We start from the raw sequence: 72,089 nt of genomic DNA, 5'->3' as shown, positions 1-72,089 counted from the left end.
AGAGTTATAGTTTTAGGTTTTACGTGTAAGAGTATGATCTACTTTAAGTTCATTGTTTACGTGTTGTGAGACATAGATCAAAACTCATTTTATTTGCGTATGTATATCTAATTATTCCAGCACTATTTGTTGAAAAGACTATGCTTTCACTACTAAATTGCCTTTGCACATTAGTTGAAAGCCAGTAGTCTAAGTACGTATGTGTCTATTTCAGGATTATCTGTCTGTTTATTTATGTTAATAATTCACTGTGTTAATTACTGTAGCTTTATAATAGGTCTTGAAATTAGATGGTGTTTGTCCTCCTACTTTGTTCTTCTCAATCAAAGTTGTTTAGGCTATTTTAGGTTCTTTACCTTTCCAAATGTATTCTAGAATCAACTCATCTATTTCTACAAAAGAACCTCTTGGGATTTTGATGGGAATGGTGTTGAATCTATAGATCAATTTGAGGAAAACTAACATCTTCACAGTATTAAGTCTTCTGATCCATAAGCATGGTACATCTGTGCACTTATTTTGGTCTTTTTAAAATTTTCTCACAATATTTTGTAGTTTTCAATGTTTAGGACTTGCACATCTTTTGTCAGACTAATTGTTTCATATTGTTGATACAACTGTAAGTGATATTTTTTTTAAATTTCAATTTGTTGTTACTAGTGTATAGTAATACAATTACTTTTTGTATATTGATCTTACATCAGTTGCAGTAGCCTTTTTGTAGAATCAAATCTGGATTCCTTTTATTTCTTTTTCTTGCCTGATTGTACCAGCAAGGATTTCTAGTAAAATGTTTAATAGAAACAATGAGAGCAAACATTCCTGACTTGCTCCTGATTTTAGGAGAAAAACATTTGATCTTTCACTATGAAGTATGGTATTAGCTGTATATTTTTCATAGTTTTTTTTATAGATTGAGGAAATTTTCTTCCACTTATAGTTTGTTGAGGGACTTTTGTTTTTTAAAATAGGAATATATGGTATTTTTTCTTTTTTTCCCTTTGTGTCTATTGAGATAATATAGTATTCATTTTAAGTTAGTTTAATATGTTAAATTACATTGATTGATTCTCTAATATTAAACCAACCCTCCATTCCTGGGATAAATTCCACATAATCTTCATATGTTATCCTTTTCATATTTTGTTAGATTTGATTTGCTAAAATTTGATTAGAATTTTTGTATCTGTGTTCATGAGAGATAGTGGCATGTAGTTTTCCTTTTTTGTCTTTGGCTGGCTTTGGTATCAGGCATGCTTATTTTGGAAGAAGTTGAGAACATTTCTTCCTCTTCAATTTCCTAAAAGAGTTCTAAAATTGATATTATTTCTTCCTTAAATGTTTTATAGTGCATGTCTGCTGAATTCTTTCAGCTTTCGTATATTTGAAAATAGTCTTTATTTTCACTTTATTTTTGAAGAATATTTCACAGGCTATAGAATTCTAAGTTGACAGCATTTTTACTTTCTTTTAGTACTTTAAAGATGTTGCTCCATTTTCCTTTCACTTGCATGGTTTTCTATCTGAAGTCTACTATCATCCTTATATTTGTTTCTCTGTATGTAGACTGTCTTTTTTATCTGGCTGCTTTTGAGATTTTCTTCTATGCAACTGGTTTTGGGTATTTTTGTTATGATGTGCCTTGGTGTAGTTTCTTCGTAATTTTTGTACTTGAGTTTCATTGAACTTTTTGGATCTGTGATTTTATAATTTTCATCAAGTTTGGGGGCAGAATTTGGCCATTGTTCTTCAAATACTTTTCTGTCCCCCTTCTCTTTTGGGGATTCCTAATTACACTTATATTAAAAACATGACATTTGTCCCATAATTCACTGATACTCTTTTCACTTTTTAAGATTCTTTTTTCTCTGTTTCATTTGGGATGGTTTTTATTGCTTATTTCTTTAAGTTCATCCATCTTTTTTTGATAATGTCAAATCTTCTATTAATCCCCTCATCTCACATAATGTATTAATAACTTTCATCTCTAGAAATTTAATTTTTAAAGATATGTTTCCTGTCCTTCTTAACTTTTTGAACATATGGAATACTGTCATAATAATGGCCTCAATGTCTTTATCTGTATATTCTAGCATCTATGTCAATTCTGAGTTGGTCACTAAACATAATTTCTCACTAAGAAGAACTAGGGTTCCTTGGAGAAATGGCTAATTACAGATTTGGGACAAGAAATATCCAAAATGATCCTGGGGTATCTTCTAGTGCCAGAAAGAAAGAAAGTAACACAAAACTTATTGCTACTGAGTTTTCATTTTTGCTAGGCCTTTTCCCCTAAGAGATCAAAATAAATCAAGAGTTCATGCTAATATTTCCAATTTGAGTTTAACATTATAGGACTTCTATTTAAATTCTTTGATTTTATGTTTGTACCTCTTTTCTAATGCAGTTAAAATAAATATGCATATAAAAGTACACATAGTGAAATAACATGATGTCTGAGATTCAATGTAAAAACTTCAGCAAAGACAAAAACACAAACAAAAAAGAAAGATAAATGAAATGTTGCAAAATTTTGATAACTGTTGAATCTGGGTAATAGGTATATGGGTGTATCATAGTATTCTATGTGTGTGCTTGAAATTTTTTAATTTAATTTTTTAAAGAGGGAGATAGAGAATTGAGAGAGAGAGAGTCTCTTGCTTAATAAGATTGGCAACCTCCTACTTTCTCATTCCTCTTTCTCCACCCAGGCTTTTGCAACATTAGCTTGTGCTTACTGTTCTAGTGTTCACATCCATCATCATTTTTTAACATTAGGGATTTTTTTTTTACTTTATTGGAATTCAAATAATAAATTTAAGAGGATATTACAGGTTTTCAACATTTCTAGGTATTTTATAGTAGGAGGGATTTCAGATAATCTAATTGATCCTATTTTTGGAAATGGAGGTTTTCAGCTATTCTTTTAAAATAGGTTAATTGTTTCTTAACAGACAGGAGGCAGTCTATAAAGTGGCTACCTCCTTATCAAATACTGTCTTACAAATACGTATTATTGGTGCCCAAAAAACACAAATGAGTGAAAGTAACCTCTATCCTCATTCTTAGAAAAAAATAATTCAAAGCATATTTCCTACCTTACATGAGTTTTTATAATAATCTGTGAATAAAGAGGCTAACACCATAATATTTTGGGGGGAAGGGAGCATTACAAAGTATTTTATTCTAATTTTATCTCAAGGGTAGTGATTGTACAGAACTTAGCCAAGCAAGGACAGACAATATCATCTTAAGCTGCATGAAGTCTAACAGGTTACAGAGCATTATCTCATTTAATCCTCACAATGACCTTACAGCACAGTAAGTATTGTCATTCTGCATTGATAAGTGGAGCGACTGAAGCCCAGGGGGGTTAAGGGACACAGCACGACTCACACATTAAATGCCAGGGCCAGGACTTGAGCCCTCAGGGTGACAACACCCCACCAGAATCTTTCCTGCAAAAAGCCAGGCTGACTTCTCATAATGGTTGCCAGCGTATTCATTTTCAAAACCTAAATCAGCTAAGACTTAAAAGAAGGAAAAAAATTGGAGAGAAAGGTACCATTAGCTTCAAAATCCAAAGAAAGGAGTGGACTCTCTTGTTTTAGACACACACACACACAAAAAGTGATGGTGATGGGATGGAACAATCCCCAAAGGAAAAAACATCACCACCTTCTCCGGGCTTGGGGAGATGGTCAGGTATCCGCATGCCCGTCCATGCTTCTGGGAAAACGTGCTGCACACGTGTTCTTCAGACAGATGTGAATGCTCTTAATGGGCCATTTTCATCCAAACATTTAGATCTGTGGTTGGGTAGATATTAGCGGCTGGGTCAAAACGACAGTTCTGGTATGAAATATTTATATTTCATTGGCCTCTGTGTCTGCCTGTGTTGTTGTGCCAAACATTTTAATGGTTTTCATTGAGGACTCTTTATTCTTTTTTGGAGAAAAAGCTATTGAGGGGGAGTAGGGGACAGAGCACAAAATGCTATCTCCTCCAAAGACTTTGGGCACTTTTCCCAAAATAGAGGCGGAAGGGAACACTGGCCTCTGCCTGGCAAAGAGTTTGGGATATTTATTGTATAGCTCACCAGTGTTATTCTTTGCCTCTTAGCCTCTCTGATTGAAATTCCAATTTGGTCCTGATTTTGTAGAATAATCAAAGTATTGGATTGGAGGGAAATTGCAATTCCTAGTACACAGCAGAATGAGATGGAAGCAATGTAACTTTCCATTTGCAATTTAATTTTTGAAAAGTGCATTTATTTGAGTAATTCTTATCCAGTAGTTTTTAAAAATCTTTATTTTTATCATTACATAGTAATATATAGACTCTTGTAAAAAAAAAAACAAAAAAAACAGAAAGTACAAAAAAAAAATAAAGAAAAAAACAAAAACCACCCATAATTCCAATAAGCCCCCGAAAAAGATTACTAATTTTAAGTGTGTTCACTTCTGATCTTTTATATGCATTTTTATTTCTCTTAAAAATTTGAATTTTGGCCGGGCGCGGTGGCTCAGGCCTGTAATCCTAGCACTCTGGGAGGCCGAGGCGGGTGGATCGCTCGAGGTCAGGAGTTCGAGACCAGCCTGAGCAAGAGCGAGACCCCATCTCTACTAAAAATAGAAAGAAATTATCTGGCCAACTAAAAATATATAGAAAAAAAATTAGCCAGGCATGGTGGCACATGCCTGTAGTCCCAGCTACTGGGGAGGCTGAGGCAGTAGGATTGCTTGAGCCCAGGAGTTTGAGGTTGCTGTGAGCTAGGCTGACGCCACGGCACTCACTCTAGCCTGGGCAACAGAGCGAGACTCTGTCTCAAAAAAAAAAAATTGAATTTTATTATATATGAGATATCATTTCTATACCTCACTTTTTTTTTCTTCTATGAAATTTTAATACAGATATACTGTACATATGTTTATGTACCATATGTATATCTGTTTTTTTTTATTTCAGCTTATTATGGGGGTACAAAAGTTCAGGCAGGACATGGGCAATTTCTACCCCTCACTTTTTATAAATATTATATAGTGAGCATTTCCCTGTTACTGCTGTTCTTGTAAATGTAATTTTTAGCAATCTTCATTCTTGCAAAGTATAGATGGTCATAATTTTTTGGATGAGTCCCTTATTGCTCAATTTCTTTTTTCATTTTGGCATGTTAATAAAATCATGGTGTGCATTTTGTATTTGAATCTTTGTTGACATTTTTGATTATGTCTTTACCCTAATTTCCTAGAGAAGAAACTACTGAAACAAAGGATAGGCACAATTTTAAGTTTCTTCTTAAGTATTTAAATTTTTTTTCCAAAATCAGCTCCCCAAGATATATTCCCAAAAGTTGCAGATGGAGGGCTGGCTGCCCGGTGCCCACCCCAGCATTGCCCCAGCTCCTTGGCTCACCCCTTGCCTCCACTACTGGAGAAGAGGAGCAGAGAGCTCCGTAGGCTCCAGGTGAGGTTGCCCCCCCCCCCGCCCCCGGCGCCCACCCCTCTCCCAGCAGGTTCACCTAGGGCAGCGCTCCATGTTTCTCCACGTGTTTCTTCCACACCTTCATCAGCAGGAGCAAGGAGGAACTGCGGAGATCTAAATGCTCCTGGAAAGACCCTCCCAACAGCCCCCTCCCCAAGCAGCACTCCGTCACTACAATCTGCCTCTTTGACCAACAGACCACTCCCACCCTGTCCTTCACCGCAAATTCTCAGGTCATCTGTCATCACCCAGGCTCAACCCCACACAGCTCAGCTACCAGGACGCACCCTCTACCCCTCCCCACTTCTGAAGACCCCCAGTGGGTCATCAGCTAAATTCCCTGTATCCTCAACCTCCTGCTTGGTCACTCCTGTCAATTTCTTGCTCAGACTAGAAACTGGCTCTCCCCTGATGACACTGGGTTCCATGCAGGCTTTTTACATCATAGCTCATTTTTTTCTCTCACTTATCTTGAATAATTTCATCTGGAGTGGTGGATATGTGCTGCTTTTTCCCCACTGATGCTTCCAGAACATTCTCCCTCCCTCCTCTCTAAATGCTCTCAACTTTGAAACGCATGTTGCAGAACATGGGCTATCCCTCCTGGCTCCCATCTTCTACTTCTCCCTGTAACACTTCTCTTCATTTATTAAAGATTTTTAGCCTGTGCCTCACGTACCCTGTCTCTAACGCAACTCATGTCATAATTCTTGGTGATATCAACACCCACATAGATGGTCTTTCCACTATTGTGGCCTCTCGGCTCCTTGCCCTCCTCTCCAACGCTGTTGTTCTCCACCCCACCACCAAACTCCACCTCACACAGCTACCCGCTCATGTGGTTCCACCCTGTGCGATGTCATTCCCAACAACTGTATCTCTGCCATAATCTCAGCATCAAGCACCTATGCACCAGCTACCCCCTCTTCTCTTTCTACTCACTCTCCAGTATCCCCAACAAGGCCAACAATCCATTGATTCTACTCTACTTTTTATGTTTCTTCATTTGAATCCTGTACTTTTCTTGTTGGGTCTATTTCTAGGGATTTTGTATTGTTTTGCTATTTTGAATTTAATTATTCTTTTAAATGTATTGTCAGTTGGTTATTAGTGATATATAAGGAAAGGTTTTTTAATATGGCTATAATAATGATAGTTAAACTTTATAGAACGAAATAAGGAAAGGCGGTGTCTAGCATGGTGGTTAGCACAAAGGATTCTGGAGTCTGATTGTCTAGATTGAAATCCCAGCTCTATTACTAGCTGTGTGACGTTCACCCAACCTTTTCTGTGCCTCAGTTTCTTCATTTGTATAATGGTGGTGATATAGTACTTGCCTCATAGGATGCATGTAAAGTGATTAGGTTATACTCAGATTTCTTTAGAAAGACAACCATATAATTTATAAGTAATACTTTTTTGATATTTTTATCATTTTTCCTGTATGTCTTATAATGGAAATTTCTAGGAAAATGTTTACCAATAGGAATGGTAAGGAAAATCCTTCTCTGTTTCCTGATTTTAATGAGAATGTCTATTTCATTGTTAACTGTGCCATTGAGTATTTGTTAATTAACAGGTTTTATTGGGAATGAATGTTGAATTTTACCAAATGCCTTTTTAGTATCTGTCAAGAATATCATATTTTCTCAAACTGTTTTTGTGTGATTAATTATATTATTAGTTTCCCCATATTGAACCATCCTTGAACTCTGGGCATAAATTATCCTTGGTATGATATATTCTTCTAATATATTGCCAGATTTGATTTACTAAAACATTTAAAAATTTTTCCCCCGTACTTATAAATTAGATTGGTGTACAGTTGCTTTCTTTGTTCTAGTTTCATCAGGCTTGTTAATAAGATTACACAGATTCATAAATTTATTTGGAAATATATACATATTTTGTTGTGTTCTGAAATAATTTATTTAGTGTGGGAATTAAATTTTTGTTGAAGGTTTGAAAAAACTCACCTGGTAAACCTACACACCTACCTCAGCCTCCTACTTTCTTGAATGTAGTCTTTGACAACTTGCTTAATGTCTTCTGTACTCATTGATTTATAAGGGCATCTACTTCTTACTGAGTTAATTTATGTTTTCCTAGAAAATTCAACTACATGTTGTCTACAAGAGGCACGCTAACTCATAAAAACTAAAAGGCTGGCTCAACTCACCAGAGAAACACAAACCAAACAGAAAGTAAATATCACAAAATCAGTCCAGTTAAAATTCAAGGTTAGAAGAATTAATGGGTCACGTCCCCCCTGGGGGGGCCCCCAGAATTCTTTCTTACCACCAGTCACCTCCCCCCAGAGCAATTTCCAACCATCGATCTGGGAACTGTCATCTTTTAACATTAGGGCGAGAGACAGGAAGGCAGAGGGTCGGATAGGTAGTATTCAGTCCTCCTCAAATAGCAAAACCCACTTGCAGAGGGCCAGAAACCCAATTTCTGACTGGTACCGCCTGTGGATCTCCGAGCCAGAGGGCCGCGAGGGAACAGAAGACAAAATTGACCATCTTTCTACCTTTTCAGAAAGTCACCTGGTGCAGCTTCAAGAAAGGAGAGAGTATGCTCTTCTGTCTTTCTTTCTAAAAATCCAACTTGATCTCTTTTATTTTTCACTGAAATTCCTCCTGATGGTACCACGTGCCACATGAAGACAGTGACTGAACCCTACGGGATGGGTTGTCCCTCTGGGGAGGCTAATGAGGGCTTGGGAAGAGCAGTAGAAAGATACCAAGGGGGTGTTAAACACCTTCCCTCTGCGTCCCACCAAACAGGCTCATCAGCTGGGCAGCTGCTGCACCCTAGGGTCTAGCAGTCTGCTGGAGAGGATTATGCCGAGGGAAAAACCAAAACAAAGCAACTTTACTTCCCTCCAAGATCAGGAGCCGAAGGTCGCCTAAGAAGGGGGGAACAGAAAGGGAGAGAACATGCATGATAAATGTGGGGTTGTCTCATCCTTTTCACAGCCAACTACCTTCGAGGCTGCCGTCCAAACTGCAGAGAAAAGTGGGAACACTTTCAGTCCAGTAGGGAATTTTTCCCTGGTGCTCTTGTTTGGAGCAAGTAGGTGTGTTATATAAGGGCCTGGCTCGATCCCAGCCTCCTGCAGGAGTCGGCTCTCTGGGATCCTGTAATTAAAAGTACCCAGGCACCATGTGAAGATGAAAGACTTAGCAGATTTGGGAACTGCACCCAGCACGGCTGGTGGTCTGCCCGGAACTTGTGAAGGGTGGTCTGGCTCTAACACCTGCTTGGGAGTTTGGGGAACAGTGTCAGGGAAGCTGGGAAGCGAGGGTGGCAGCGCTGGGCCGGGCTCCTGGAGACTGGGCCATACCTGTCCCCGAAATGCGACTGGATGTGGATGTCTGTGAACATAACTGGGTTCCTCGGCGTCGCAGGGAGCTCCCGGGCTCAGTCCACGCTGCGCATGAGCCAGGGTGAATGTGCCCCCCCCAGCCCCCGCCCGTGCATTGTCACCTTCCCCGCTGCTCCCAGGGGTTCACCGTTCATGTGTTTTTATTTCTCTAAGTCTAGCTGCAGCTTTCCACACTCAGAGCTCCTGTAACCTGTATCCTGTTTGTGATCCTGGAACTAAAGGCCCCAAGAGATCTTTTTAAAGAGAAATATTTGTATATTCACCTACCATGTGCTGATGTCCCCAAACACGAACGGGAACCTACGTCCCTGTCACTGGCTGCCTGGTGGCAGAGAACCCACCACACGTGATTCACAGACCACCCCACTCTGCACTCGTGTGGGTGCTGTTCTTACAAACTTGACTTCCCGGGGCTCCACAGGGCTGTGGATATTAATGAGTCCCATTAATAGTAGCGAGCCATATTTCACAGGCTCTTGTCCCCTGAGCTCTCCTAGTACAGGAGTGCACCCTCCAAGAACGTCTGTGTGCCCTAAGGGGTGTCTCACAAGTGCTCACAAACAGCCCTCCCATTGCTCTGCGGGTCGCAACCTTCATCCTGTTGACGGCCACAGTTGGCTCCGACTCCTTGGTGAGACCATCCCGGTCCTCCCCGAGCCCCTATCCCCTGTGGAAGTGGGGGTAACAGCCCTCCCACCCTGTGCGACACTGTCACTCCTCCAAAGCAGAAGTACTCCTGGCCCCTTCTCCCAGAGCCCTTTATAAAGCAACTCCTACAGGACCTCCCTGCAGACCCTCTGGCCTAGGGGCCATGGCTAGAGAGCAATTTCCGACAGACACCATGCTGGCCTCCTCACTGTAGCGCCCTTCTCAGCTACCTGCCACTTCACCCTCCTTCAGACAAAGCCCATGCAAATGATGCTGCTTGCAGCCACACACGAGTTTGTCTGTTAAATTTAGATCCCAGCTTGTGTCCAGATGAGGACCCAGGTGACATTCTCACCTGCTGGCTAGTTACAAAATTCTTGGAAGGGTAAGGGCAGAGGCAATCAGATCCTTAGTCAAATCGAGCATTTAACTTCGCATCTTCTTAGCCTTATTTTTTGGGGCAGCTCTTTCCCTAGAGACTAGCACTCAGAGATCGTCACTGCGCTGTCTCTTTAGTTCTGAAATACGTGCGTGTCATCGAGTCCAGGTTTGATATTCCATAACAAAATGATCGGCAAGGAGGAGTCCATTCTGTTCTTCCACCGATCCATAGGGTCAGATCAGACATTTATCGGACAGATGACACAAGACACAAGGTTCTTTGGATAATGTTTATAATAAAATTTTTTAAAAAATTATGGCAGAGTTCTATGAGCCATTTCATTGTCCAACTGACCCACGCACTTGGCGAGGGGAGGGGCCCTCTCCAGACAGAGCTCCGGGAGAGCTGGACAGAGCTTGGCGTCTGGATTTAATGTCCCTCCCCGCAGACTAACTGAGTAGTCTTGGGCAATTCACATCACTTCTCTGAGTTTCTGTTTTCTCACTTCTCAGTTGAAAAATCTTGCCGGGTTATTGTAAGAATTAAAGAAGATTTAGTAGGTAACTTGGGAAATGTCAGAATTTGGGGCCATTATTTAGTCTGGAATCATTCTTTGGAGAGGACCCACGTGAGCCACATGGTTCCCACCATCTCTAGGTCTGCCTTTGAAACACACCCCTCCGCCTCTGCGTGTCTCTCTCTCATGCACACGCACGCATACCTACACACGCACACACACACGCGAGTAAGACCATGGCCTCTACATCCAGGCTGCCAGGATGTGAGTCCTGGTGTCACACCCTTCTCACTGTGTGGCCTTTGTCACTCTCCTGAGCTTATGGGTGTCCCTTTCCCTCCTCTGTTAAATGAGGACTATTGTGGGTGGTATGAGGATCAAATGAGTGAATATATTGAAACCACTAGGACAATGCCTAGAACATAAAAGAGCGTGCATGGTCACCTGTTACTATTCCTATCCATTGCTCATCCTTCCTCTGGGAAAAGAAACAAGCAAACTGCTATTGGTGAGAACCCGGAACTCCCATTCTCTTCACTGCTGACCTTCGTCCTGCAACCTCGTGTGCACCTCTTTCTTCCATTCTCCCATCTGCTTTCCCTTCCAGAGTAGCTGGCCCTGGTGGGTCTGGTGGGTACCTATAACCTCATTATGTCCCACGCTCATGCAAGGCTAGTACCTGCAGCCACTAAGCAAACCACCTCCCAGACAGGCTGTACACAGGCAGCACAGAAACCGTCCTCTTGCCACAGGTGGCCCCGGGAACATCTTTGTAGTGGAGGCATGTATGCTAATGAAGTTGACAAAGGAAGGGGGCTGCCCAGAATGTTTGTTCGGGCTCCTGCCTGGAGGAGAGGACACTTGACTCTGAGAGACGGGGCAGAGTGTCCCCCATCTGCAGCGTGCTGGGTCTGCGTGACCAAGGAAGATGCTGTCACCTGCAGCAAGGGTGGCTCTGACTCTGGTCTGCTGTCCACTCAGTCTACTAGCAATCAATGGATTGCTAAGGAACAATCCCGTAAGTGGCCGCTGGCACACCTAAAGGACTTTTGGGGAAGATGCGTGGACCAAAAACAATTCCTGTCTGCACCAGCTGGAAGTGTGGGCCACACCATGGCAGATGGAAGCATGGATGCTAAGTAACAAGCGGTCTGGGGGCCAGAGCACTCTGGGGCAGAGAAAGAGGTGCCGTGAGTGAGGACAGAGAAGAAAAAAGAAGGACTCACGGGTTAGACCTCCTCTCTAGAACCTTCCACTCTTCCTCGGAAGACCAGTAAAAGAAAGCAGGAAGAGAAATCAGTTTCCTTTGACTTCTCTAAAGCCAGTGTTCTTCAGAAGGGAGAATGAATGACCGTGGTTGAAGTGGGTAAACCATCTGATGTTCACCCAGAGAGGTCTATTAATGGATGTAAAATGTAAAGATGAATCAGTGGGACCGACTAACATTTATGAAGAGTTGAACTGGGCAGAGAGAAAAAGCCTTGTACATTGGCTAAGAAAGGGAAAGGGTTGCATGCCATAGGATGGATTTATTTGGCCAAGGTTTCTGTTTTGATCGCTGGGTAATCATATAGAGCAGGAACGTATGGTAGAGAAATAAAATCTATATCTAGAAGTTGTTGACTTTATGTACAAAAGTGCTTTGCGTGCCTATTTTTGCGGGCCACTCCATCGCAAAAATAACTTTGCATTTCGTACAGCTAGTTGTGGTGGAAAAGGAGCTCCAAAGAGTAAGCAAGTTTCCTACAAAAAGAATCCAAGCTGTTGAAACTACAATTAAGAAATGCAAAGAGTTACTAATTTTACTACTGAGATGAAAAGAAATTTACAAGCAGGAAAGAAATTATGGATCAGGGCAAATTCTAACTCTAGGGGTTCAGGGATAGGAATTCTAATTATAACAGGACAAGGGAGGACTGTTTGGGGAAATTTCTGGAAGATGAAGCAGGAAAGCTGATGGTCAAATGATATTGCGATGAGAATAAATTGAGATGTGTTTGCAAGGAGCCAAGCTGGGTAATCATAAAAGGAAAGTCAAGGAGAAAGTGGAACCTGAACACCCAAATAAATAACAGAAACTCAGATGATAAAAGATGCCAAATATAGTGTGCTAATATTCAGAAGGTGTGGAAAGATAAGTTAGAAGCCAAAATGCAGTTACCATTATCATGCAAAGGAACAATAGGATTCTTAGCAAAAACACATGACTTAGCATCAGACCAATACTGCTTTCCTTAGGTGGCTTGATCTGGGGAGAAAAGGCTGTTATCACCCCCTATCAAGAGTTTTCAGACCACTTAAGTGAGCCCTCAAAGTAGGAGACACAGCGATGATTATTGACCAACGTTATCTTTCAAGGGGGAGAAGCAAACTGACTTTACACATTAGTGTTCGTTAGCTCTACCGAACCCAGATTACAAAACACTGGGAGTATTTCTGAGCACATTAAGCAATATTTGCAAATTTGTGCAGGTGAGTGTTGACTCTGAACCAGGAAATGGTTCTCAGCCAATCATGGCATGATTTCTTTTTCAGAGTTGGACACATGAATATTATTGTGATTAGCTAACAGCAGGGAGACATGGTGTGTGAGACCAACAGATATTGCAGCTATTAAGAGGAGACATAGACATCAATCTAGCAACAAACATGTATTGAGCATTGGAGTACGCTTGTCACGGTGAGAAAGGAAACCTCCACAGCTGGCAAAGCCTTCCACAAGTATGTCCCCAGTTAATTTGCACATTTCCGTGAGGTGGGTGTTGTTAGCCCTCTTCATTAATGAGAAAAAATGAGATTCAGAGAGGTTAATTGAATTGGAGATCTCCCGATTTCTAGTTTTATATCCTTCCTGTGTACATTGCACATTTATAGTCTGGCCCATAACTTCGTAGCTGAGTTACTTAAACAAGTTCTTTATCCTGTTTCATTCTGAGTTGTTAAAATGAAAACACTAATACCTACCTCGTAAGGTTCGTGTAAGGATTAAATGAGAGAATGTGTAGTAAAATGCCAGACATGGTGCCTGACACATAGTAGGTCCTCAGCAAATTTGGTTTCTCTCCCTTTTATTTATTGAAGCACAGTGGTGGATGGATTAAGCTGTCCGGCATGGATTGCACAAGCCAGCATGGGGCAAGATGACCTGCTGGATCTGGCAGCATGAGTTCTTTTGCATGGAGGGGCAGCGTGCGAGGCCTGAGAGTTGGAGGGCCATGGGCAAAACCTTGATGGAGGAGCAAGATCTGCTTGGAGGTCAAGAGCTGAGCCGGTATAGACAATAAAACACCAAGTCAGGAAAAGACAGTGATGTCTGTGAGAGACCAAGAGCTGCTACCCAGTTTGCTGAGCACTGCTGGTGTTGGGAAGGATGGGGGAGGGGTAGAGGGAGCTGGGGCTTCTCGCAAGAGGAACTTCCATGCTGAAGTGTTCCCACTGGATCCTACGAGGAAAGGTGAGCTATTGAAGGTTTGTGAACGTGGAGTTTCATCTAGTAAGAAGGTTAATCCAGTTCCAGTGTGTAGAATGGACTATCACAGAAGAGGGTGAAGAAACAGAGAAATTTTATATTTTAGAGACACACAGCCTCTTTTATTACAAAATATATGTAATTGACTTAATCTCATCTTAAATGATTTGGGCATTCATTTTACTCTTGTAATTGATTATAGGGGTTTAAAACTGTTATGTTTTTGCTTTTATGACATATTCTGGTCATATCTAAAGTTCATTTGATGTGGAAACTAGAATAAAACTCTCAATTGTATTGTTGTTCCTAAGGTAAAATATAATCTACTTCAAGTCAATTCACTGTGTCATAAACTGCCCAGGAATGAAACTTGATAAAAGGCAGAGACTCACTGCATATGACAATAATTAAATCTGTATTCAACATGAATAAAAGAATGGCTGTAGGGGGAGGTAATTTGGAAGACTAAAAAAAAATTGACTTAAAATGACAGAAAATCATACTGAAGTTTGATATCCATTTTGAGATATAGGGTTATGCCATGTATTTGAGAAAAAACAAAATCCAGTTAAGTGCCCAAATTATTAAATGAATTGCACTTTCAGAAAGCAATAGACAAAGTCTATGTTTTGGACCTTGGAACACATTTTTCTCAGGAACACAACATTGTAAATAGATAAAGGTTAAGTTCCCAGTCTGTAAAAATCATATTAAATCATCATATAGTAGAAATATTCTATATTGGCAATCAATAGAATTGAGTAATCTTTTCATAATCACAGTAATAAAAAAGAAAATATTGAAGATGTAATTTTTCAAAAAATAAAGGTAGAGTAGGTTTACTTATAGATTAAGAGGTTGATAAATAATTTTGTAAATACTCTGAAGAGAATATCTAGGCACTTTCAAAGGCTTTAGAGTTAAACCTCATTATGTTTACTTTAATATTTAAAGTGTATGACTCTTCATTCATTCATTCATCAAGCATAACTTAGATATCCACAACTGGGTATTGTGCTGGTGGCTGGATATTTCAATGCAAGAAAATAGCTTCTAACTTAAAGAAAAACAGCACTTGAAACTTTTATTAATGCATTCGGTCATTTACTTAACAGATATTGAGTGTTGGCTACCCTGAGTCTGTTACTCCTATGTATATCAGCTGCTATTAAGCATTCCTAGCTCACCAATAGAATAAAAAAGAAATGTTCCTCAGATAATGACCAAAAATTGGGAAAGAAAAATGAGGAAGAAAAAAGAAGAGGACACATGTGTGTGTGGGTATGTGTATTAGTCCATTTGTGCTGCTAAAACAAAAGAGCTGAGACTGTGTAATTTATAAAGAAGAGAAATCTATTTTCTCATGGTTCTGGAGGCTGGGAAGTCCAAGATCAAGGCACCAGCATGTTTGGCTGTCCAGGTTGGACTCGGCCGTGATAATGGTGATGGAGAGACGGGGATTGGGGTAGAATGTTCCTTAGGTGAAGAGGACAGATTTCCTGTCTGCCCAGTCAAAGTGCACTCTTAGACATCATCCCAGTGCCATATTGAAAATTCCTGAATAGCTTTTCACTATCCAACATAGTCCTTGTTTACTTATTAATTTTTATTTCTGTTTTCCCCTGCTGGGGTGGAAGCCACATGAGAGCACGTGCCTTACCTGTCTTCTTCGTTCTGTACCTCCAGTGCCAATAGCAGTGGGTCACCCAGACAAGCACTCGGCAAACACCTGCCAGACAAGTGGACTTGCCGAAGGGAGCAGTCAGAGGTTGAGGAATGGGAGTGATTAAGAGTACTGGGCACGTGAGGAATAGGAGACAGAGAGTAAATTAAGATGGTTTTGGTTAACTTCTTGGATATTCCACTCGCAAATATATTTGACCAATAAGAAAGAGCAGGCTAAAGAGGGCCAACTATGGAGAATTTAAATCTTCCCATAACTCAAGAATATTTTTAAGTGCCTGGGTAGATTGACCACCAACTCATTCGTGTCTCACGTTAAGACTTTGACATACAAGAAGAAATTGCGTGGATGGCGTCTTAGTGCTCCGGCCGCCATAACAAAATACAGCAGACTGGGTGCATTCAACTACAGAAGTTTATTGTCTAACAGTTCTGGAGGCTGAAAGTCCAAGATCAAGGTGTTGACAGGCTTGGTTTCTCCCAAGGACTCTCTTCTTGGCGTGCAGATGGCATCTTCTCACTGTCCTCACGTGGCCTTTTCTCTGTGCCTGCAGAGAGAGCGCCAGTTCTTGGTGTCTCTTTTTCTTCATATAAGGACACCAGTCATACTGAATTAGGACACACCCATGTGACCTTATTTCAACTTAACGACCCCTTAAAGGCCCTATTTCTAAATACAGTCGCGTTCTGAGGTGCACTGGGGGTTAAGACTTCAATAAATGAATTTCAGAGAGTGGAGGGGACACACTTCAGTCCATCACAAATAGCCTTAAGAAGAGGCAGGGCTGTTGCAAGATTGTCTGTCCAGATGGAGACGCAACAGTGAAGGAAAAGCCGTCTGCAAAGGATACTCACGGGCTTCCCAGGCCCAGCCCAAGTGCAGGTTTGAGGACATTCGGGAGCCTGGATCCCAACACCACCCTTCTGTAAGTGTAAGTAGGCATTCCTCTGAACCCTGCTTGCTTACTCGAAGATATTTTTAAGCGTCCCCAGTCTTTGAAAGGGGAACTGAATGTTCCCCCTGCCTCAGCTCCCTGTCGCCTAAAAAGCATGTGATGGAAAAACCAGGCTGGGCTGGGGACAGAGTGGGAGCGAGCATGATCTCAGGTCCTCACGCTGGTTTATGTTGTGGTTGGTGGTCGCCGTGATTGGGTCTCTCAGTGGTGGTTGGTATGATCTGGAGGCTGGCGTCGCTAAGCAGAGGTTTCAGTGACGACTACAGAAAATAGAAAATTACTGTAAATAAGGTGGTATTTAGCTGTTTTTAATTTTATACAGCTCATTATACCATGGTCAAATGAAAACCTTGACGTTGGGAGCAGGAAGCGTGCGGCTAGTGGGGGTGAGTGGACTCCAGGCCCGGCTGCTACACTGAGCGAAAGTCACTCATGAGTCTTGCAGGAGCCAGCCACACGGACGCGATCTTTAGAAATCAACTTTGGTGATTTCTGCTTCCCAACAGAGCTCTTTAGAAGGTTCCTGCTCTGCTTGTCAATAAAGAGACAGGGGTGGACAAACTGGGGATGCGAGGGTGGACGTCTCCGATGCACCAGGCACAGGCAGCTCGTCCTAATGAGATCAGGCCAGTGGAACACACGTCCTTACTCCAAGTTCTTGACCGTGAAGGTCAGGTGAACACAAAGCCCTGGCATCTCTAAGGCCAGGCCTACCTGCTCTCCAGACGGCTTAGGAAAAGGCAGGGAGTGTTCCTGGACTGCTCCCTCCCTGGCCCGATAATTGAACTTCACCCAAACATTGAACTTCAGAAAATGTAGAGACCTTAGCACACCATCTACATTCAAGTTGAAAAAGCTTTGACTATCACATGCATCTCTGCAATAATCCCACCGGAATTCCAGCCCCTATTTGAAAACCGTGAAGTTAAAAGAACAGAACAGAGAGAAATAGGAGTATGGGATAGTAGCTAAGAGAACGGGCTTTGAGGTCAGGTGCCCTGAGTTTAAATCCAGGCTCTCACACTTACTGGTTGCGTAACTCCGCACAAGCGAGGTATCCTCCTTGTGCGTAACGATAGTGCCTACCTCTTGGCAATGTCGTGACAAATACACTCGCGAGGGCTGGGGATGGTGGCAGGCATATGGGACAGAAGAAGCTTGTTATCATGATTACAGAGCAAAGGCTCCCTTGGAAATTTCACTGGGTTAAAGGAGAGCGAGACAGAGAGACAGAGACACACACACAGAGACAGAGAGAGAGTGTATGTGTGTGAGAGAGATGAGAGAGACAGATTGTGTGCGTGTGAGAGACACACACAGAGAGAGGGAGAGTGAGAGTGTGTGTGAGAGAGACAGAGAGGCACAGACTGTGTATGTGTGTGTGTGTCTGTGTGTGTGAGTGTGAGTGAGAGAGAGAGGGAGGAAGAGAGAGAGAGAGAGAGAGAGAGAGAGAGAGAGGAGAGACACTGTATATACCTACCTATTAGGTAGGAAGCAAGGGAAGGGCAAATCAGTTCTTATGAAACATCACTGTGAACACTCTATAATATTAAAACCCTTTCCAAGCATGTGCCAGTGGCTTGGTGGGCAGACCATACTTTTTTCCCCTCTCTAAATGCGATGTGTTATATGTCCCTCTTTCTGAGGCTCTATGGTCTTGAGAAATCCAGGAAACACTTTTACCTGCCTTGACCCAGTCTCACCTTCTCCTCTTCTTCATCTTCTTCATCTTGCCAACTGTCCCTGGCTTGGGGTGACCAGCCACCAGTCCCCAACCCCTCGGAGTGAGACCCCCATCACCAGAAATCTTTCCTCTTCCCAGCATGAGCCTCAAAACTTCTGGGAGCTTAGGCCTTAGAGAGATTTGCTGGTGTATGTCACAAAGACACTGGCTGATTTGAAGGAGACGTCCATTCATGGCTCTGGGAAGGAAGGTGGGCAGTACGGAGGGAATAGAAAGGAGAAGAAAAAGGGAGGGAGGGAGGGACATTTTCAAAGTTTGCTGTGAAGGAAGAAAAAAAGTAATGAAGTGAGCCTCTTCATGTAACTATATATGAAAATATGAACATTTGTCATAGCCAGGATAAATTTAACATGCAGAAGAATATACACACTAGAATGTTAAAGGCAGCAGGGTACAAAATTGTAACACAGTATGATCAGAACAATGTTAAAACCAAACAAAAAATAGATGCAGGAAAAATGGTCTGACAGAAATACTGTCACAGGGTTAGCAGCGGGGGGTCTTTGGGAGGTTGAGGGGAGTTTTCTTCTTTCTCTACAGCAGAGAGAATGAACAAACTTATCTGGAAGAGAAGGCTTGCTGCACTGGGAGTGCCCCTTTTCCCAGCCACTCTTGACCATCCCAAAAGCCGGGCTGTGAGGGAGCCTGGCCCTGTTTTCATTGTTTCTTTCCTTTCAGTTTCCAGCTTGTCCCACCACACGCCAAGCCACCTGTGCAGTTTCCCGATGGATGTCTTTATGTCCCAGGACCTTCCTGCCCTGTCAACTCATCCACCTTGATTGACAACCACCGCCCACTCTTTCCCTCGCCATTCAGGGGTGGGGAATCTGGGGCCTTAAGGCCACACGTGGCCCTTCTAGGTCCTTAAGTGCAGCCTCTCGACTGGATCTAACGCCGCTTCTGATCTGCCAGGAGGTGGAGCTCAGGCGGTGATGCGAGCGATGGGGAGCGGCTGTAAACACAGACGAAGCTTCGCTCACTTGCCCTCCACTCACCTCCTGCTCTCCTGCTGTGAGGCCCGGTTCCTAACAGGCCACAGAGCGGTGCTGGTCTGCCGCCCAGGGGTTGGGGACCACAGAGCTAGAGGATCAGCTGAAACAGTGGACCTCCATGCTGCCACCAAATATCCAAATGCTTTCCAACAAAAGGCGGACACAACGAAGTCATGAAAAGGTTAGTTAAGTTTAAAATGAACAGTTTTGATTTTTTGAAATTCTTAAGTATGTAGTAGTTAGATTTTTACTAAATAATGTGTATTTTTAAGTATATCTAACTGAAGTTTCTTGAATGTGGCCTTATTTGATTACAGCTAAGTTAATGTGGCTTCCAACAGGAAAAGGTTCCCGCCCCGATCTACCTCCTGAAGCTCTCTTGCACCCTCCCTGCCACTCCTAGGCTCGGGGTTCATCCTCTAGTCCCTCTCACCCTTGGGACAAGGTGCACGGTTTCACTGATTGCTTCCCCCCACAATACTCCCTGCGCTCCACCCAATAAGCCTTGTCCCTAAGCACCAACCTGTGTGTATTTCCACCACAATCCTGATCACATTAGAGCAAAATTCCTGCTTCTTGCGTGCCATGTCCCCTAAATTAGGAACCCTCTAAAGGCAGAGACCTTGTCTCAATCATGATTGAAGCCCCAGCTCCTAACACAGTCCCCGGCACGTGCCAAATTCTTAATCAATAGCGTCCAATCGAGTCTGACCCTCCTTACCAAAAACTTTGCATGGAGACCCCTCGCCTGACTTCCAGGAACATCCAATGGTGGTCTAAACCTGCTTTCGCCACCTCAATCCCTACCACCCCCCAAAACAGCCCGCAGCCCCGCCATGCTGGGTGGTCACGTCTCCCCAGCATACCTTGCAGGGTGTTCTAGTCACTCCCTTTTTCTCCCCGTGCCCAGAGCACCCTCCCCTCTTCTGGTTTCCTCATTCCATTCCGGGTCTCCTGCAAGTCCCAGCTCCAGCCCCACCTCCTTCCAAAGTCCCTCCTTCCCCCCCACTCAGCAGCGACAGCAATCCTTCCCTGCTTCGGGGACTTCCCATGTGCACCGTGTCACGTTGCTAATGTAGCCTAGGTAAGCCCCTCCACTGCGTATGTCACGCACACTTGGACACAGGGGGCTCCCAGTAAGCGCCGTTGACTTATTGGTGAAGGTCATCTGCTGCCGCGGAGGTCACCGTGTTGGGTGCACCGGTTTTGGTTACTGAGCTGTGGTTCCGTTTCTCACACAGGTGGCACCTGGAGGGAGGGCCCCTGAACCTACGTGGCAGAGCTTCAGTCATCCCAGCCCTCCCCTGGCTGCTCTGCCTCTGCCTCTGGGTCTGCTACCCCGGGACCCTGGGCAGACAGCCAGAGAGGCCCTGCCACAGCTCGCCGAGGGACCAGGAAGACGGGTCCCAGTGGATAAGAGGCCCTGTACCCTGTGGCCAGCACCCCGGTTTTCAGAACCCCCCATGGATCATGCAGAAGAAGACAGGCTTTGCTGAATCCAGGCAAACCGTTCTTGCCCATGGGAAAGCGTCAGGAACGAGAAAATCGTGTTTGTTTTCCTTCTCATTATAAACTTTCAGTGACTCCCCTCTGAATACCGTCCAAAGCAGTAAATAGCCTGGAACTTGAGAATTCACACATTTTTATTCAAGTCTGTCTTTCATTAATCAGATCCCGTCCGTCCAGGGCCACCCAGCCTGCACCTTTTACTCATTTACAAAGAAATGGAAAATTCCTGTCTGAATGGGAGAATGAATGAATGAAGCCAGTGGGGACAGTTTTCCATTTTCTCATACGCATTGCGCTCTCTGGAGTCACGAATAAATGATGCTATAGGCATCTCCTGCGATGTCCCCTCATCCTGGCTTACTTTGCGGGGCTCTGGCTCCAGCCAGGGCTGAGGAATGCCGAGGACCTGATAGGAGACCAAACATCTCCTGTCATTGGGCGGCTGGGTGCTGTCATGAGTCACCTATCCTTGGTGTTTCCCTTCTCGTGGACGTGGTGTCAGCCGGTGCTTGCTGGCCTGCAGATGGGACTTGCTTCGTGGAGGAGGGTGGCTGGGGACTTCGGAGCGGGTTGAGGGAAGCTGGCCCTGCGCAGCTCAGAAGAGCATGGGGGACGAGACTTGAGGGTCTCTGGGCCTGAACTTGGGCCCCCTGCGTGCAGATCAAGGTGAGGGCTCCTCCGGCTCCAGCGATTACAAAATGAGGCCATTCCCTCTGCCTGACTAGAAAGAGGCCTGAGCGGTGACTCATTCCCACCCATCGGAGAATCTGCAGCACTTCAGCCCCGGCCTCGACCTCTGGCCTTCCACGTGCTAAGTCTTCCCCGCGTCTCTCTGGACAGCCTCAAAACCCAAGGAAGGAACTAAGACAAAAAACTTGAGTTTTCAAAACTGGACGGTCGTGAGGAGGAGGGATTCTTCCTTCTCCCTCTGGCCTCTCTCACCCCCATCCACCGACTTTTACCTTCTAGAAACATCCAAGCTGTTTGTCACCCCTTGGGTGCAGCTTGTCCACTGAGCTTCTGCATTTGGGGCAGAGTGACGAGAAATCAAAGTGAGCTCAGCGCCCCAAGTACCTAAAGTGCATGCTCAGTTATTTACCATGACGTTGACAAGAGCAGAATCACTCTGGGGCGAAATGCACTCTGGGGGATGTCATTCATCAGAGACACCCCAGCTCTGTCCTCTCACCCCCACCTCAGACCCCCTGCTCACTGTGTCCTCTGCAACACCTCCAGATGTGGGGTGCTGTGTGTGGGTTGTTGGAGAAAGAAATGTTTTCTGCTTAGAGTTAATCCTTGCAAATTGCTGCACCCGTGCATTTTTCGTAAGAAGGAAGCCCGGATGAAGGTCACCAAGCCTGTAGAGACTGCCTGCACCGTGGTGCAGGTGTTGTTAAAGGCTCTTCAAGTGCCACCGGTGCACAGGGTAGAGCAGGGGTCACCTGTGTTGCCCACCCAGCGGGCTGACGATCAAAATGCCCATGTGCTCCTGCGGGCATTTCCGATTCAATTTATATTTTAGAAGAAAGCAAATGCACTCAGACAGCCCTCTCCTAGTCTTCTCTTCCTGCCCTCTTCCCCCTCCCTGATAACTGAGCGAACCTTTCCCGCTTCCCCCTGCTTTTCGCGACTGAGCAGACCTTCCAGGTGTCAGTGGGGTTGCCTGGGAGGCCACAGACCCCAGCTCCACACCTAGGGGCCTGCTGGTTCTGCTGGTCCTTGTGCCCTTGAACCCCCTGGAGATCCAGGTGTGGCCGGACCTCTCTTCACTTCCCAGCAAGGCCTGCAGCTGCCCAGCGTCATCCTGGGCCCACCGTCCGTCGTTCCAGCTAGATTAGACCCGGGCCGAAGACAGTTTGGGCCTTTTGATCAACGGCCTTTGAAACCTACACTTTTCCCACGTAGGACATAGAGATCTTACGGGAGTTGCAGAAACCTGCCTACCCCTGGGGTTGTGCCCGGTGCTGGCATCCCCAAGGGCTGCCTGGGCTCCTCCCAGCCCCGGGCTCACCCTGCGTGAGCTGGCACTGGCTGGCCAGCCCGGCCTCGCCGGGATCCCAGTGTGGCTTGGCCTTTGTCGAGGAGGCAGGCCGCCTGAGGAACTGGAGTTAAGCAACAGATTCCCAAGGGCGAATTCCTGCCCCGCGCCTGGTATCTGGTTTCTGAGCCAAGCCTGGGTGGCTGCATTTCTGCTGATTGCTCACTGTGGCCGCGTGCTGCGTGCTGGCTCTCTGCTCCTGCCCGGATCGTCCTCCCCAGAAGTTCAGTTGGGGGCCCGAGAGCTGCGGGCCCGGATGCAGCTCTTAGATGCAAACACTCCCACCCACTGAATTCTCAGAAAATACTAAGACCCCTTACAGCCGCGCTGGGGTCCTATTAGCCCTTCCTCTGGGTTCAACCGAATCCCCCTGGCCAGCTGTTATTTTAGACACCTGAAATAGGCAGGTGCTTGATATCTGGGTGGTATAAATTGCAGAGGGGCAGGGCATGGATGATGTTTGAGGCTGGGACTTACCGTGGGCAGAGCCTTCTTGGCCACGGGGACAGCTTCGCCTAGCTTCACCCAGCGTTTCTCAGATCACCCTGTTGGCGTTGGAGGGTTGTGTCTGACGATTTTTGCACGGAGGTTAGAAATGTATGAAAGATGGTCTGAATTTCTCATCCCTTCGCTAGAGCAAACCTAACAGCCCAGACGTCAGCAAGCTGCTGTTATTCTGTCTCCATGAGTTGGGAGGGATTCCTGTGCCCATCCCTGTTTTCACCTGAGATCCCAGAACCTGGCATGGACCATACACCCTGGAGTTTGCCGGGGACAAACCTGTTTAAGCCTGTCCCGGCTTAATTATGCAAACACCCCCTGTTGCTTTTGAAAGTGAAAGTTGGACAATGAGTTACGGAGTCACCCTCTGTACAGAGGACATGCCATTCGTTCCAGCTGTGTTCTTTCCAGATGCAAGAGAGCGTGTCAGGGCTGGAGCAGTCAGGGCTGAGAAAGGGAAGTGACTTGTCCACACTCACACGGTGAGTCAGTAGCAGAAGCACTGAAGAGAATCCAGGAGTTTGACTAATGTGCTACTCACTCCTGCCGCCGCCCTGGTAAAGGGAGTAGAAAGGACAGGATTCGTGGACAACACGCCTTGGAGGACAGAAGCCCGCGTGCCAACGCGTGTGGAATGACGTCAGGAGACTTACAAAGGGGCAGGTGCAAAATAATATTGCACAATGCAATCGATCCTTCGCGGGAGCCCAGGAGCTGTTGGTTGGCGGGTGAATTGAGGAGTTACAAATTGGCCACAGAGTCGGGGTGGGGGGCGGCGGGAAGGAAAGCAGAAGGCAGGACAATCACGGGTGGCTGCAGGGAGGAAGCAGTGAACTCCTCGCTGCCGGTCAAGTCAAGCCTGGGATGTGGTAGAGCAGCCATCCCCAACCTTTTTGGTACCGGGGACCGGTTTCTTGGAAGACAATTTTTCCATGGATGGGGAGTGGGGGATGGTTTGGGGATGATTCGAGTGCATTACATTTACGGTGCAGTCACACCTCTCTGCTAATGATAATCAGTGTTTGCAGCCGCTCCCCTGTGCTAGCATCACCACCTCAGCTCCACCTCGGATCATCAGGAGTTGGATTCTCATAAGGAGAGCACAACCTAGATCTCTCACATGCGCAGTTTACGGTAGTGTTCATGCTCTATGAGAATCTCATGCCGGGGCTGATCTGACAAGCACTCTCAGGCGGTGATGCCAGCGATGGGGATTGGTTGTCAATACAGATGAAGCTTCCCTCGCTTGCCTGCTGCTCTGATTCCTAACAGGCCGCGGATGGGGACTGGTCCGTGGCCTGGGGCTTGGGGACTGCAATGGTAGAGGGTGTCCTGGCACTGCAGAGGCAGGAGGACTTGGGCTACCTCCACTCTACCATGGCATCACTTATGGGGGCTGAGCTGGCTTCTGAGAAGGAAGTCTGCCAAGGGGAAAAGGGGCGAGCCCAGCACGAAGGGAGGAGGTGCGGGGACAGCGGGCAGACAGCACTGCCTGGAGCAGAGGGAGATGGAAGCAAAGAAACAAAGACTGTCTGCCCAGCATCCTCATTTTTTTGGTTTTATGGGAAAATGGTGAAACTCTTTCTTGTAAGTGGCGATTACAGAGGGTGGGAGTAGGAGAGAAACCACAGTGAATTTTTTTTTTTTTTTCAGGACCAAAAAAATGTTTTCCCCAAACTAAACAAAGTTAGATTGAGAAATTCAACATGGTACCTTAGGGACCCGGTGGCTCATGGTGACGCGGAGGGCCGCCTTCCCACAGGCGCCAGCTCAGACTCTCATGGCTGCCTGGGGACGAGAAGGGGACACTTACAATTTTCAAGACCCAAACAAGTCACGGTTCTCTGTTTGCAAAATAGTTTTGGTCGGCCTCTGGTAATGACAGTGGAGTCCCCTGTGGGAGCCCATTTTGTGAGCCACCGCAGGACGTGTGCTGGGTGCCCTCTGCCCCACCTGTCACCTGCCCAGGGCGCTTCACCTGTTACCTGCTTCCCATAGGACAGCTTTATGGCCAGTGACTGCAGTGTGTGCCGCTTGCAAAAGGTGCTTTGCCTCAGATGAGGCCACGGGGCCCAGTGCTTTAAGTAGCATTAAAGAAACAAAGGAATCCCATAATTGCAAGATGAAACTTTGTGTTCAGAAAGGGACAGGAGGCCAAGTTCTTTAGGAAACACTGGTGCTGGGCTCTGGGTGGTCCGGGTGGCATTAGCTCTTTAGTGCCTTGATTAAATGAAGGCATTCATTTCAGATCTGCCTTTTTTTTTTTTTTAACAAGAACTGTAGGAGTCATTCAACCTGCTTTAGCAAATTACGGTGATTTTAAGTGAATTAAAAAAAGTCGGTAGCCCTACCCACATTCTCCCGTGTCAGAAACAATATCTGATGAAGGGAAATATCCACAGCCTGAAGGGGAAAGAAAAACAAATCCCAGCATCTGCTCAACTGCATAGGATGAGGTTGTATTTTTATTTACACGGGGTGGCATTTTTATTTACGTGAAATCCTTATTTTCAACCATCTGATTTGTGTTAACACACTGGATCTAAATCTAGTTGGGTCTTGTGCCTGCAGACCCCTCTAATTAGTGTGACATATCTTAAATTGTTTTCAAATTGAGGTGGCTGTGCCTCTGGTTCTTATCTGAGGAGCCAGAGGCCTCAGGCGACCTGCACAGCCCCGCTCTGCTGAGATGTTTATCTTCCAGCACTGCTCTCTCTCCAGGGGCTCTGCAGGGCAGGGGCTGAGCTCTGAAGCTTCTCTGGCTTCGGGTGGAAATCTAGCTCCTTGGCCAGCCCGGAGTGCTGTGGGGGGGAGGGGCGGGTCTCAGCAGTGGGTCTTAGTGCAGGGGAGGAGCAGGTACTGACCTTCTGGACAGCCGGGCACGAGGACTCCTGTGCCCACCCTGGGACTGGTTGCCGCAGGGTGTGGGAGAGCCCAGGGTTAGGGTTAGGGTTAGGGTTAGCTCCCCCTTGGCTGGCCATGCATCGTGCATGCCAAGGATGGAGGGAGGGACCTCAGTCTCAGACAAGAACCAGGGGCCGGCCCACAATCCTTGCACCCCAGGCCACTGCTGTATAATCACTGGTGCCAATGTCCATGCTAATGACTCTAATGGCCATCTCTGTCCAGGCGAGGGCTGAATCCCAACACCAATGTAACTTTCCCCAAGCAACTTGGATTAGGCAATTGGAAAAAAAGGAAAAAGAAAGACAGAAAACAGTGAGGTAAAGGTAACTTCAGTGTAATCTTAGCTTTTATTATGTAAATACAGGGTGGGAGCGCTGGCCCCACCAAACCAAAAGGATTAGTGAAACCGTGCAAAGTGTCTTGCACCTTCTCAGAGACCTGGGTATAAACTCCTACAGTGGTTCAACTCTACAAAGACAAATGATTTTTTTTAAATTCCATTTTATTCATTTGTAGTTTTTCACTTTTTTAAAAACAATTATGTATGTCGAAGGTGTACAACATGATGTTTTGATATACATATAGAGTTAAATGGTTACTAGATAAGCAAATTAACATATCATCTCACATAGTTATCTTTTTATGTGTATATGGTAAGACCACCTAAAATCTACTCTCTTAGCAAATTTCCAGTACACAGTACAATATTAACTATAGTCCTCATGCTGTACATTAGACCTCTAGATTTATACCCTTTAACCTACATCTCCCCATTTTCCCCTCTCCCCACCCCTGGTAACCACCATTCCACTCTCTTTTCTATGTATTCAACTTCTTTTTAAAATTTCTTATGTAAGAGAAATCATGCAGTACTTTTCCTTGTGTGTCTCAATTATTTCACCTGTCCTCCAGCTTCACCCATGTTGTCCCAAATGGCAATATCTCCTTTTTTAAGGCTAAGTAATATTCTATTGTGTGTGTGTGTGTGTGTGTGTATATATATATATATATATATATATATATACTACAATTGCTTTATCCATTTATCAGCTGATGGGTACTTAGGTGGTTTCCGTATCTTGGCTATCATGAATACTACTGCCATGAAAGTGGGAGAGCAGATACCTCCATGAGATGCTGATTTCATTTCCTTTGGGTCTATATCCAACAGAGGGACTGCTGAATCACATGGTAGTTCTATTTTTAGTTTTTTGAGAAACCTCCATACTGTTTTCCATAATGACTGTACCAAGTTACTTTCCCACCAACACGGTACAAGGGTTCCCTTTTCTCCACACCCTCGCCAACACTTGTTATCTCTTGCCTTCTTGATAACCATCCTGATAGATTTCAAGTGATATCACATTGTGGTTTTGATTTGAATTTTCCTGATGATAAGTGATGCTGAGCACCTTTTCATATACTTTTGGGGCATTTTTATGTCTTCTTTGGAGAAATATCTATTCAGCTGCTTTGCCCCTCCCCCCCTCCTTCCCTTTTTTCCAGACAGGATCTCGCTCTGTCACCCAGGCTGGAGTACAGCGGCACTTTCATAGTTCACTGTAACCTTGAACTCCTGGACTCAAGTGATCCTCCCACCTCAGCCACCTGAGCAGTTGGGACTAGAGGTGCATGCCACCATGCCCAGCCAGCTTTGCCCATTTTTCAATCAGGTTATTCAGTTTTTCTGCTGTTGAATTGTGTGAGTTCCTTATATATTTTGGATATTAACACCTTATCAGACATACGTCTCACAAATATTTTCTCCCTATCTGTAGGCTGTCTTTGCATTTTGTTGATTGTTTTCTTTGCTGTGCAGAAGACTTTTAGTCTGATGTAGTCCCACTTGTTTATTTTTGCTTTTGTTACCTGAGTTTTTAGTGTGGTATTCAAAAAACCATTGCCAAGGAGAATGTCAAGGAGCTTTCCCCCTGTTTTTTTTCTAGAATTTTTATAGCTTCAGATCTTAATTTAGGTCTTTAATCTATTTTGAGTTGATTTTTTGTGTACATGTAAGATAAGGGTCTAATTTCACTCATTTGCATGTGGATATCCTGTTTTCTCAACACCGTTTATTGAAGAGACTATCTTTTCTCCATTGTGTCTTCTTGGTGCTCTTGTCAAAAATTAATTGATTGTATATACTTGGGTTTATTGCTGGGCTCTCTATTCTGTTCCATTGGTCTATGTATATGTTTTTATGCCAGTATCATACTGTTTTGATTACTATAGCTTTGTAGTACAATTTGAAATCAGGAAGTAGATGCCTCCAACTTTGTTTTTATTTCTTAGGATTGTTTTGGCTATTTGGGATCTTTTGTAGTTCCATACAAATTTTACAATTGTTTTTTCTAGTTCTGTGAAAAATGTCATTGGCATTTTGATAGAGATGCGTTGAACCTTTACATTGCTCTGGATAGTATGGACATTTTAATAGTACTAATTCTTTCAATCCATGAACATAGGATATCTTTCCATTTATTTATGTCATCATAAATTTCTTTTATCAATGTTTTATAGTTTTCAGTGTTCAGACCTTTCATCTCCTTGGCTAAATTTATTCCTAAGTATTTTATTCTTTTTAATGCTATCAGAAGTGGAATTGTTTTCTTGATTTCTATTTTGGATAGGTTGTTATTGATGTAAAGAAATACAACTGATTTTTTATATGTTGATTTTGTATCCTGCAACTTTACTGAATTCATTTATTAGTTCTAACAGTTATTTGTTTTTATTTTGTTAAATACTTGGAGTTTTCTACATATAGGATCATGTTATCTGTAAACAGGGATAATTTTAATTCTTCCCTTCTGTTTTGGATGCCTTTTGTTTTTCTTATCTGATTGTTCTGGCTAGTACTGTCAGCACTATGTTAAATAGAAATGACAATAGTGTGCATCCTTGCCTTGTACTGGACCTTAGAGAAAAAGCTTTCTGTTTTCCCCATTGATTATGATGTTGTCTGTGTGATTTTCATAAATGGCCTTTATTATACTCAGAAAATTTCCTTCTGTACCTAAAGCTTTGAGAATTTTTATTCGACAAAACATGTTGAATATAGTCAAATGCTTTTTCTGCATCTATAGAGCATTTTGTGAAAGTGACTTGCAGAGTGGTTATGCTTAGTGCACTGATCCAAAAAAGGATGATGTGGGCCAAGAACTGACAAAGAAGTGTAAGGGAAATGATCTCAGAGAGGCTGGGGGTGGGTGGACAGATTAGCTTAGCCTCCAAGGTGGGGAATATATCTTGTGGTGAGAATTTATATAGTGGGGCTTCTTAATTTTCTTTCCTTTCCCAAAGCTAAACTGTAGCTTCTGCCCTAATTCTAGGACATTGTCATTATCTACCCAAAGTGGTCAGCATTTAGACACTTAATGAGTATGGATCAGCTGAAAGTACTAAATGTAGCTTGAAAAAGATGAAAAGAAGGGCTATTCAACAAATGGTATTGGAACGGGTGGCCAGCCATTTGGAAAAATAAATTAAAATTAAGCTGATTCTTACCTTACTCTTTACTAAATAAAGAAACTCCATGTGCATAAAAAACCTAAAGGTAAAATTTGAAACCATAAGATTTAAAAATCATGGGTGCATTTATTGACAATCTCTGTATGGGGGAGTCACTTCTAGTGTAGAATCCATAGGTTTTAGAAATTATAAATTTAATACCATAAAAGTGTACATGCTTTTGTATGACAAAATTACCTTTAAAAAAAAGTGACAAATCAGGGAAAATATTTGCAACATCCATGAGAAACACATGTATAATTTCTTTAAATTGCAAAGAGCTGTTACAAATCACTAAAGAAAAGCTGGTATGAATCAATAAATAAAGAATTGGGCAAGGAATATGAATAGGCAATTCGAAAAAAAATAATACAAATGTCCAATAAGCACATTCTGTCGAAATTAAGGATGCATATCCAAATGATAACAGGGTACCATTTTTCACTTGATTGGCAAAGATTGTAAAGTTTTATAATAATTAGTGCCTGTAAAGATATTTGGAGAAAGAAATTCACAAATATTGTTATGGGGACTGTTAATTGGTGGTCATTTTGCCAATATTGATAGACTCTTCTGAGAGCAATTTATCAATATCAATCATAATTTTCATTGCACATTTACTTTGATCCAGCAGTTCACTGCTTGAATTTAGCCTACAACTACATTGGCTAAATTATGCCAAGATGTATAGGATAAGGATATACATTATAGCATTGTTTATAATAGCAAAAACCTGGAATTCACCTACATATCCACCAACTGAGGCTAGTTAGACAATAGAACTTTATGAAGCAGTTTTAATGAAAGACTAAAAGTTGACTGGTAGATCTTGATATAGAGGATCTCTGGTTTTTTAGTAAGTAGAAAATAAAAAAGCAAGGCTAAGGACAAAGTATTTAGCAATATCTGAAAAAGTTTTTAAATTGTGCATCTTATTAGAAAAAACTTTTGGGCACATTCCCCAGTGTATTTATTTATTTATTTATAGAATATAGAACATCTATATGCCAGTATATGTATACAAACAGATACAAAAATAGAGTAAAGGGGGCAAATTAAAACAGAAATATAAGCTCTAATTTTTTTTTTTTTTCTCAGCCCTGGGTTGTTTTAGGGACTCTCTTAGATGTGTGCACTTACTTCACATTAGAGTGGAATGAGCATATCATTGTGGAGGTTTAAAAATACGTCTGCAAATTTTTTGACACTTCCATTGGGAGACAAAGTCCCCTTCACACTAAGAAGGCTTTTGTGATTGTTTTGACCAGTAGGGTTTGGGGGAAATGATAATACGTGATTCTGAGTCTAGGTTATAAAAAGAGAATCTGCAGCTCATCACTTATTCCGTTACTGAGTACGTACTAGCGCCTACGACAAGACGCCAACTCAGGTAGGAGCTGGGGACCCAGGAGTAAACCAGGTAGGTGTGGCTTCTGCCTTCACGGAGTGTGCAGGTCAGCAGGGAGGATGCGGACACATAAAAGGCAACCTCAGCCCTTCTGGGGACTCTTACTACTGGTAACAAGGAAGGTATAAACCTAAATGATTGCTCCTTCCTTACTACTTCAATAATTGGGGGTAACTGGGAGATTTATTATTATTTGTTATGTTTAATTTCAGAAACATTGAATTTAAGTGAAACATATTTTATATGTACAGTGTTATATTTATGACATTTATTGACACCAGAGGTGCCCTTGTTCCAGGTGAAGGCAGGAAAGTAAATTTCTCGCCACCGTCGTGGGATTGGGTTCACAGTGGAGGTGACAGCCTCGTTTCCTAGGAGACTTAGCTCTGAGTGCAGGGAGGACAGAGCTAGGACACACATGAGTAAGGCCATCTTCACCAGGTGTTCAGCTGTTCTTTGTAGGCACATTTGTACAGTCTTCAAAAGTACATATCCATGCATTCAACAATTATTTAATATTTAATTAAGAAATAATTATTTACTAAGCAATTTAATAATTTAAATATTTACTATCTATTTAAATAATTATTTGATAATTATGTAATATTTAATTATTTAATAAGCAATTGCTATTTTGGGGTACTCTTTGGATCCTCCTATGTCTAAATTTCCAAGACGTCATTCCCTCAACTCATTGTCCAGCACGGCTTTCGAGACTGTGTACTTGAAGACAGGGTCTTAAAGAGGTAATTCAGTTAAAATGGATTAGCGTGGGCCCTAATCCAATATGACTGGTGTCCTTTAAGAGAAGATTAGGACATAGGTGCACTGAGCATGAAGCCACGTAAAGATACAGGGTGACGATGTCCATCCACACACCAAGGAGAAAGGCCTCAGGAGAAACCAGTCCTGGTACCACCTTGATCTCAGACTTCCAGCCTCCAAAAATCGTAAGAAAATAAATTTCTGTTACTTAAACCACTCAGTCTGTGATGCTTTGCTATGGTAGCCCTAGCAGACTAACGCAGTAGATACTTAGATATTTTGAAAATAAACTTTGCTTCAGTTGTCTGCAAAAAAGGGAGATGATATCACCAATAGTTACATTTACGTGGTAAGGCAGCATAGAACAGTGGGCATATGCTTGCTCTGGCAGGGGCCTGGTTCAACTCACCGGCTCCATCACTTACTAGCCACAAACTACTTACTCTCCTTGTGCCTCAGTTTACAGATCTGCAAAATGGGGCAATAGTACTTACCTCACAAAGTTGTTACGAGGAATAAATGAGTTAGTGTTTTAAAGCACTTAGAATCGTGCTTACCACATTGGAACGGATGCATGAATATTAAATAAAGCAGCTAGAAAGTAGAATGAAACTGGCTTACAAAACCCTTTTAAATGCAACCATTTTTTTTTTAAAGTTCTAAGTACAAACTGTTCTTATTATAGTGAGGAAACACCCGTGACGGCATTCAGAGTCTTTACCTGTTCGTTGGGGGATCAGAGTGCGGAGTTTGTGTTTGTGGGAGGACAAATGACTAAATTCAATGCACATGCTCTGCTGATGCAGATGGTCACCCCCGTGCACCCTGACGGCAGTGACTGTCAACGACTGCCGGGGAGTACTTTAACATTTGCCAAAGACGGGACCCTTGCCGGCTGTCCTCGCCAGCGTTCATTGCCACCAGGAGCACGAGGGAGGGAGTCCAGCGCGTGTGCCGAAACACGTCCACAGGTGCTGTCTGCACACAACCTGCCGCAGAACCCAGGTAAACACTACTCAATTTCTTTTGGTAAAACTTTAACACAAGATAAACTTGCTGACTGCGAAGTGTGCCACATGACTGTTCCGTGTGTGATAGCTAATGTCAACAGAGTCGGGGTAGCGGGGGCGTCCCGGGGTCCAGGGACCAGTGTGGGGAACTTTCTGGAAGGCCAGCCCGGCCACAATCTGCTCCCCGCAGCTTGCTCCTGCCTGTCAGTTGTAAATCAGGAGCATCGCCCGGTTGACCGTGAAGGTGTTTGGTGACTTAGGGCTTCCGGCCCACTGACTTTTAATACCCATTATGGCTCCTGCCAGGGAATCCTGAAGCCCTGGCAACCGACGAGGTGACAGCTTTGACCAACAGCACCTTAAACAGCAATGAATGGCCAGTCGTGGAAAAGGAATCTTACAAACCAACTGGGGAAAGAGGGGCATGTTGTCAACAGGGAGACGGCACCTGAGATAGATTTCAGAGGATGTCACTTCTCTGGGCTCACACACGGCCTTGGATACACTGGGAACATTTTTATGAGCATAAAAATGACTAACGGAGACTTGAAATATTTTTCTCTCATGTCACTTCAATCCACAAAGCTATTAAAATTTTCAAAACTTCGGGGCACCAAAGAAATGTATTATCTGAATTTGAGTAATTGAGAGCCAACCTCCGCCGGCAGTGGGTGGGTAGGTTGATGACACATTATATATTTTTTAATTTACATAGAACTGAGCCATTACAGAGCTTTATGTGTCCAGAAAACAGCTTGGAAATAAGGAATTCAAAAAAATAAAAACAAAACTTGAGGGATACTTTTCTTACACATATACTGTTCTCGTAGAAGAACCAGCGCTTAGGCCCTGACTCAGAAAGTATTTCTGTTTATTGTACACATTTCCCTAACCAGTGTGAGTTGCTCGACTTCCACGTGGATAGCAGCGTAGAGACAGAAAACTAGAACTAGAGAGAGAGGCTTTTTACAGACATACATGCTAACAAGGGACTGCTGAGCCGAAGAAGGGGAAAACAGAAAAGTATAAAAAGCAGACAGACACAGTAATTCCAAAAAGCACAGTAATTTGTGACTTTTTAGTGTATAAGCAAATAGCCCTCTCTGTCTCAATTACTTAAGCCCATAATTTTATGATCCAATAGCAGTGGAATCTGTTCTCATTGTGACAACTTCAAGACCAAAGGAGAAAAAAAAGAAATTAGTAAAGTTCCCCACTCTCTTTAAGAAAGCAGGAGAGGTTGAATTACATTTTAGAAAGTTTTCTGCCCAAACTGTCTTTCCTTCTTTCCTTTCTACTTGCTTGCTTTTTCTCCCCCTTTTCCCTTCCTTCCTTCCCTCCCTCCCTCCCTCCCTCCCTCCCTCCTTCCTTCCTTCCTTCCTTCCTTCCTTCCTTCCTTCCTTCCTTCCTTCCTTCCTTCCTTCCTTCCCACCTTCCCTCCCTCCTTCCTTCCTTCCCTCCCTCCTTCCCTCCCTCCTTCCTTCCTTCCCTCCCTTCTAAGGACCAGCTCTCAATTGCCTGGAACTCAGCTCTCCAGAATGGCTACAAAGAGAGCAGAGATTTTTATGCACAGGCATGGAATTATTACATATTATGTGATCAATATTAGTTCATATCCTTTAAGAATCGTCTCACGGTTTTTATGTTTCTGAACAGCTGAACTATTGTGAAAGAGACTGTTGCTTGAAAGGAGAAGAAATGAGGAGAAAAAAATGAATGAAGGGAATTGTAAGGAGAGGATATGTCAGACAAAAACGTTACATCATCCCTGCAGTGGGAAGGGAAAAGAGGGTTCCTTTAAGGCACAAATAAAACTTCTCCATCCCATTTATTTTCACTTTTCGTTCAGCTCACAGCCAGACGTGGAAAACAGCTCGTTATCACCAAATGCCCTTTCAAGTGATGAATCGCTAAAAGAAAACTTGAAGTCACCTCCCCATGTGATATATAAGAACTGTTGGCATATTCAGATCTTCCTAAGGAAGGAAAGTTTAACTTCAGCAACTCTGAAAGCAAGTCTTATCAACTGGATCCTTCTTTGTTCCACTCACCACACACACACACACACACACACACACACACACACACACACACACACACCCTCGTAAATAAGAACATCATCCTGTAGGGAATGTATAATAACGATAATAGTCTCCCATGCAGCTCACTAGCAGCCAGGCACTGGGTTAAAGTTAAATATTGACTTCATTATCACTTGATCACACCCCTGTGAGGAAACTGAGGCTCAAGGAATCTAAGTAAAGTTCCGGAAAGACACACAGCTTGCAAACGACAAAGAGCTGGGATTTGAAGTGAGGTCGCTTATTAACCATGAGGCCCTACTGTCTGCCAATGAGGTGTAAACAGTGTTCCCTGCAAGTGACTCTCATTTTCTCAAGGGGCAGGGATGAGCAAAATAGGCAGCTGGAATGTGTGGAGGACCTTGCTCTACACAGAACGGAATTGCTGGGCTCTCTGATGTTGGTTAATGATCGGCATGTGGCCTGTCTGAGTGACTCACATGCAACTCAGGGTCAGGGGCTGGGAACGGCCATGTGGGAGGGAGGCCCTGGGCGGCTTCTGCAGCATCAAGCACGCTGTGTAGATGTTTCTCTGTTCGCCCAGGGCTCTCTGCAGCAGCGAGTAAAATGTTTACAATCTGCTCCCAACTTTTACAGGGGGAGGTTCCATGTAACCAAATCGTACAAGACCTGGGCAATGTGGTCTGTACACAGATCTCCACTGTCACGCCACAGGGGCCAAATTCTTGGTGACAAAAGGCAGCCTTGGCTCTAGCCTCAGTGTTTTTAAGGATAGAGCAAAGCCTGAGGATCCAATTATACATGGGTTGGGCCAAGTGATCCCAGAGCCCCTGTTCTCTACTATTCTGAGGTATTTACAAAATGCAGAGAAGGCAACTGGAAAATAGAAATATGCAAACTGAAGAGAGGGAGAGAGAGATTGACTTTGGAAATCATCAGCCTGTCAACCTAACATATGGAGAAATGCAGCAACCATTGATCAAAATATGTTGTCAGCACTTTAACAGAATGCTAAGAAAGTACCAAGGTGTACAGCTGTGTGACAGACCACGCCTCTTGGACTCACAGAACTTCCCTAGGAGACAAAATGGCGAATGACGAAGCATCCATGAGGTCACGACAGGAACCTACAAATGCTTTGCCCCCACACTTCAGTGGGACCTGGCTGAGCAGTTGGGCCTGAGTCTCACACGCTTGGGCAAAGGTTAGACTCCTTGGGGAAGAGCCTGGGCAAGTCTGCCCACCATTTAGGATTGTCCCGTTCCTCAGCACTGCGGGACGTTCACAACTACCCAGCACGAGGGCTTCTCAACTTCACCACCCAGAGTGAGCGGCACTGCTCTTCGGGGTCCCATGGCTCCCGGGTGTGAATTCAGTGGCCAACATCTACTGAGTAACTGCTCAGTAAGCACTGGCTGATTGAAATAGTAAGTTCTCTGCGAGTGTCTGCTCATTGACTGAGTCATTGGTGCTTGAAACCACAGTGCTTAATCATAGTACTCCACCTCACTGCACTAAAACCAAAATACTGTGTCCATGTTTCTGATTTAGGGGGAAAAAAATCCATCACTGAAGAGGGATGTGTATAAATACCATAACCTCCAAAATTGTTGATATTTCTGATATTAAAGCAGTGCAGACTCATTGGAGGAAAATCTTAAAATACTTAAAAATATAAAGAACCAGAAATAATCACACATAATCTCATAATCCAGCCACTTAAAGACAATGAGTAAACATTTGGGTGTATTTCTTCCCAATTTATTTCACACACACACACATTTATATATATTTACATATTTAAAATTATAATTATATGGAATATATGACTGTGTATCTGTCTTTTTCACGGAATGTTATAGATCGGGCATTTTCAATGATCAACAACTATCTCTGAAAATGTGATTTTTATATATCTACCCGGCATTCCATCGTACAGATGGACGATGACTTATTAACTGTTTCCTTGTTTTTGTATGTCCGGTTTGTTTCCACCTTTTCTTATGTTGTAAAGAATGCTCCAGTGAACAAGCTTATTCACAGACCATTCTATTCATACCCACTTCTGATTATTTTCTTAAGATAAATATCTACAAGCAGAGTACTAGGACAAGGGAATAGAAACACTTTTATGCCTCTTGTTACGTATGCCTTAAAATATTTTTTAAATGCTTTTTAAAAGATTTAAGGATTAAAGTCTGAAGGAAATTATGGAAAGAAATGACGGGTTTGGGTTTTTTTGTTTTTGTTTTTGTTTTTGTTTTCTCCAGCCTTATTGCCTGCTTTCCTCCAGCCTGGGCCAGTCTACGTCTTTGTCACCTTTAGAGTTTAGAATTTCTCCTTCTTCTCATGCTTTTCCCAGCCTCCCTGGAGCACTAACCCTAGAGAGGTCTCTGCTATCCATGACCTGTGTCGCCCGTGATCCAGGGTTCCGGGGCTCCTCACACACCTTTCATAGAAACAGGAATTGCTCTGCAGGGAGTTGGTTTCAAGGCTAGAACAGACACTACAATCAAAGGCCTATTGTCTAAAAAAAGCAAGTAAAAATATACAAGAAATGTTGATTCCATGGAATTAAATCCTAAATTACTTCCTGACCCTTTGTATTTCTACACAGCTCTTTCCAGCATTCCAGCAGATTTCAGGAATGTCCAGGGGGCATTTTAGCCACAGAAAAAGTTGTTGATTCCAAAAGCCTCAGTAATGAGCATTTTCAAATATGGTGTTTGGTTATTGGCAATGATAAAGTTAGGGTTATCTCCGTTGTTTCTTTTATGTAGAAACAAACTACGCAAAACATTAAGTTTGCTGTTTACCTTCAAAGGTAGCTGGAATTTCTAATTGCATTACAGCAGCTTTTGCCCCATTTTTCTGAAAATTTACTTTGCAATGTGCACAGAATATATTCATGTTCATCATAAATATCTTCCTCCTCCCCTTTCTAAGTAAGTCGAATTTTAATTATTATAATAGATGGATTTTCTTAGGTGATTCTCATTATAACTTCTTATGTCCTACTTTCCCACCTTACTTTAGTTTTCTTCTTTGTCTTCTATGTTATATAAAACACACTCTAAGAAATTTATGCAAAATCATTTAGTATTATATACCAATAGAGTTACCAAACATATTCCCACATTTCAGGAATTTAGATGGATATAGGTCCCTGCTGATAGTATCATAGAGTCAAAGAAAAAAAATAGATTTAGCTGGTACCTTGGGATATGAAATGTAATTCCCTCTTCTGGTTAAGGAAACTGGAGCTCAGAGAAGTGAAAAGGCTACTTACTGAGTCTTTGGGGTGTGTCATTTAATCAAGGATATGGAACAGGAAAAATAATAAACATAAAAACTGACTTCTTATAAAGAAGTTTATAAAACATGTTCGCATTCGACATTAAAAGGCATCGCAATTCTGGCCTTTCAGCAAATGACACACCCGCGTGCTCTATTTACCTCCGAGAGACCCATGTGGCTGTTTTTATACCTGGTCTTATTTCATTTATTGGCTGTTACCGAGGGCAGCACCCCCTCACCTGGAGACTCAGAAAGCGTTTAAGATGAATTCATGCACAAAACAGGAGGCTGACGCTTTGGGTGGGCCAGTTTTAAACGGAGAGTAACATATCTTGCCATAAAAGTGAAGAAACTGTGGCCACATCTGAGTGGCAGAACCACAGTGTCAGTGGGATTTTAAGATTCAAAAAAAAGGCGGTTCCTGATCACATTTGCCAACTGGGGCTCCAAAGACCAAATTAAATCTCAAAGAAACCCAAAATTGTGTCTTTCAATGTCCAAGAGTGGGTTTCTCCAATAAAGGCACCTAATTGGATATCTTTGCGAGTTACATCTTCATGGAAGATGATGGTATGTGCCTATGTGACATCATAAAATAATGTTAATCATTCATCTGAAATAGTTCTCCCATTAATGCATTCACATTTTTGACATTTATTGAGCACTTCTGGTTTTCAGGCACAGAGGGAGGAATTCAGACGAGAATGAACACGGCTGCTGTCTTCAAAGTGCACCCTGGTGGGCACACCTGGCCTGCTGAGTCTCCACGAGCTATCTTGAGTCCTTGGAAAGCTGCACTTCCCTTGTAGATGACAGCACGGTTCACTATGCCTGTTTGGGACAGCTCTAACATAACCTTTCCATCCATGCAGTGAGTTTTGCGGCATTTTGCATTCACACTTTAGCAGGGTGTATTAGTTCCTTAGAGCCGCCACAACAAATTACTACAAACTGGTTGACTTAAAACAACAGAAATTTATTTTTACAATTCTTGGCGGCTAGAAGTCTGAAATCCTCTGATGATGGATGCGATTGAAGGTTCCGACTTCATCACAGTGCAATATATCAATGCTGCAAAATTACACTTGGACTCCATGAATATACATACAAAGAATAATTTTTAAAAAAGGAAGTCCAAAATCAAGGTGTTTGCAGGGCCATGCTTTCCCTGAAGGCTCTAGGGGACAATCTGTCCCATGCCGTTCTCTTAGCTTCTGGTGTTACTGGCAGTCCTTGACACTTTTGGCTTGTAGATGTATCACTACGATCTGGGTCTCCAGAGTGTTCTTCTGTCTCTTCCCCTGTTCTTGCAAGGACACCAGTCACATTGGGTCGGGCCCACCCTAATTCAGCATCACCTCATCTTCACTCGATCACGCCTACAAGACCCTATTTCCAAATAAGATCACATTCACACGTACCATGGGTCAGGTCTTCAACAGAGTTTTGTTGGGGACACAGTTCCACACATAGCACAGGGATTTGTCACATCCACACTCTTTTCTCGGCAGAGACACGGAAACGCTGAGAGTGAAATGCATTCGTTTTCTCCTTTAGCTGCCAGGCTGCAGTTTCATGCGGCTGTGTCCGACAATGAAGCAGAAAAGCCTGGGTTTCTGGAGCTCCAGAATGGGCCACAGATGGTTAAAACAACGTGGAGTGTGTTTTTAGAGGAGAGAGGACAGATCAACCTAAAGTGCACCTTCCCGTAAGTGACATCCCCCTCTCTCTTTCATCTCTGTGTGTGGATAGCACATTATCTTTCATCTTAATGTCTTTTTCTCCTTGTTCCAGTGAAGTGGCAAAGAGCGTGAAAGTGCCGAGCTCCTGCTGTAAATCAGGTGCCATTTGGTGCCCCCATCCATTTGGACGCTCGCTGCGCGTTCCCCGCGACAGGGGTTGCAGCCACTATCCTGACAGCTCCTGTTTCGCTACTCTTAATTGAGTCTGGATGGCCTACCTGGTAAAGCTTTTATTTAGGCAGCAAAGTGCACATCTTGTTCCCATTTCGATCATTTGCATTGGAAGTGCTTTCCCCTAATGAATTCATTGGCATAAAGAATCCAGTTCCACCTGTAGTACTGTTCCCTTTGGCATCAGTTGCAAGGCTGAATAATAAGCCAAAGCGCCACCTGGAAGAGCACAAAATAACCCCCGTACTCTACCCTGTGCACTGCTCACCTGTGCTCAGCCCTCGTTCTTCCCAGCGAGGCCCTTTCTCCCCACAGGGTGCGGTTCTTGTTTCTGTTGGTTCTGTGTCATGCCCTGCTCTGCACAGCATCGTGAAGGCCCCGTCCCTTCACGCTGCAGTCCCCAGGCAAAGGGTTGGTCTCAACAGGAGCTAAAATCTTCCTGGCAAAGGAGGGCTGCAAGAGAGACGTTTTCCTCTCACTTCTGGCTACCTTCAGGGGAGAGGCAGGAAGGTTTCTGCACAAAACTGCAGGAAGAATGATTGCCTTTGCTTGCCATCAGAAACCATGACTAGGCCGGGCGCGATGGCTCATGCCTGTAATCCTAGCACTCTGGGAGGCCAAGGCGGGTGGATCGCTCGAGGTCAGGAGTTCGAGACCAGCTTGAGCAAGAGCGAGACCCCGTCTCTACTAAAAATAGAAAGAAATTATATGGACATCTAAAAATAAATATAGAAAAAATTAGCCGGGCATGGTGGCACATGCCTGTAGTCCCAGCTACTCGGGAGGCTGAGGCAGGAGGATCGCTTGAGCCCAGGAGTTTGAGGTTGCTGTGAGCTAGGCTGATGCCACGGCACTCTAGTCCAGGCAACAGACTGAGACTCTGTCTCAAAAAAAAAGAAATCATGACTAGCTTCTTATGGCAAGTGGCACCTCACTGAGTGTTATAAGGACATGTGCATCATAGTCCCTGCCCACTGGTAACATACTACTTAATATGAATTGCAAGGACAAGACAAACAAACCAAGAACATTCAGCTGGGTGCAGTGGCTCATACCTGTAATCCCAGCACTTTAGGAGGCCAAAGTGGGAGAATTGCTTGAGGCCAGGAGTTCAAGACCAGCCTGGGCAACACAGGGAGCCCCCACCTCTACCAGAAAAAAAAAAAAAATGCCAATTGTGGTGGTGCGTTCCTGTAGTCCCAGCTACTCAGGAGGCTGAGACAGCAGGATGGATTGAGCCCAGGAGTTTGAGGTTGCAGTGAGCTGTGGTCAGGCCACTGCACTCCAGCCTGGGTGACATAGCGAGACTTTGTCTTTCAAAAAAAAATAGAAAGCAAAACAATTAAAAAAAAAAGAACATTCAGGCAACTATAAAAGTACACACACAAAAAAAATCTTTGGATTTTTATAAGCGAAAGGAAACTGCATTTTTTGTTAAATGAATACCTGTCATAAGAGATACTTTGGGTAGGGGTGGCCATCTTTCTTCCAATTACAGGGAATTTCATGCAGGAAGTTTTAAAAATATTTATATCCTAATTATTAACAACTTAGTAACAAATTAAGTGTACAGTCAAGATTCTCAGTTGCAAGTGAGAGAAATAAAATTCAAATAAGGGCAATATATTTACGTACCTAAAAAAGTTCAGGGGTGGTTCCAGATCCTCAAACAATGTCTTCAGGAATATTCTCCAGGCTTCAGCTTTGCCTTCCTCTCTCTTGACTCCATTCTCAAGCAAGCAAGCCCTATTTTTTGACAAGGTGTCCGCCAGAAGCTGCAGGCTAATTTTCTGTCCGTTTAACGACCCAAAAAGAGACTTTCTCTTTTCCAGTACTTCTAACATCACTCCTGAGGTTGGCAATCTTATTTCTAATGCGCTCAGCATTTAACATGTATTCATTCCCTGACCACCAGCCTGGTTAAGATTTTCAGTAGCCGGACTTGGACCGCATCCCCACTCCTGGGGCTGGGGGTGACAGTCAACCCCACGAGAACTACAGGGACTCAGAGTCAGAGAGGAGTGCTTTCCCGAAAGAAAACTAGGATCTTGGTATCATAGGAAGAAACGGATACTGAACAGGAAAAAGCAGCAAATGCCCGTGACACTATACAAAATAACACAAATTGTTCTGAAATTCTGATTAAGAACTACAAATCAACCCCAGATTTTTAAAGTGATTTTAAAAGAGGTCAACTTGCAGTGTCTTCCATGGAACTTCTGATTACTTTGCACTAGGAAACAAGTCAACAATAAATTCTTCGTTCCTCTTGCAAACCAAGATCGTCCAGGAACACTTCCTGTTAATCCCTGTTTTAGAGTATTACATAATTTCTGAGTCCTTGTTTCAGGAGTAAAGGTAACAAACAGACATAGATAAAAACAAACAAATGAAAAAGAACAGAAAATGTTAAGTGAAATTTTTCTATTTTTACATCATAGTTTTCTTCATCAGGAAAATCTATTTGACTCAGTGATTTCTGAACACAGCACATAACGATTAAGGTTTGTTTTTTTTTTTTTTACTTAAAAAAGCAACCACTATTTGTAATAAATGCAAAGGAAAAAAATATGAAAGCTACTCTTTCATGGGATAGATATTGCCATTTTCCAGGAAGGCACTATAATGTTTATCTTCAGTTCTAATCTTCCTTTTCACCTCAAAATTTTAGTATTCACTGAGACTTATATTTGATTTCATGAATTCTTGACTAAATTAAAATTTTCCATTTTTCCCTCATTATAATTAGCCCCAGGTTTTTAAAAAAATCCACAAACATAATAAATTCAAAAACCAACTTGTACCAAAAGTCAAGGAAGAAGTCTCAAAGGAAATTTCAAAAATATGTAGAATTGAATAAAAATGAAAATACTACATATTAAAATATGTAGGTGTAGCTAAAGTGCTGCAAGGAAAATTAATAGCATAAATACTTACAGTAGAAAACAGAAAAGACTCAAATGAATAATCTAAGTTTCTATCTCAAAAAACTAGAAAAAGAAGAGCACAATAAACTCAAGGCAAGCAGAAGGAAAGAAATAATAAAGTTAAGAGCAGAAACCAATGAAATTGAAATCAGAAAAAAAATAGGAAAAATCAATGATACAAACAGCTGGTTCTTTAAAAAAATCAATAAAATTGATAAACTTCTAGTTTATCTGACAAATATACTGACAAAAATAAAAACAGAATACATCAATCACCAATATCAGAAACAAAACAGAGGATATAACTACAGATCATGCAGATAGCAAAGGATTTTAAATTTGACGACTTAGAAATGTACCAATTCCTTGAAAACCAAAACTCAATTGAAAGAAATTAATCCAAATAGTCCTAAAACCATTAAAGATAATGAATTTGTAAGAAAGCATATGAAAAAGAAATCTCCAAGCCCATATGATTTCACTGAAGAATTCTACCAAACATTTAAAGAATTAAAATCAAATTTACGCAATCTCTTCCAGAAAACAGAGGAGGAGAGAACATTTCCCAAAGTATTTAATGAAGCCAGTATTACCTGGATACCCAAACAAGATAAAGACAGTATTAAAAGAAAAAGGAAAAGAAAACTACAGACCTATATCTCTCATGAGCTTATACAGAAAGAATCCCCAACAAAGTATGAGCCAATTGAATCCAACAATGTATAAAAAGAATTATACACCATTACCAGATGGGATTATTCTAGGTATACAAAGCTGGTTCAACATTAGAAAAATAAATCCATGTAATCCATCATATCATAATGCTAAAGAAGAAAACCATAAGATGATATTGATGTAGGAGAAGCATTTGATAAAATCCAACACCCCTTCATGATATAAACTCTCAGTAAGTTAAGATTAGAGAGAACTACTCCAACTTGATAAAGAACATCCACAAACAGAACAAAACAAACAAACACCTATAGCTAACATCATACTTAATGTTAAAGGACTGAATGCTCTCCCTGTAAGCTTGGGAGCAAAGCAAGGGTGTCCACTATCACTAGTCTTATTCAACATAATACTGAAAGCTCTAGCCAATGCAATAAGACAAGAAAAAGAAATGAAAGGCATATAGATTGGAAAGGAAGAAATAAACTGTCCCTATTTGAAGATGACATGAATTTCTACATAGAAAATCCCAGAAAATCTTTAAATAACACTGCTACAACTAATAAGTGCCTTCAGCAAGGTGACAGGATACAAACACACAAAAATCAATCACACTTCTATATGATAACAATAAATATTTGAAAACCAAAAGCATAATACAACTATTTACAACTATTCCAAGGAAAACAAAATACTTAGTTATAAACTTAAAACATGTACAGGATCTGTATGCTGAAAATTATGAAATGCTGATGAAGAAATCAAAGAAGACCTAAATAAAAGAAGAGACATATTGTGTTCATGGATTGGAAGATTCAACATAAGTAAAAATGTCACTTCTCCCTAAATTGATCTACAGGGTTGATATAATTTCTATTAAAATCCTAGTAAGGCTTTTTGTAGACACAGGCAAATTTATTCTTAAATTTATATGGAAAGGCACAGAACCTAGAATAGATAAAACAATCTTGAAAAAGAAGAAAGGGTAAGGTATCACCTTACCTGATATTCAGGCCTAGTATATAGCTGTAGTAACTAAGACAGTGTGGTATTAGTGGACAGATAGACACATAGATAAATGAAACAGAGGAATAGAAGACCCATACAAATATACACATGACTGATTTTTGACAAAGGTGAAAAAGCAATTCAATAAAGGAAGGATGGCCTTTTCAACAAATGGCGCTGGAGCAATTGCATATCCATAGACAAAAAAAAAAATGAACCTCAGCCATAACCTCATAACTTATGCAAAAATTAACTCAAAATAGATCACAAGCTTGAATGTAAAACATAAATCCTTAAAACTTTCAGAAAAAAACAGGAAAACATTTTTGTGAGGTAAGGTTAGTCAAAGAGTTCTCAGATTGGACACCAGAAGCATCATCCATCAAAGGAAATATTGATAAATTGGACCTCATCAAAATGATCAATTCTTACTCTGCAAAATAACCTCCTAAGAAGATGAAAAGACAAGCTACATACTGGGAGAAAATATTTGCAATAACCTGTACCCAAAGGTTTATCGCATTTAGCTATTATTTGTAATAGCAAAAAAATGAAAACAACACAGACATCCTTAAATGGGAGAACAGTTAAACAAACTGTAGTACAATCATAAAATGGAATTCTACTTAGCTATAATAAAAGGTAAACCATTAATACACACAACAACCTGGGTCAATCTTGAGGGAATTATGCTAAGTGAAAAAAAAAAAAAGCCAGTCCCCAAAGTTTACCTACTGTATGATGTCATTTACATGGTATTCTTGAAATGACAAATGGAGAACAGACTCGTGGTTGCCGGGGTCAGGAATGGGGACTGGGGAAGGCTGGAAGAAGGTGAGGCTATGAAAAGATAAATTGAGGGATGTTTGTGGTGATAGAAATGTTCTGTATCTCAGCTATCATTAATGTCAATATCCTGGTTGTGATATTATATAGTAGTTTTGTAAGTTGTTACTATAGGAGAAGCTGGGTAAAAAGTACATAGGATCTTTCTGCATTATTTCTTTTAATTGCATGTGAATTTACAATTTTGTCAAAAGGAAAAGTTTAATTAATAAAAATCAACTTGTAAAAAGGAAATATTGACAATAAAACACACAATACTAAGCATTAATAAACCATTGAAAATACGTAAAAAGTAAGCCAGAGTACGTTTGCAAACTCTACGCAAGTGCTTTTGTACTTGGAACAAATTTCTCTGGATTCTGTCAAATTGACAGTAAGCTTGCCTGCAAGGTCATTCATCCATCCAACAAATATTTGGTGAGGGCTTCCTACACATCGGGCACTGTGTGGTACAGGAGACTGTCCTTGCCACTTGAAGCTCACATTGGGGAGACGGTGACAAACAAACGAATAAATACACTAACCAAATCATCAGAGACTGTGATCAGTGTCACTTAGGAAATAAACAGGGTGCTGAGACAGAGTAAAGCTGGGAGAGCCCGTAGGAGGTAGGATGTCAGAGAACTGCTCTGAAAAGGTGGCCTCTTCAGTAGGGCCTCATGGATGACAATGACTTGTCACTGCAGAGGAACAGAGGCAGGCCAGTGTCATTGGGGTGGGGTTGGTGAGGTAGGCAGGAGATAAATCAGTCAGGACCTTACAAGCCATGGTAAAAATATGAATTCAATTCTAAGAAAAATTGGACGTCTTTCAGGGGTTCACAGCCAAGAAGTGACACGACTTGATTTAAATCTTAAAATAATCATTCTTATTGCTACGGAAAGAATGTGTGGCTCTATGACATGAGGCTCAGCTGCATGGGAAATGAAATAGTGGCTTAAACAAGAAAGAGGTTTCTCTAACACGAAAGCCTTGTGCATGGGGTCAGGGGTCCAAGATTCACCCAACAGCTTCATGTTCATCAAAGACCTAGTTTCCTCTATTTCTGTGCCCCATTATCTCTGCAAAAGGTTCCCATCCACAAGGTTGCAAGATGGTCAAAGGAATTCCTGACCTTACGTCTGAGTTCTAGACTATAAAAGAGGGGAAGCAAAAGAAGACAGAATGTTTTCTATACCATCTAAATCAACTTCCTTTAAGCACCTTCCTTCAAAGTCACACAAAACACTTCTGCTCACATCTCATTGCCCATAATTTAGTTACACGGCTATACTTAACAGGTGGGGCTGAGAAATATGGTCTTTCCCTTACGATATCTGGGTTAGTAAGGTACTCATAGCTATTAGAACATGCAAACCCAAACATGCTTATTGGCTTGACTATGATACAAGTATATTTCTCACTCATCTGAAGTCCAAAATGATGTTCTTGATTGGCAGGTGGTTCTTCTCCATGCAGTGGTGGAGAGACCCAGGTTCCTTCTGTCTTGTGCTTCTGCCTTACCTGCATCAAGCTGTGGAAAGAGAAAGAGCATGGAGGACCAGTAGAAGAGGTTTTGTGGGCCAGGATTAGAAGTGACATATCACTTCCACTAATGGCCAGAACTCAAGCACATGGCTGTGTATAACTGTGAGAAATGGCATCTATCTGTGCCCAAGAAGATGACATGGGTTCGTGGCAGGATGAGCCAGCAGCCTCTGCCACTGGGACAATGAGCCCAGCTATTTATTATTAACCTAATAAAACCCACTATTTTGTTACCAAGAAAGGACCCTGGGAGACAGGTAGCAGTTTGTATCATGGGAGGCGACAGCAGACACAAGGAGACCAATTCCACCAGAAGGCTAGCAGGCAAAGAAATACTTGCCATCCGCCAGCAATGAGATGGCATGTTCTAGAACCAAAAGATGACATAGTTCTTGTACAGATTTTATTGTGCAGTGGTGCTCCCCCACAAACATCTCAAGGAGTTATTTTCAGCCCTTAAAAAATTCATAAATGTGCAATGAACACTATGCAAAAACTATGTGAAATTCAGCAAGTCACTTAACCTCTCTGAGCCTCAGTTTCCTCAATTGTAAAAAAGTGATGATGCTATCAACCTCCTAGAGATAAGTGTAATAAAGTGCCTCGTGTAGTCAGTGCCTGGATCACAGTGTAGTAGGCACTTGAAAAATAGTTATTTTAATAATTAGTGGGTTAGCATGACTAGCCCAGCTTTAGACTTGATGTCAGGTACACGTGGGTGATAGAAAAGTAGATCTTCTGTAAAGATCTTTGCTTTCCCAACTCAGACTAGATGGCATGCATGACACGGTCAGGAAATCTCATGTCACATATTTAACTGAGTGCTACACTCTGTGACAATGTCTTCAAATGTCTTGGGACTTTAAAGGAAAAAGATTTCGATAGGAGGAGGACCTGGGACTCCATGGATGGGGACTTGACCTGAGCTCTGAAGGCTGTACAGGGCTGGACTAGGAAATGGGGAACATTTAAGGTGTTTGTGCCTGGGACGGAGTCGTTACCCCAAAACTGAACAAACGGATGCATGGAGAAGCAGGCTCAGAAGACAAAGACAGGAAGTCCAGTTCATGGGAGAGAGAAGAGACTCCTCAATCATCACCTTTGCTGGGTGTTAATGTGTTGGGAGACGGGTTGGCCAGCATGCAGGAAACCACCTGAGCAGGGCCCTACAGAGCAGGTGAGAAGTCCGGGTTAAGGTGGAGGAATTGTGGAGCAGAGGAGCGCAATGATGGAGCAGTGCTGGGATCAGTTCAGCGAGAGTCAGGGGTTGTTCTGCAGCAGGAAGCTGGAATGCAGAGAAGTGGGTCAGGAGTCCGTGTCGGGAACTCAGATGGGACTCGGGACGCTAGGCTCAGGGACAGGCAGCAAGACTCCACCCAGGGTAACAGGGCACGGGACCTGTGGCTCAACCGGATGCTCAGATAAAGGAGTGGAGGAGGAGGTGAGCTCACTCCTGACTGCAGAATGAGCAGGGAATTCTAACAGACAGGAAAAGCAAGAGAGGGAAATGGAAAGTGGGGGAGGATGGTGAACTTGACCGTGTCTTTGCTGGTCGAGCCCGTGTCGAGACACAGAGCTGGAGACGCCTGGCAGGCAGTTGGAAGCACAGAATCAGAATTCCAGCACAAGGGCCCAGGAGGAGAGAGACGTGGAAGGCATGCTAACAGAGACCGGAAACAAAAGCCACGAAATGGATTCGGTCTCTGAGGGATTGGTATAAAAAAAAAAAACCAAAACCAAAAACTAGAAAACCAAAGACCAAGCCTTGGGCAATATATAAATAAAAATTAGAAAAATATTCCAGGAATATCTAACATGAATACATGAACCTTAATGAAATTAGTTGTCATTACTAGGGCCACATGATGACCTCTGTGGTCCCTGGAAATGCCACGGGCATTTTGGGGCCCCTTCCTCCAGTAAAAAACAAACAAACAAACAAACAAAAACAACAAATATTATATCCTACAATGGTGGTGGTATAAAGACAAATAGAATCTAGACTGGATTAGTTCTTATATGTTATATATATAGTTATTATATTAACTTTTACAATATTAACTTTTTACTTTTGGTTTTAAAAGAAATTAAAGCATTTCGAGGGCCCCTAAAAGTACCATGGGGCCTACTGTGCCTGATACAGACGCTGTCCCTGGTCATTACAAGACAGTGGGCTGGTGTGAATAACTCAAAATAATGGCTAATTTCTTTAAAATTATGTACAGTTCACTCTAGAAAGTGTGTGTGTGTGTGTGTGTGTGTGGTGTGTGTGTGTGTGTGGAGAGACCTGTTCTTTTTGTTTTTAATGTTATAAGCTGATATTGTAGTTGACCTTGACTGTCGCAAAGCCATGATCTTCGTCCAGCTGAAGTGGTCCTGAACCGAGATGTGCCACTGAGGGGCTCAGGGCAAGATTAAACCAACGGTTTATCACACTTTACTGTCTTTAAAAAAAATCAACTTTAGTTTTTTAAACGTATATTCGTGGGTTCTGTCCCTCAGAGAACATGATTCCCTTGCTAACATGCCTCTTGTATCTCCCAAGAGGAGTTATATTCAGGATCATATTAAATAGTATGTAGTTTTGATGTTTGGGGGGTTTGGTTCCTGTGTCCTGAATAAAGTGAAATTTAAACGCCTCCCCAAAAGCGGAAACTTGAAAAAGGTTGATTTAACTATAAAGAATTTCAAGGCTCAAAGGGAGAAAAGGATGGACCATAAGTCAGGTGACTTTAAGGGTTTGCGTCATCATAGCCGAGAGCCCAGGAAGACCTGCGAGGGCTCAAGTATCAAGGAAATGGTACAAAGGGACAAGCTGAGGAGCTACTTCAATAACACAGTTCAAATCAGGTCACAGGCATTTACTGAGCATCTACTATGTGACAAGTACTGACACTCCAGCCTGGAGTTGGAGGCCTGGAGGAGGTGAAACAGCAGAGAACACACACTTCAAATGAATCCACAGGGAAAGACGTTCAGTAGGCACAGGATGTTACTTTAAGAGTCAAAGTGAGAAAATGACTCCAAGGAGTGATATCAAAAGTGGCAGATGACTCAGAAAGGATTAGAGAGACAAGAGCCTCTTGGAGATGGTCACAGCGAAGTCACTGGCAGCTGGGGTGATAATTACTTCCAGGGAGTGGTGGGTGTACAGGGCAACTAAGCAGCAGAGGTTGTTTCGAAGGATCCTGAAGTCTGGTTCTGAGCAGTAGAAGAACTGGTTGGGTTTAGAAGTCCCTGCTTCAAGCCTAGTCTGGAAATCCCTCACTTAACGCAAACCAGCGTTAATCCAGGGCTTGTTGTGGCTCATGTTCACGGCACTGTACGCATCCTTTAATCCTCCCAGCCACCTCTGCAGTAAGTAAGTAGTGTGTTTATACCCATTTTTCACAGATAGGGAAATGGAAGCACAGAAAGTTTAAGTATTAATAGCTTGCCTACGATCACACAGCCGATAGAAGCTGCAAAGCTGGGATAAGGACCGAGGCTCTGTGGCCCCAGGTCCTGTGCTTTGACTGCTGGGTGACACTCACCAACAGCGAGTGGGCTCCGGACAGGTTGGTGAATCTCACATTGATCTGGCCGTTGGTTTGGTGGTTGCTGTTATTGCTGTTATATCAACTTACAGGGGCAAGTGGAGCACAGAAGGGTGACGGGTTTACCCAGGAGGACAGCAGCAGGAGCAGTGCTGGCAGCCAGCACAGATCATGAGTTACCCTCCCACAGCTTAAACTTCAGAGCCCTGCATGACAGAGCCAGGCAGCCCAGAAGGAGCGCACTGAGCTCCCCAGAAAGGGGAGGTGGGGACACCGTTCAAAAGAACAAACATCTGTCCAGTCCTCAGCCTCGATCTGTCTCTGCATCCTGGAGCCCCCTCAAAGAGAAAAGCTTTATTTAAGGAGAGGTGACTTTGTTTTGGCCATCTTGTTTTTGCTTTGAGCTCCTAAGAGAAAAAAAAAAAACACAATCGAGGAATAAAGGGCTGTAATTTGCTTCTTCCTTTTTTTTTTTTTATCAAAAGTTAGTGACATTACTTTATCAGCATGGAGTGTGTGCAGTTGACCTATAGGCCTTTCTCTGTCTGGTAACGAAAATACATGCCTTAGAAATGTGTGTGCACGGACAAAGAGAAAACTGGAGGGATAATTGTCATAATGATTAGGTAATAAAGTTAGACCCTGATTTTCGTGACTACAGTAATTGCGGCTTCTACGATCACAACAGCTTAAGGAAAATGGTAGTGAAACATCCATCAGAGGAATTGAAAGGGAGACAGTATTGTTTGTTGGAGAAAAATAGTGGGGTCTACAATGGCTACACTGTGGATGCCACAGCTGAGGATGACAACAGGTACACGTGCCTGCCTGCCTATCCAGTGCAATTTGTCTATATCTTTAATGTATGTGGATCACGTTTTTAAAAATCTAATGCTATTTAAGTACAGTTGACCCATGAACAATGCAGGGGTTGGGGGCACCAACTCCTTGTGAAGTCAGAAATTCAAGAATAACTTTTGACTCCCCAAAAACTCAATGACCAGTAGCCTACTTTGCATGGGAAGCCTTACCAATAACGATTGATCCATGAATGCATATGTGTAGGTTATATTATCCATTATATTCTTAGAATAAAGTAAGCTGGAGAAAGGAAAATAAGGAAGAGAAAATGTATTTACAAGTGATTAAGTGGAAGTGCATGATCATGGAGCTCTTCATCCTTGTTTTCACGTGGAGTAGGCTGAGGAGGAGGAGGAGGAAGAGGAGGGGTTGGTCTTGCTGTCTTAAGGGTGGCAGAGGCAGAAGAAAATCCACATGTAGGTGGATCTGTGCAGTTCAAACCCGAGTTGTTCAAGAGCTCACTGTATACTGGAGGATCTTACTTTTCTTTAATTCCCTGGTAAATTTCAGACCTTATAAAGTGTCATTTTGTAATTTTGAATAATCACTTCCTAATTGATCTCTTTTCTAAGGCTACAGCTAGCATTCCATGTAGAATGTTCTGGAAACTGGTGATCCCTGTTCTCAGTAACGGATAGAAATGCATATTAGCAATAAGAGATGGTTATAATGCAGAGTTAACATGAAAAACTCAAATATTCCTTTCCAATCCTTTGGCAATGACATTGGCTAGGGAAGCACTGATGTAAAAGCTCAAGGCTGTGCGTTTTTCTGTAGATGTCACCTCCAAACGGTGGCCTAGTCTGAAATGAAGACTGCCTGTCTTTGCTCCTTGAACTCCGTCTATGTGACTGTGTCGCTCAAAAATGCTCTGAGTTCATGTGTGGCTAAGAAAGGAATTCACCATAGTCATTTTCCCTCCCGACATATCTATTATAAAACAAACTGCCCACAGTGATTTACAAACTTTGTTTTCTTTCAGGACAACACAGTAAGTTGCCATCTCATGTGCTCTACGAAGAACTGACTCCCTCCCACTGACCCCCATACAGGAGTCGGGGAGGGGGGCACAGGCATGGAGTCCTGGCCTTGGAGAAAGGATGGGATAGGACGCTGTGCTTCTGCACCACCATCCCTCGGGGCACCTGAGGATGCAGCGCTGGCTGCAGTCCAGGTACATTGGAGGCGATCCTAGAAGCAAGAACATCCATCATGCTTAGTAAGATCTTAGGTTGTAACGGCTGCCTTGAGCCTTCTGACATTTTTTATAAAGCTCCCGGTCATAAAACACTCTTTCCGCTTCTCCTGCCATATGTTTTTCCAGCTGGACTTTCACCAGTCTTCCGCTCTCCAGAAAGTTCTTACTCATTCAGCCCAAGGGTATCTCATCAGCTTTTCTGAGGACTGCTGGAAGTTTCAGCAGGAGTTCTGGCCACATGGAAAATCAAGCGACCTAAGCTTGTAGATCAAGGTCTCCAGTTGTGGGTCCAAGCCTTGAGATGCTGTGCCTTCCTTGTTCAATTTAAATTTAGAGACATTTAAATACACATATTTAAATATGTAAAACAATTAACATATAAGAAAAAAGTTCTCTTTAGTATGCATTTGCTGTGATTCAGACTTCCTCACCAAATCCAACAGCAAGGAACTTTAATAACAGTTTTTGTCCTTTAAGAATAGTTTTCATCCAAAGATTGGAATCCACCCACTCATTTACTCTGATCAGCCAGTGACCTCCGAACTTTGTTTTTTCATTGTTCATTTTCTGTTTGCCTGGGACACTGGAAATGTTTTAGCTTTTCCAGATGCTGTTTTTCTGATTGGTTGATACAATGGCTAGAGTCACGACTGGTGGACATACATTCGTAGTTCCTTGCCTATGGGACAAGGTTCACTCTCACAAATTCTAACCAAGTAGTTCGTCCTTTGTAATTCAGACTCAGTTGCTGCCCTCTTGGTCTCTTTTCTTTTGGGTGTATTTAGAATTCAGTTTCTCATCCTCTAAAGCCCTAACTGAAAAGGAACTGATGACCCATTCTCCATGGCAAACGCTCCTTGGGAAACTCTCACAAGGAACTGGGCCTGGTATGTAAAGCTGCTACTTGAGTGACACATTTATATTTCATATACAGTAGAAATTGAGCCCAATTGCAGATTTTAATAGGGCCACTCTTTCTGGTAAGACCACACTCTTCCTATCCGCCCCCTCAACTCATTGACTGTCTTTCCTCCCCACCCCCATCTGCTATTGTATGTGCCCAAATCTTTTCTCACTACCTTCACACCATGTCATCTTCAGGGGCAAAAATGGTGCCAGTATAATGTAAAGACATCTTAGAACAACTGAAACCAGTGGTATAAAATTGAAAATTTTGACAGTACTAATCTGGGGAGACATTATATTCAGGGGTAGCTATGAAATGTGCTATCTGAATTGGCAAAAAGTATTTTTCAAAGCAGGTTACCAGAACACAATCTGACAAGGAAATCCCACTGATTTTCACTTTCTTTCTGGCTTGTTGGTTTCACTAAATGCTTAAATAAGAATATAATTACAATATTTCTAAATGATTGGGCAAATGCTCTGAAGCTTGACTATATACCTCCCACCACTCACAATAATACAAGTGGTATATATCTGGTAGGTTACCCATTAAACGACTGTGACAGATCGTATTTCTGGTTAATTGTTAGTTCCTTACGACCTTAGACTTTGCCTGTGTATTTAATAACACCATCTGCTGTCTAGGGTAGCAACACTACCTTTTTACATAAGGATTACTGTTCTTACTTCGTAAACAAAAGTGCTCAATCTGAGGTGTTGAAACTCTACCATAGAATTATTTAAATTATACTACCTACGGAAAGCTTAAAGAAAAAAAAAAAAACTAACTTTTCTCTATCCTGGCTTTATTGGCTTCAACTAAAATATCATAATTTATATACCATAATAAAAGGATAAAAAAAGATTTACAAGTTGTATTCTTGGTCTGCGAAATGAAATGTTTTCAAAGAACTCTGTCTCTGTTACGCCTGTCTTGTTTCTCTTCTTCCAGACTAGTTTCTCATCGTATATGATCTCTGGGAGATTTCCCAATAAACCAGACAGTTAAAAAAAAAATTCTCACAAAATTAAATGAGATGAGACTTTTTTTTTTTTTAACCATCACCCAAGATCATGCCTCTCTGTTTCGGGGCATGTTGAGAATCCCGCTGGTTCGTAAGAAATATGAAAACATCTATTATAACACAACATGTGAGTCTACAAAAAGGCAAATGGAGACAGGGTTTGAAGTCAGCTACCTTGGTTTGGGTCCTACAGATAGTGGCATCTGTTAACTTGGTGGTCGGGGTGAGGAAGATGGGGAAGGGCAGAGCGTTTATGTGCAATTGCACACTGTACTAATTTAGAGTAATTCTGCAATCCATGAATCAGAATTTCCTAAAAACAGAAGGGCTCTGTGGAGTGGCAGAACTGGCTCACATCTAAGGGACATTTCCTGCGTGAGGGGGAAAAACAGCACCTTTCTGAGTCGGGAGAAGGAAACTCCATTCACTTGGTCATGCATTTATTTGTTTCTTAATCCACTGCCAGCCTTCATCCAAAAAGGAGCTGAAGTGAATGAAATCACTGTGTGGTTTTATTAGGGAAATGACAGTCCTTAATGGTGAAAATTTTCTCACAGTCGTGACACTGTTAAGAATCAGGAATGAACACTGGAGAAGAAAGCATTGGAGGTAACGTGTGTCTGATTTTGAAGCCCCTGACTTTTGTTAGGAACTGTGACAAGGCCAACAGACCCGACCACGATCAATAAGCCTGGCACTCACACACAGCTCCTAACTTTATGCTAAATAAAATACGGACACGCCACAGAGTGTTGTTGTTTTGCTTTGTTTTGTTTTGTTTTGTTTTAAAATTACTTGGAACCAGAAAGGTTGGCCTGAATACCCACCGCATGAAAATAATCAAGAGGTCGTTTGCCAACAGAAAACAACTTCAGAAGTACGGAATGTGGAATTCTGAGCCTAAACCACTTGACAGCATCCCAAAAAGGCATGTCCTGACATGTTTTCAGTCTGAGAGGGCTTCAGCATTCCAGGCGTTTAAAAGAATGTCTCTTATTACAGCTACAAGGAGCTGCTCATGCTATTCCACACTCTGAATTCAAGGAATCTGGAAGTCTAATCCTGGAACACTCATTTTAAAATACATCGAGAAAGCTTTATATGAAAAGTAAAGCATATTTGGCCCTTTTTTTTGTTTTTCGAGAATAGTTGAAATGAAACAAACCCCACACATGAGTGCCTCCCCATCATTTTTGAAAAACACAGAATTTTTAAAACTTCATTCAAGTTTTCCCCTAATCAGACCCAAAGGAGCAAAAGTCACGTAGAAGGTGACGAATGTATCATTTCACCATGGTTGACAAAGTCACAAAAAATTTCAAAGCATCAGAATTCTTTGAATTGACTCTCATAACATCCTTTATGAATTCAGTACGTAGCCAGCAAAGAAGCCGCACTGCTATTAAGCAGCAGAATCCTAGGTGAGAATACAAAAAAAAACCCTCAAAACAAGTTTCCACATCCTCCTGACCTATTCAGCCCAATGCCTGCCGGTGTATGAAACTGTTTTTGTTTGTTTGTTTCTACAACGGAGGGCCTCTTGAGTCATCTGAAACGCCTGTAGATAGTAAATCTTTGCCCATTTATGTAGATATATGCAAAATCGGGCAGTCTCATGGGGACAGAAAGGTGCAAATATTTTCCATAATCCCTGCGACACTGTAGTTGGGCATATTAATGCTGATACAGATGTTTTGCCCCGGCTAATTTAAACTTAAGTATAGACGGTGGTTTAGACACTCCTAGTCTGGGATACAAGCCCGCACCAGGCAGACATGTTCTCAGATGATTTGATGAGCTGGTAGCCATTTAACCTCACGACTTTATTTGGATGGCACAATTGCTCCAAAATCATGGGCAGGCTTTTCCTGGTAGTTTTTCTGCATTGTTGTGTGGGTCAGAAGAATGTTGGGCTTGGGGTTTGTCAAGTTCGCCTGTATTCCCGTTACCCCCACCCACTACATGAGGGGTCAGAACAGAACTGACACCAAGGCCAGCACTCTCTCTTCCACTCCAGAAAAAATCACTGGCCCCAGAGCATCCAAGGGACCTGCCTCAGGTCAGATGCCTGGTGTAGGAAGAGGACCTAGTGTCCCTGAGTGATCTCCTGTGTAGATAGTCATATGCATGTAAAAAAGGACCTAGGAAGAAAATATAAATAGGAGGTAGCCCACCAGTGGGCTAAAGAAAGAACTGCAGTTTGGGAAACCAGAATTCTAGCCATTAACTGCACGTTTTCTTTGTTTCAAGGCACATTCCTTACTGTCTTGGTGCCTCCGTTGCCAAATGCATAAAGGGAACAGAATGAATTGAGGTTCTTAGGTATTGCTAAGAACAATGACTTGGCTGGGCGCTGTGGCTCTTGCCTGTAGTCCCAGCAACTCAGGAGGCTGAGGTGGGAGGATCTCTTGAGCCTAGGAGTTCGAGGTGGCAGGGAGCTAAGATCACACCACTGCACTCCAGCCTGAGTGACAGAGCGAGACCCCATCTCAAAAATAAATAAATAAATAAAATAAGGAATGAATTGGCCTGATAATGCAAAGATAGGTAGATAGAATAAAATAAAACCAGCCTGACAAGTGGTTAAAGTCTAGCTACCTGTTAAAAGCTAAAAGCTAACCGCCCTCAGGAAGTTCACATGTGTGTACTTCCCAGGCATGTTTCAGAACCAACTTCCTTACTCAGGAATTTGCTTGAAGGGCTGGGAGTCTTGCCAGCAAGTCCATCAAAGTTCATTTGTATTTGCATTTGAGCCGTGTGTGACAAGCTTTTTAGTAAACACGCCATATTTAGGTAGTCACTTTAGGGAATCACTAAAGTCTCTTGCTGGGGCTCAGAGCTAGGCTGTCTGCTTCATAGAAACATGTTTTCTTCTTCCTTGAATGAACTGCAGTTCTGGGTGTGAATCTTAATTCTCTCAATGGTTTTGCACTCTTCCTGGCAAGGAGATTAATATCTCTTTGGGTGGGTGGGCACAGGAATGTATGTGCATACAAAAATCCACTCCAACTAAAAAATTGCAGTCCACAGTCTTTTTTAACTTTCCTTCCTTCCGCAGGGAGCTCTCTCTGTCTCTCTTATCTATTAAAACTGACCACCCTCCCCAAAAAAAGTGGTAGAGAAAGAATTTTATTGTTACATGTTTAGATCTTTGAGAGATATAATTGTTTTAAATAGCAACCCTGCTTTTTTTTTTTTTTTTTTTTTGCTGAGCATGCTAAAGTAAGTCACCAGAATAGATTATTGAAACTCCATTGGTAGAGGCCCAATTTTCCTGCTAAATAGCATTCTATTGCAAAATACATTTTCTTTCTTTCTTTTTTTTTTTTTTTAGGCTGGTCAAGTGGAGCAGTGGGAGTGGAGAAGAAGGAACAAAGGAATCTGTAACTGGTTGTAATCAATTAGTTGTAAACACCATTGCACTCGGACCAACCCAAAATACATTTTCATCTTGTCAGGAGAAAGTCAGTCCGGTTCATATCGGCCGTATTTTATTTCATAAGAAATACGACGAACAATAACAATGAAAGCTCATTTGACTAAGTTATGATCATTTTGTATCCCATTGCTCCTTTCTAACCATGAAATGTTAGACAATGTGTTGTTTCACACTTTTTCTTTTCAGTGCTCTGTACGTCTGAGTGTAATGTAGTCAGGATTGGAGGCCTACAGTTGGAATTAAATGATTTCATGAGTTTTTCTTCTGTTTTTAAGAAAATAGGTCACAAAGAGTTGGAGGTGCAGTATTCCAATTTGGTGACTACTAGAACCATATCATCATCCAACTAATTGAATCTTTTGTCCTAACACTAACATCAGTTTTTATCTAAGGTTCATAAAGACCAGCACAAAATGATAAGTCCCACGTAGACGTGGTGTCATAGCAACTGTGCCTCACCTCTATCATCTCTATCTGTTCTGAATGTCTTACTTTTTTTGGATTGAATGTCCTACGAACTACACTACAATTTTTCTTATTCCTATAAATATAGGTATGGATAAGCAAGTCTTAACACTCTTTTTGTTAACACTCACAAATGTTAACACTCTTCTGCTAGGCCCCTAAACTGTGCTGACATAATTTTTAAAAATGCAAGATGCAATTAGAATGTTCTCGACTACATCCTTAGACAACAGGACTCATACCTGGATTTCAGTTCTGACATTCACTTCTAATGTGACTTAATCACCTAATCTTTTAATACCTCAGGTTTTTAGTCTTTGAAAAGGATGACAAGATGATAGAATTAATGTCCACAATATCTTTTAAGTGTCCACATGAAAGATATAATAAATACCATGCTATCGTATTATTCTTTAACCTTTAGAATTGCTATATTATTCGATTTTCTCAGTTCCCATACTACTGAATGTGTATGTAGGAAATATGCATTTTTAAGTAAGAAAGCTAATGAGAGGAAATTCACCATTTTAATATTTTCAAACGTTATCTGTTAATTCCTTGTTTTGTTAGCATCTTCCTACTGATGCTTTTTAAAGGATTTTAGTGGGTATATTAAATATAAGTTAAACCCACATCCACATATTATTCCAGAAAAGTACATTTCACCCTGCTCTTTCCAAAAAGCCACTAGGAGGATTCTGGCATCCAATGGCTGTTGAATCCCTTCCAGTTCTACAAATTTCCTTGCAGACTGAGCAAGTGTGTGACCTCAATCTCTCCTTTGTCTGTTTTGCCTGTTTCTCACTTAGCTCTTTAAATTCTGACACAGTAAGTAGTTAACCTTCATGAAGACCCCAAATTTTGCTCTAAATGGGGACCTATACATATGTTAACACATAGGCTGGTGACTAACAGCTTCTGTATATAATATGTAGATGATTGAGAGCTCCTGTGATTTTATTTGGCCTGATTCTTAGATCTGCCACAGAGAGTTTACCTCCTCCACATGCAAAAATCTCTTTAATATCTGAATGCTCTCTGTGCACAGGGGAGGTAGGCTACAGGGAGAGGTCAAAGAGAGGGAAAGTATTTCTAAAAAAGAATATTTGCAATTTGTAAAACAGTGGAATTGTCTCATAAAATGCAATTACTTAGAAGAAATGCTCTTGTATCAATTACAGAAGGTTCATTAATGTCACGATGCTCCGTAGTATGTGTAGGTGTGTTCATATAAACAAATGGGTTCAAATATGTAACTTTTTTTTTAAGCAGAAAAGCCCTGAATATTACATGTGCGCTTCTTGTCTTCTGGCACTTTTGCCCAAGTATAAGGAGCCTGTGATGATGTCCACAGAAATCCAAATGAAAGGAGGCTGCATTTTTTTTTCTCCTTCAAATACACTAAGGTCAGAGTTTAAGAAGCTTTAGCGTGGCTGCAACATCATGTTATTTAAAGAAGCTGCACTCTAAAGAATGAAGGCTGTGATTCTATGTCTGGAGACAGGGTGAAACCCATGAACTCAGCAGTCCCTAGGAATACCATCTATCTCCTGGACAGTATCTATAAGCTGTCCTTCCTGCAGCTACGTGTCCTGGGGGTAAAGTTCTGTTAGAGGCCTCTGATAGGAATAGATTCTTGACACTGTCCTGTAGACTGTCAGTACAGGAGCTGTGTTAGCAAGAGCTGCTTGACTGGAGTAAGCTCTGGGGACCAGACTCAGATTTTAGATGTTTAATGCTCACACAGTGGAAGTCCATGTATATCTCAGTGTGGGAAGGTCACAGTTGTTCTACCTCTTGAGCTATGGCTTGGAATTGCTCCCTTAGGTTTGCCTTAAGAGCCAATTCCCTTATTCCTGTTTTTTTATAGCATCATACTGAATGGCTTTCCTTTTACTCCTATACTGTGATTTTTATTTTAAAAAAAAAAATCTTAGAAATTAGAACTGGAAAGGACTGTTGGTTTGTCTAGTCTCAGCAGGGGTACTCCCTATAAAATATTTCCTTTAGTTCTTAGGACAAATTGCAACATTTCAGCACTCTGGTTAAAAGCCAACAGCCCGCTGCTTCCCGGAGACTTGCCGTGCCTGTCCGTATACAAATGTGCAGGAAGGAGCACACTGCAGCCAACCCAGTAACCTTGACTCTGAGTTGCAAAGATGATCATAATTCTCTTCTGAGAGGACCTGGAGCCTTAAGCAAGAGGGCAGAGTCTACGTGACTAAAGCATACCAACTTCCTCTTTCATAAGTCATCACATGATGAACTACAATTACAATTCCTGCCTTGTCTCTGTGAATTGCAGACGCATTGCCTCACCCTAGAAACCCTGCTCCTGTGTGTGGAGGAGGCGGCTGTAACTGCTGCAGCAGCCGCTTTGGAAGGGATCCAACTTCAGTCTGTGCCGGGAGGGCGGGCGGTGGGTGGAAGACAAAAACAAAGCTATGTTTACTTAGCATACATCGATAATGCTGCTTCAGAGCTACATGAAAGGCCAGGCAGCATGAAAGACTTTTGATACAATATAAGGAATTGCTGCCCTGGATCCAGGGCCAGCCTTAACTCCCTTGATCCCAGATCCTTTTAGGGCAGGCGAGCCCAGAACTAAAATAGCCTTTCCATTTTCCAGAGGGCATTTCATTAGGGAAGTTACAACAACTTAGTTTCGACATTAAACTGGCAGTGTAAAATAAGAAGGAAAGGCTCTTCTTTGGGAGAAGAAAAGCTCTGTTCTACAAAGATCCTTACGTAGTATCTCTCAAAGCCGAATGTGTATCTCTAATTCTATTTTGGGATGGAGTGGCAGGCTCTCCCTCGAGTATGACAGTGCCTGCTTGCAGGTAAATGAGTATAATTAGGCCACGGCTTTAATGGCCAGTTGTGTTTTCTTGTGACATGTTTCAGCCAGTGCTCAGTGGGGCCATCTCTTGAGGGTGTCGAGATGGCTCATCTCTCTGCAGCACAAAGGCTGGGCTTTATCCCCTTTGGGCAATGGGCAGTGGGCCCGCTGGGTGAAGTCACATGCTGGAATGACTATCACAGGGTCTCCAAGGAGGTTGACCAGAAAGACAGGTCCAGAAGGAGATGCCAGACAGCAAGGGCCACGAGTGACCAAACCTGCTGGCACCGGCTGCTTCCTGGAGAGGTCCCAACAGGCCCCATTCTCCCAGTTTGGAGAGGGTGAGGCAGGATTGCAATTGCAGGGCAAGATCCGGGAACAGATGGGGAGACTTTTAAAGCAGACGCACCTACTCTGGAAATCCCCAAGAGAAGAAATTCAAGGTTAGCTTGTAAAAACATTTAGGTCTGGCATTACGTTTTCTGTGCCATTTTTGAACAGGTTTTTTTTTTTTTTTTTTTTTTTTCATGTGCTTTAAGCAGCTCCCTCCACTGTTTCTCTAAGGGTGTTTTTCCTCTTCCTTGTGGTTAATCCTTTGAAGCAACCTGGCATTTTAAATAGCAACAACTAGAGAAAAACGTCAGCAGGATTTTTTTTCTCTCTCCACCTACCAATCCAGTTGTAGGAAAGATAATATAATTAGTACCCTGTTCTTCCCACACTTAACCAGCTCATTCCAGTCTCAGGGGAGAGCTGTGGGCCCGTGTTCCCAACAAAAGCAGCTCGAGAGGCCGCCCTTACAGAGCAGAAGTGTCAAAGTCTCCACCGAGAGCGACTGAGCCCGCGTCTATTCGTCACTGAGACTAACGACCAGCCCAGCGTGAGCTACCATAACACACACCAGCTCCTCCTCCCGATAAAAGTGTGAAACTCAAGTGTTCAACTCAGTCTGGGCAGAGGCCGAGGCTGCCAATAGCAGCCGAGGGCCCCGCCGGCTGGGTGCACGGCTGCACCCCACCGTCCCGCCAGGCGGGTCTGCACCCAGGACGGCTAAGCCCGGCCCGGTTGGCGGCAGAGGCGCAGATCCGCCCCCGCCAGCGGCCCGCCCCGCGCGGCGGCCACCAGCCAGCCGCCCTGCCGCCCCCACGGCCCGCGGGCACCGCGCGGAGGCGAGCAGGCCCCGCCACGGCTTGCGCCTGCGCCCGCGCTCGCCAGCCCACGTTCGGGCCGGGGGGCGGGGCCTGGGCGGGGCCCCAGACCCGCCGTGGAGGCGGCGCCTGCGCCGTGACGCGGCCGCGCTGGCCGCAGACCCCGGATCCCTGGAATGTGCGTTCGTCCCACTAGGCCCCAGTGCCAGCGGCGCCGAGGCACGTCCGCGCGGAGCGTGCGCACTCGCGGCGGCGGCGGCTGCCCGCGGCTCTGCGCCCACGTCACGCGCCCGCCGCGCGGCCCTACATAAGGCGCCGGGCTGCTCGCGCCGCGAGGCTCGGGGGCGCGCGGGGGGGCTGAGAGGACTGGTGACCGTTAGCTGCCGTTCTGAGAGCGGCGTGTGGACACGGCCCTGGGCTTGGGAACGTTCGCTCTGCACGTCAGCGACCCTTAAAGGGACAGGCGGGGCATGTGTCCTTCACAAGACGTGCAAGTGCAAAGCACCACTGAGGGAGTTCGTGCTCCCGCGCCCAACAGCGGGCTTTCTCGTGTCCCTCCTAGTAACACCGCAGCTGGGGACCGCCCTGGCTCCAAAACCCCCACCGTCAAGACACGGAAACCAAGTTACAAAGTGGCCTTGTGTTTTAAAAAAAAAACTAGTTTTTAGCACGATGTGGCCCTTAAGGACATGGGAGGAAAATAATCCTGACAGGGAGCGGACAGAACTGAGTTGGGGAGCGACGTGAAGGAAAGCGGAGGAAAAGCGCACGGCCACTCTGCACCGCAGTCACGCCGAGGCCGGCGGCGCGGACCGCGGGCGGGCGGGCGCCGCGAAGCCGGTTCTCCCGGCGGCTCCTTCTGCGCTCAGGGCTAGGGGGAGGGTGAGCGCGCGCGCGCGGGAGGACGGGCGCGCGCGCGAGGGGAGGGGGCCCGCGCAGGCGCCGTGCGAGGCTGTCGAAGAATCAAGTCTGTAGAAGTGGAGCGGTCGCGGCGGCAGCAGCAGCAGCGACGGTGGCGGCGGAGGTGAGGCGGGCTGGGCTCTGACGCGGGCGCTGGAGAGCGGCGACGCCAGGAGCTGTAAGAGAGCGGCGGAGCGACCTGGGGCCCGCGTCGAGTCCGAGCTCCACGCCGCCCGGCCGCCGCCTCCCCGGCGCGGCATGCCCCGCCGCTCGGGCTGAGCCTGCCCCGGCGGCCGCCCCCCGCCCCCCGCCTCCCCGCCCCCCGCCCCGCACTCGGTGCCGGCCGCCGCCGCGACCTGCTGCGCTACCCCGCGCCCGCGCGGCCCGTCTTCGCCCCGGTCTGGAGGCCCGCCGCGGCCCCGGCCGAGCCCCTGCCGCCGCGCCCGCAGCCCCGCCGCGCCGCGCCGCCCGCCCGCGCCCGCGCCGGCCGGGGGGACCTGCTGCCGCGGCTGCAGCCCCTCGCCCCGCGCCCGCCGCCCCTCGTGCACCGGGGGCGCTGCGCGGGCGCCGAGCCTTCGCGGGCTTTGCCGCCGCCGCCACCGCCTTTGCGGCCGCCGCCGCCGCTGGTGGGGGAGACGCGGGGTTGGGGGGGGAGGAGGGCGCGCGTGGTGCCGGCGGGGGGCGGCGGCGCCCCCTCCTCCTCCTCCTCCTCCTCCTCCGGCGCCGCGGGCTCCTCGGACATGGCCGCGGCGGTGGCGGTGGCGGCCGCGTCCCGGCGGCAGTCGTGCTACCTGTGTGACCTGCCCCGCATGCCCTGGGCCATGATCTGGGACTTCACCGAGCCCGTGTGCCGCGGCTGCGTCAACTACGAGGGCGCCGACCGCGTCGAGTTCGTCATCGAGACGGCGCGGCAGCTCAAGCGGGCGCACGGCTGCTTCCCGGAGGGCCGCTCCCCGCCCGGCGCCGCGGCCCCGGCCGCCGCCAAGCCGCCGCCGCTCTCGGCCAAGGACATCCTCCTGCAGCAGCAGCAGCAGCAGCTCGGCCACGGGGGCCCCGAGGCGGCCCCGCGCGCGCCGCAGGCCCTGGAGCGCTACCCACTGGCGGCCGCGGCCGAGCGGCCCCCGCGCCTCGGCTCTGACTTCGGCGGGAGCCGCCCGGCCGCGGGCCTGGCCCAGCCGCCGACGCCGCAGCCGCCGCCGGTGAACGGCATCTTGGTGCCCAACGGCTTCTCCAAGCTGGAGGAGCCGCCCGAGCTCAACCGGCAGAGCCCGAACCCGCGGCGCGGCCACGCCGTGCCGCCCACCCTGGTGCCGCTCATGAACGGCTCGGCCACGCCGCTGCCCGCCGCGCTCAGCCTGGGCGGCCGCGCCGCCGCCTCGCTGGCCGCGGTGTCCGGAGCCGCGGCCGCCGGCCTGGGCTCCGCGCAGCCCGCCGACCTGGGCGCCCACAAGCGGCCGGCGTCCGTGTCGAGCAGCGCGGCGGCGGAGCACGAGCAGCGCGAGGCGGCCGCCAAGGAGAAGCAGCCGCCGCCGCCCGCGCACCGGGGCCCGGCCGACAGCCTGGCCACTGCGGCCGGGGCCGCGGAGCTGGGTGCCGAAGGGGCGAGCAAGGGCCGCGGGCCTGGAGAGCAGGACTGGGTCAACAGGCCCAAGACCGTGCGCGACACGTTGCTGGCGCTGCACCAGCACGGCCACTCGGGGCCCTTCGAGAGCAAGTTTAAGAAGGAGCCGGCCCTGACTGCAGGCAGGTTGTTGGGTTTCGAGGCCAACGGGGCCAACGGGTCTAAAGCAGGTAGGGGCGGCTGTGGAGTGAGGGGGTCTAGGGGCGAAAGGGGGACCCAGAGCAGAGGGGAGGGGTGGTTCTTTCCATTCACCATTTTACCCAAGCCCAGAAACAACAAACACCCAACTTCCTGATCTGCCTGAGGCGGAACCAGTGCTTAGTGGTAACGTGTTCATGTGCTGAAGCAGCATAACAGAGATGAGTCAGACTGGGCTGATAGGCACTGACACGGGGTTTTCCTTTCCCAGCACATTCTTGGATGGGAGCATGAGGGCACCAGTCACCTTTTAACCTATTGAGGGACATTAACAGTCACATGCACAGTTCAAACCGGGGTCCATGCATGCAGGTGTGAAAACAGGCACTTCTCTACGAGCCATTTTCTGAGGCTTGGTTTTCTTTTAAATCAGCGTGTTGCCTCAGCCCCAGAAGTCTAAGGATTTTAAGCTGCATGTGCACTTGAAACTTGTGCTAGTATTTTATGTATGTGCTTTTAGAGAGTAGGAATTCTGTGTAGAGTTTTGTGTTGCATTAGGAAGAGAAGGCTCTTTTGTAGTGCACCTTCATTTATCTCCCTTTTTTCCTTTTATTTCTTTGTTTTTCCAGTTGCAAGAACAGCAAGGAAAAGGAAGCCTTCCCCAGAACCAGAAGGTGAAGTGGGGCCCCCTAAGATCAACGGAGAGGCCCAGCCATGGCTGTCCACATCCACGGAAGGGCTCAAGATCCCCATGACTCCTACGTCGTCTTTTGTGTCTCCACCGCCACCCACTGCCTCACCTCATTCCAACCGGACCACACCGCCCGAAGCGGCCCAGAATGGCCAGTCCCCCATGGCAGCCCTGATCTTAGTAGCAGACAATGCAGGGGGCAGTCATGCCTCGAAAGATGCCAACCAGGTTCACTCCACTACCAGGAGGAATAGCAACAGTCCGCCCTCGCCGTCCTCTATGAACCAAAGAAGGCTGGGCCCCAGAGAGGTGGGGGGCCAGGGGGCAGGCAGCACGGGAGGACTGGAGTCGGTGCACCCTGCCAGCCTCCCGGACTCCTCTCTGGCTGCCAGTGCCCCGCTGTGCTGCACCCTCTGCCACGAGCGGCTGGAGGACACCCACTTTGTGCAGTGCCCGTCCGTCCCTTCGCACAAGTTCTGCTTCCCTTGCTCCAGACAAAGCATCAAACAGCAGGGAGCTAGTGGAGAGGTCTATTGTCCCAGTGGGGAAAAATGCCCTCTTGTGGGCTCCAATGTCCCCTGGGCCTTTATGCAGGGGGAAATTGCAACCATCCTTGCTGGAGATGTGAAAGTGAAAAAAGAGAGAGACTCGTGACTTTCCGGTTTCAGAAAAACCCAATGATTACCTTTAATTAAAACTGCTTGAATTGTATATATATCTCCATATATATATATCCAAGACAAGGGAAATGTAGACTTCATAAACATGGCTGTATAATTTTGATTTTTTTTGAATACATTGTGTTTCTATATTTTTTTGACGACAAAAGGTATGTACTTATAAAGGCATTTTTTTCTTTTGTTAACGTTATTAGCATATCTTTGTGCTTTATTATCCTGGTGACAGTTACTGTTCTATGTAGGCTGTGACTTGCACTGCTTTTTTAGAGCACTTGGCAAATCAGAAATGCTTCTAGCTGTATTTGTATGCACTTATTTTAAAAAGAAAAAAAAAGCCAAATACATTTTCTGACATTGTAAGATTGCCTTACTGTCTGTTATTCCCTATTGCTGGCCCCTTTCTCAGGCCGGAGGCCAATTGGTGGAGAAGGAAAGGAAATGAGTGAAGGGGCACTGTTGTCAAGTGGGCATGCCACTGGGATATGTCACCAGGTTTACCCTGAAACGTCCTCTCAGAGGAATAGGAGAATAGGTTTTGAATCTCTATTTTGTTCTTAAAGTTAAGTTCTTGGGATATCGATGACTGAGAGGTGCTGCTGGGAGATTTTCAGGATTGTGTAGTCTTGTGGGGGGTACTTTTTTTTTTAAAGACAAAGTTGACCGCTGTTCACTGGCCACGTGATCAGTTGTAAGATTACAATGCTGCATGCTAGTTGGTTACATAAGACACGATTCCAGTGATGGAAGGCGGTCATAACGGATGGTGGTGTGTACAAGATGGCACTGCCATCTCTGAGCAGAGCCTGGCTCTGCAGCGCCACTTCGTCTTTTTCAACACCCTAGAGCTCTGTTTGTTGTTGCTGTTGTCCTTTCCTTTGAAAGAGTTGCAAGGGAAGTTACAGTCCGGGTGAACTTGGAGATTGTGGGATTGGTTTTGTTTCCGTTTTGTGTTTTGTTTTGTTTTTTATCATTTACCTGTAGTGCTATTGCTGTTGATACTATCACCTACACCCCGTTTCTAGTGAGTGCTAAATACAGTATGGTACAATGACAGTAACAGCCACATGGTGCTGCCAGGACTGCCCGTGGGCATATCAGTGACAGCCCAAATGTGGGTGGAGGAAACCTGTAATTTCCTTCTTACATGTGTTTGAAATACCAAGTGAATAATACTGTTCTTCTGGAAAAAAATGATAAACTAGTGAAAATTAAAGAAATTAAGGGTTTTATAGTAGACAGGCCCCACCTCTCACAACTATTTTTGGAAGCCTTTTGTAAACTAATTTCTTTTGATCGCTATTTTGCATCAGTAAAATGATTTTTTTAAGCCAATAAATCATCAGTTATTAGAAATAGTTGTCTCACAGTGATACTGGTTTTTCTTTTGTGCTGTTATGATTTAACATTGACAGGAACACTATTTTAAATCCTTATGTTCAGGTGTTTGTAACTTGGCCTTTTAATTAGGCTGAATGATGGCTTCAAGGTCTACTACAATTTATGTGTATGGTTCACAGCCTAGTTTCTAGTTTAATTTGAAAGTACAGATTGTTACCATCTTTGGATTCTTTTTTAGTTATGTGTTTGTCTTTTTTAAATTGCTCAAAATATTTTTTCATGGTCAAGTTACTATCACACTTGAAAATCAGATACTGCACCAAATACAGTATTTTTTTGTAGTGTTTTTAATGAGTGCACCTACTATTATTAATGCTGTGGGAATTCATGTTACCGGCCATTGTTATATTACAAACAGACTTGCATGATTAACCAGTTTGTTGTTACACATTTTTTTTTAAATTGGAGTATATATGACTCAGATCAGACTGGTCTCTCTTATGTGAATGCACACATGCAGAAACACAAAGTCGATTTTACATGCCCGTAGAGACATTTGTAAAGAATTCAGCTATTATGGTCTGTTGTATAAATGTGTATCTAGGCACTTTATTATAACTGGAATTTGACCTCATAGATGTTACAACTTGATCAGTCATTTGACCCAGTTTGTGGTAGCTGTCTGTATGTTTTGCAATCTTAATACAGATAAGCTTTCCAAAAAAGATTAATAAAGAACCATCCTGCTGTTTTGGATAAGTCTATCCAGCTGTGGAAAAGGCAACCTATGGTTTCTCTGTGCTGGTGTTTAAGGGGGAGAGTATGAACAGCTTCAAAGGGCTGTGTATTGCGGTTACTACTATTAAAAAATAAGATCTGCACGAGTCTGACTGGCCCTTGGGTGGCCTTCGTGGAAGGCTTGTAGCTGGAAAGTGTTGATCTGGGTTATTTTTCTGGCATTCTTTGAAGTTAAAAAGTTAACGTTGGGACATGGGTTTGATCTTTCGTTGTACCTGATGACAGTGCAGAGATTCTCCACAGCTGGATAAAAATGTCAGAAAGCTACTTATACTGTACATGGGCAGTATCAGATTTCAAATCCTAATATTTCAGCTGTGCTTTTAATACTCAAAATATTAGGGGATGGGGTGTTGAAGCTTTCCCTTTTTTGCTTTAACAATTTATAGAATTTAACAGATGTACTGTCTTTCATGTGGCCTCACATATAAAGTTATGAGAACGTACACATGGTTTACAACTTTTACTATATACCTTTCCTTGGCCACCAAGTATTTTAAAAGTGTGCCACCTTTTAACCTTTACTTTTTTTTAAGTTGAAGGTGATACTTTTTCTATATATGATGAAACTCATGTCAACTGAAGTGAGTGTAATCTCAGATATCAACATTATTATATTTTAAAATCACGCTATGGAAATATCACCTGCATTCTGTTATTTGTCAGATTTACAGTACCTTTTTTTTCTTTAACTTTTAGCATTAAATAAAAATAAAATTGGGAGCACTGAACATTTTCTGAGGCCTTTTTTAATTTTTTAAAAGTAAGCTTAGAGTGGCTATTGTTTTAATCACTAATGGCAGCGTGACTAAAGGATGTGTGGGTTTGGGGTTGGGGTTTGCCTGGAAATGCAGGAGATAAAACACATGAAATAAAAAGGCAACTGATGGTAGAAAAAAGAAGTGCTAGGGACTGGGGAAAGGGCAGCTGGATAGGAGAAACAGATAAAAGCTGAACAGAGTACAGCTAGAAAGCACTTGTTTATTTTTCAACTAGCAGTAGAGCCAGCTATTCTGCAATAGTAGATTGGAAGGAGAAGATAGTGACATTGAAAAGACTGTCAAGACCTAGAGCTTTGGTGAAACAGCCATGGCCACAGGAAATGCACTGAAGACAAAAGGGAGAAAAAAAAAAAAAAACCCTACACTTTGCAAAGCTTTGGAATGAAGTGAGAGCTAAAGTCATGTGTGAGCTTTATTGATATCCTGGAACCTACATTTATAAATAGAGATAAAAGGCAGAAAGCACTCACATACATTTGAAAACTCCTATCTATTATCACATAGTAGTTTCCTAGATGTTGCAGCTTTTATTCTTTATTGATCAATGGCTTGGCAGACTTCTCTATGAAAGGAAGTTGTGAAACTCATAAAGAGTTTTAGGGAAAAATATACATAGACTTACATGTTTCAAATTAAACAGCAACAGTGAATGTGTACTTGAACATATTTACATTAGGGGTGGTCGAGTAAGTGGGGGGCCCATCATTACATATCTTTTAATTTTTTTTTCATTAGTAGTCCATTTAAGGTAGTTTTCAAGAAGCCATATTCTTAGTAATAGATTATAGCATAGCATGATTTTTCATTTAATAATTAGGTTAAAAGAAATAGGTTAAACTATTAATCAGTTTTTATTTTTGAACTTTAAAGTGCTGTTTTATTTTTAGTGAAATTTAAAATAGTGCAGCTTGCAGAAGTCATTTTAAAAATTTCACAACCCTCCTCCCAAAGATAAACTTTAATGATGGCATTCAGTTTTCAGTTAAAAAAATAAACCAGACTCTTGATGTGGCAGATGTCTTTGTTTATTCCCCAAAGGGTAGTGGGGGGGAGTTAAAAGGAAAATGTGGAACTCCTTTTAACTCCTAGACTTTCAAGGCCCTCTTCATGCAAAGTTGTTTTGCATATGATTTATAGATGATTATATTTGGCTAGTGAAGAGTAAAATATTTCTCTTCCTGATTCCTAAGTGTATACGTGGAATCATTCAGAAAAATGTTCAGTTGTGTGTCGGCCACTAGAAGTCCTGAGTCACCCTCATTTGCTTGCCTTTTGTTCATAGGGAACAGTGTGAGAAGAGGTGCCTCAGTCACAGTCCAAGGTTAGATGCAGCAATGAATGGAATACATATTGACCCAATTTAGCATCTGGGGCTCTAGAAATGGTGGTGATTTGGGGGAAGGGGTGTTTTAACTCCTTCAGTGCCACCGGTCAGGCCTCTGACACTGATAGTATTACAATCAAATAAAAATTACAGGTGTGAGTTTCCAGATTATAAACTACCTAGATCCCTTGCATTTTCCTCAGTATTTCTGAACCCCTCACTGTAACTCAAAAGACACAAAAACAGAAGTAAGTTAATTTGTAAATTACTTGTTAAGAGATTGGAAGATGGAAAAGGAGTGGATTTATAGATTATCTGTGAATTCCTCTATTAATCCTCAGGTAAATCCATACTTAGGGCTATTCACACTACCCGTATTTATCATTAGCAAATTAAATTATATCTAATTTAACAGTGAACTTTGTTTTAACCCATCAGCGTGTCACTGGCTCCCTCCCCATGTCAATACAGCTTAGCCTAAAATGCTTGATTTAGACCAGCTTTCCTTTGATTTGAGTATAACTTACTGTCTTTTAAGGTTATAGAATATGAAATCTATATTCGCACTGGTGTTTATCACAGAATATTTTGTGCTTCTGCATGACACTGAGCAACATAGAACAATCCATTCACCCTACAGAAAAGGTATTTTAGGGCAAAAAAAACCTATCATAGTTAAATCATTATTTAGAAACATGTAGACACTATCTTAAAACTGGTATTTTGAATCTGAAAAACAACTGAGTAAATTTCCTTATTAAACAACCTATTAGAATGGTATAAGCAGTTTCTTTTATAATATAATCTTAAAACGTTTCTTTGAAAAATGTAGAATGACCCTTTGCAACTCACTAACTCAAAATCAGAATAATAAAGTTTGAGTGCAAGTAAAACTTATCACAAGGTCAGCCACGAAAAGCCGCTGGATGATTTCCTCCTAGGTCAGACAAGTCTGGAGACCAGACTACAGGATTCCTAGTTTAAATTGAGAGCTTCGAGGCCCTGGCTGATCTCATCCTTTGAATGGGCTTTAGAAGTCAGATTGCATAATCTAAAGAGCCTCCTCCAACAGCTCCGCAGAAGCCCTTGATGCTGAGATAAGACATCGTGTATAGGGTAATAATGTCACATTTGAATATTTCTAAATATAGTTTACATTTTGGGGAAAATGAACTATGTTACATAATCTGTAGATCACATCACTTACTACTTTTACTTAGCAATTAGTATTTGTAAGTACATCACCACTGCCCG

The 72,089-nt window shown here is 43.6% G+C and overlaps 1 protein-coding gene and 1 long non-coding RNA gene across 4 annotated transcripts; one reads left to right on the top strand and one right to left on the bottom strand.

Moving 5' to 3' along the window:
* Positions 1-15,971: 15,971 nt before the first annotated feature.
* LOC123627427 lies at positions 15,972-23,597 on the bottom strand. Of its 2 annotated transcripts, none has more exons than XR_006731284.1 (3): positions 23,291-23,597; positions 18,234-18,532; positions 15,972-16,122 (listed from the first exon to the last, which is right to left on the bottom strand). It is a non-coding gene; the product is annotated as an uncharacterized LOC123627427 (long non-coding RNA). The 2 variants fall into 2 exon arrangements; XR_006731285.1 differs by lacking the exon at positions 23,291-23,597 and adding an exon at positions 19,270-19,297.
* A 39,936-nt stretch (positions 23,598-63,533) lies between these two features.
* IRF2BP2 (interferon regulatory factor 2 binding protein 2) lies at positions 63,534-69,460 on the top strand. 2 transcript variants are annotated; one of them, XM_045537237.1, is made up of 2 exons: positions 63,534-65,254; positions 65,852-69,460. In XM_045537237.1, the coding sequence occupies exons 1-2, from the start codon at positions 64,204-64,206 to the stop codon at positions 66,565-66,567; spliced, it is 1,767 nt and encodes a 588-aa protein (XP_045393193.1). In that variant the 5' UTR covers positions 63,534-64,203; the 3' UTR covers positions 66,568-69,460. The 2 variants fall into 2 exon arrangements, with proteins under 2 accessions (XP_045393193.1, XP_045393194.1); XM_045537238.1 differs by having other exon boundaries at positions 64,132-65,206.
* Positions 69,461-72,089: the final 2,629 nt, after the last annotated feature.

Source organism: Lemur catta, chromosome 25, assembly GCF_020740605.2.
Source record: "Lemur catta isolate mLemCat1 chromosome 25, mLemCat1.pri, whole genome shotgun sequence".
NCBI lineage: Eukaryota > Metazoa > Chordata > Mammalia > Primates > Lemuridae > Lemur > Lemur catta.
The sequence above is the reverse complement of the archived record's forward strand: the minus strand, read 5'-3'. Positions and strand labels throughout refer to the sequence as shown.

Excerpts from the sequence above, each read along its gene's own strand:
- IRF2BP2 (XM_045537237.1), top strand. The coding sequence starts at position 64,204 with ATGGCCGCGGCGGTGGCGGTGGCGGCCGCGTCCCGGCGGCAGTCGTGC. Across the intron at positions 65,255-65,851 it reads GGCCAACGGGTCTAAAGCAG|TTGCAAGAACAGCAAGGAAA; the intron begins GTAGGGGCGGCT and ends TTGTTTTTCCAG.